Source organism: Tiliqua scincoides, chromosome 8 (genome assembly GCF_035046505.1).
Source record: "Tiliqua scincoides isolate rTilSci1 chromosome 8, rTilSci1.hap2, whole genome shotgun sequence".
Classification (NCBI taxonomy): domain Eukaryota; kingdom Metazoa; phylum Chordata; class Lepidosauria; order Squamata; family Scincidae; genus Tiliqua; species Tiliqua scincoides.
This window is the reverse complement of record NC_089828.1, coordinates 24,519,227-24,591,315: the sequence shown is the minus strand read 5'-3', so window position 1 is coordinate 24,591,315 and position 72,089 is coordinate 24,519,227. Positions and strand designations below refer to the sequence as shown.

The following is a 72,089-nucleotide window of genomic DNA, read 5'->3' as shown; positions in this document are numbered from 1 at the left end:
CCTGAAGTTTCATAACAGGTTAGGGCAGTGACTTTTTTTATTGTTCTCCAGTGTACTTGTGTGGTCTTGCTTCTTTTTTTCCTAATGTTGTGGTTTACAAAAAGTTGCAGACCAGGACGGAATGGGGCAGCCTTCCAACCTCACCCACTGCTGATCCACAACTTGCATCAGACCCTCACCCAGTTCCCTCTCCCCTACTCTTCTGAGACTTGTGCCAGCAAAATGGCTGGCGCAGATCCAAGGAGACCCATTTAGGCAGTAGAAGCTTGCCCCAGAGTAAGGCAATGGAAATTCCCTTACCATGAGGAGTCCTTTGTTGTTTCTTACCCCCACCCCCTGCAGGAAGGAGCACACGCTCCTCTGGTTCGACTGCATAGGCGGTTTAGTTAGGATTCGGCTGTTCTGATTTGCCAGACTTGAAGAGGAGCAAAGAGCTATGCAGCGCATGGAATCCTGACTCTTTTTCCTAGAACTCATATTCCTTATAGGCTTCTTAATGCTTCATAGATATCAGCAGCTTTGAAGCATATTTTCTCAGCCATAAGGGCTAGAAGCTTGTGTTTTTAAACAAATGAAAGCTGAGATACTTACAAAGCTCAGAAATTCTGTGGTGTTGTTTTTTTCCATACAGCATACAGCACTTATACAGTAGAGGCTATGCCATTAAATTCTTATAGAAGGGTAAGCCTGAAAATGATTTGAGTTTTGTGGGTTGTCTTACTGAGAACTCCAAATAGCTAATACCACTGAAATCTGAACAGAATCATAACAAGGGTAAGTTTGGAAAATAACAGGTTTGATTGTTATTCTTAGTGACAGCTTTCTTTCTTTCTTTCTTTCTTTCTTTCTTTCTTTCTTTCTTTCTTTCTTTCTTTCTTTCTTTCTTCAGCATATGTATTTTAGCATGTTTCATTCGGGGCAAATGGTCTTAAATCCCACCAAGGAGGTGGACTGGGGAGGAGAGGAAAATAATTCATATTATTATGTGATACATAATCACCATTCATATATGAGATTTATATAGGATTTCTTTTTGGCCCGCCCACACCCACCACTTCCCGCACATGCGCATACACACAACTATTCCGAGCAGAGGAACAGTAGCTCTTTTCAGGCATCTGACTGATTTTCAAACTCCTCTCCTGCTGAATTCTTGCCAAGATTAAGCTGTTTTCCTTGCTTGTTCAATTCTCACTGGAGAGGGGCCAGCAAGGGCACAAGAATGGCGAGTCACGTTGTACTATGCATGAGAGGTGAAATATAACACACACACACACACACACACACACACACACCCCAAACAAACCAGAAATCATCTTGTAAACTGGTAAAATGTGATTAGTTTCTGTGTAAAAGGATACAGTTGAATGATGAGTTCTTTTTGTAAAATGCTATGATTGCTACCATTTACAAGATGGTCGGTGGAGTCCTGATTACAGCTCACCAGCAAACTGCTGGCCAAATTCTGGTAGACCACCAGTGGCCCTTACCAAGCGGAATGGATTCATTCTGCCAATACTTATGCCTTTTTTTTTTTTTTTTTTTAATAAAGGTGTTTCACCTTGGGTGAAAGGTGTTTTTCCTTGGATGAAGAGGCCTACGGCGTTTGGGCCTCTTCAGCCTAGAAAAGAGACGCCTGAGGGGGGACATGATTGAGACATACAAAATTATGCAGGGGATGGACAGAGTGGATAGGGAGATGCTTTTTACACTCTCACATAACACTAGAACCAGGGGACATCCACTAAAATTGAGTGTTGGGAGAGTTAGAACAGACAAAAGAAAATATTTCTTTACTCAGCGTGTGGTCAGTCTGTGGAACTCCTTGCCACAGGATGTGGTGATGGCGTCTAGCCTGGACGCCTTTAAAAGGGGATTGGACAAGTTTCTGGAGGAAAAATCCATAAGGGGGTATAAGCCATGATGTGTATGCACAACCTCCTGATTTGCGAAATGGCTTATGTCAGAATGCCAGATGCAAGGGAGGGCACCAGGATGAGGTCTCTTGTTATCTGGTGTGCTCCCTGGGGCATTTGGTGGGCCGCTGTGAGATACAGGAAGCTGGACTAGATGGGCCTATGGCCTGATCCAGTGCGGCTGTTCTTATGTTCTTATGTTTCACGTGCCCAGCAGCCAGCTAGCAAATCCCTCCTTCCTCGCTGCCCAGATTGTTTCCCAAGTGTACAATGCCTACATCATTGCTTGTAAAACCAAGCAATGGTTCATCATTATGTATGAACTCACATGGTAGTTTATGTGGGGGACTGCCAAACCAGGCTATCAAATGAGACTTGACATTGCTTTGGTCCATTGAACTGGAACCTAGTGCAGAGAACATGTGCTCCGTCCTTCCCTTGCCCTTCCCATCTCAATGTGGCTAAGTTTAAGGTATTGTTATGTGCTTGTGCCCTGCTTCCCCAGGTAGTGAGAAATTTCAGAGGCTACAGACCTATCTGGATTCTGGTTCCCTGTGGAGGAAAGCTCATTGGAGTCTTACAGTGTGCTTTATTAAAAAAAATATATACGTTTGAACATTTGGATGGAGTTCGGTGACATGCTCCTGAAAGCAACAACAACTTTGGGACCAAAAGGTGCCTGCTTCATTCCAACATCTTTGTCCTGCATTTCTTTCTTCCAACTCCTGCCTTTGTTTCCCCATTTTGTCAAGAAAGGGAGAGGGAAATGGGCCACCTTCCACCTAGCTCTTTCTATCTAGTAGATGCACAGGATCCTGAGGACTCTAATGGAAGCTCTTATCCAAGAGCTTCTTAGACAGTAGTTGATCCCCATTCAGACAAACTGGCTAGGCATTGCCTCAGTGTCTGACTCTAATGCCATGCTCGTTCCTAACATCAGATCCCATTTTAGCGACAGTATCCTGACTTGTTAAACCACCCTTTCTCATAACATTCAAACCAGGAAACTGTGGATATGACAAACCAGGATCTGAAACCACAGTTTGATCCAGTGGTTTAGCAAGCCAGGATACAAGTCATGCAAAGTTCTGCCACATATGTTTGGAAGGTGGTTCCAAAGTTTAGGGACTACCATGGAAAAGTCTCATCTGACAGTGGATATCCAATGAATAGCAGGAGCACCAGAAAGTTCTTATTGCTAGATGTTAAAGAGTAGGAAGGCATGTACAAAAAAAGATTTTGCTTCAAGTATCTTCATTCAGAAGGCTATTTGAGTCCCATCATGGCTCACACTGGTTTGTATTCCAGGGACATCTTGCTGGCTAGAAAGTCGGTAGGTTCTGATCTTAGGTTTCTCCTGGATCTGTGGTTTGTCTTAGGTGTTACTATTGTTTTTTTCTTACTTGTTTCAATAGTTGCAGAATAGTATCATTTTTTTTAATATAGTCAGCCAACCTCAGAGCAATGTTTGGTTGTTTAATGCAGAACTTACCATGACTGTAACCCATTCTGAGCCTTGGGACGGCTGCAGAGAGACATTTGAAATAAATAAAAATAATAAGATGTGCAATGGGTAGGCAGCTCGCTCTCTCTCTCTCTCTCTCTCTCTCTCTCTCTCTCTCTCTCTCTCTCTCTCTCTCTCTCTCTCATGACTGCATTCAGGGGATTGATCCTATCTATATAGGTACACTCCCCTTATTTTGATGCATTTCCTAACCCCTCTTTCTTTGACTAAGAAACTAAATTAAGTGTGTGGGGTTCACCCCATTCAGGGTCTGGCCACACCTAGGCCTGCTTATTTTCAGCAAGGTAGCTGCATTAGGTGCTCTCAGACCATTCCCTGGGACCTCCCTTTCACATTCCACCACCCAATCCTGTGTACAACATTTTCAGTTCACAGATGGTGTGAATGGGCCCTGAATAGTGCTCTCTTGGCACCTAGTTCTCCATGCAAGCTAGAGAAATGAGTTCTTGAAAGAGCCCTTCCCAGGGAGTTGAGCCATGCCTGGCTTCATCTTCTCATTCATAGCCATTTATGTCCAGAGATTTTCCTTAAACAAACTCCAAATCCCATGATCCCTTCCCATAGTCTGAGTGCATGCATCCATGAATGCTGTTTTTTCTGTCACCCAGCATTTCCCTGGGAGGATGGTTGTTTTCAGTCACCATCAGCATTTCTTTGACCTATTCAGTGTGGGTTTCGTCTGGTGCTGCACACGTTGCATGTATATTTGAGTTGGGAAGGCAAAGGGAAGAACCCACCAGGAAATTCCTCTTGATGAATGGGAGATGTGCAAGAGCACAGATCAACCTATGAAACTTCTTTATATGGCCATCTGCATGGCCACAACTCCCAAGCTCTAAGGCCAAGATCATTCTCAGACCTGCTACCTGGAGTGGTAGAATTTGAACCTGTAATTAAGGTATATATTCAAATCTACCACTGAAGTCTGCTACATTGGGAAAGGTGCATTCTAGCCACATCTGAAGCTACCTTACCTGGAGTCTGACCATTGATCTGTCTTGCTTAGCAGGACGTCCTGCTCCTCCTTAGCAGGTCCTCCTTAGCAGGAGCTCCTGCTTAGCTTGACAGGAGGTCTGGTCTAGAGGTTAGAGCCTCTGTTTGCCTGAAGATAACATCCGCAGGTCACCAGTTCGAGGCCACCGGCACCGTGCGACCTTGAAGCAGCTGACAAGCTGAGCCGAGTTATTCCATCTGCTCTGAGCGTGGGAGGATGGAGGCCAGAATGTGAAACCAGATCAGAAAGAAACATCTGAATGTTGTGGTTCTTGAAAGATAGAACCTTCTTTCAATTGTAAAAATCCCTACGGGGATTTAAATAGCCTGCCTATGTAAACTGCCTTGAATAAAGTCTGAGGAGAAATCTGAGGACCTAGAAAGGCAGTATATAAATACCTGTATTATTGCTTAGTACTGGTTGGGGAGTTCTCAAGTAGAGGTCTTCATCAGCCCTTTGCTCCCAGAGATTCTTTTAACTGAATATTCCAAATGGGAGCTGCAGAATCCTTGTGAAAAACTCACTGCTCTATACAATGTATAGAATTGTAGCCCTAATGGGGAGTTGTGGCCAATAGCCCAGTAGATCAAGGTAGCTGCATGTTGAAAATTTGGGAACCACTGCTCTAGAGTGGCAAACTCCAGACCCGGCCCTTCGGTCAGATGCAACCCGTGACAAGCCTCCATCTGGCCTGTGCCCCCCACCCACGAGCTTCCAGCCCTCCAAGGGCTTCCAGCCTTGCTGTCAGACCCTGTCAGATCCTCCAAAGGTGAGGCGAACTCTGGGAGGCCTTAGAAGGTCCAGTTTTCCCAAAAACCGGAAGTGATGTTTAAGGCCTTAAAAGGCATTTGGAAGCTTCCAGAGGCCTTTTAAGACCTTAAAACATCACTTCCAGCTCCCCTCCCCCATTCCTTATTTTCCAAGTGCTTTGGGTTGGTGTTTCAAGAGATCTTCCCTTCCCCCATCCATTTGCTGCCCCCCCACCCCATACTCCATTGTCTGTGCCTCTGTTCTTTGGTGAATTGTGTTCTGAGAGACTTATTTCTTTCCAATTACGTAAGGTGCTTGAGGAGTGGGAGAATGGGGTTTAAGAACACATTTAAGTGTGTTATTTTTTTTCTGTGATGTGTGTCAGAGCTTAGAGAAATCCTGGAACTCTGAGCCCATTTATTCATTCATCTAAGTTCCACCTCTAATGTAGTTATTTAAATTTATTTTTCTGGCCCTTAACACTGTGCCAGACATATGAAGTGGCCCTCCAGCCAAAACGTTTGGAGACCCTAGATCTACAGCAAGACTTTTCGACCATTTTTAAAAAAATACTAGTACCAATTTTTGCAAGTATGTGTAGCTGTTTCTAGGGATGGCTGCTGTGTGCAAAGCTGGGCATTCCTGCAGCCAGAGAGGAACTTCTCCAGTTACTGATGCCTTATCTCGACATCCCCCATACTAAACCTACACCTCTTGTAAGGCAAGGTCTGGGCTACTGCTCAGATGCACCTTCTTCCTGTCCCAGCCATTTCCCAGTGGGGTTGCGTCAGGCAAAGCACTGCCATGTTGTTCCATTTCCAGGGCCAGCTGAAGACTTCCTGATGACGGTTGGCATGCCAAATACTCACTCCCTTACCCAATGATGTGCCAGCCCCTGCCCCTCCCACTCTTTAATGTTCTCACTCTGCATTCTCCTCCCCTCCACATTTCTTCTTCCCCTCTGTCCTCTTCTACCAGTCGAGGGAGTGGAAGGAGAAGGAGGAGGCAAGTTGATGAGCAGAGATGGGCACGCCACCACCAAATCTGGTTCTCGAAGTGGCTGCTTCAGTTGGCCTGATAGTCAGGCTGGCCCTACTCATGACAATGGCAGTGCTTCATGCACATCTGGAATAATCTACAAGACGAAATGCCTCCTGCCATGCTGTGAAGAACCACCAGTGGTACTTGTATCACTAGTTGAAAAGCACTGGTCTAGAATGTTGTTGACATGGGGTTGAGCGACTGGAATCCGCACAGAAGGGAAGCACCAAATAAGACTGGAATTGTGCGAAGCTAATTCCCAATCCTAACTCAACCTGGAGCAGGCAGGCAGAGAGCTTGCCCCACATCCAAGGCATGGCTGGGGCTGAACGGGGCTCAGTCCAGGGTAAGGGGAAATCACTTCCCCTTACCCCAAGTAAAGCAGCAGCAGCCCCAATAGGACTACTCAGATCTGCACAAACTGAAGAGATGGCCCCGTTCCAAGCAGCCCAGAGCTGCCCCAGGTTGCCCAAGAAAGGGAATAGGATCCAGCATAAGTGTCGGATCCTGGCCCTGTCCCCCCTAACCTGCCGTTCACCCACAGTTCCACTCGCTGCCCACCCTCCCCCACCCTGAAACATCTCCCTTCCACCCTCCCCACACACACCCTGACACCTGCATGGGCCTATCTTGGTTGGCGTGGGCTCACCCGTGTCAGCCGCCCTCATTTCCTGATGGCTCTGCACTTTTGCAGCACTGGTGGACCGGCGCAAGGGACTTATGCCGGCCCATGCCCTTATTTGGGTTGCGCCCTAAGTGTCTTTGATAGGCCAGCCTCTCTGTATCAGCTGCCCAAGCACTTGCTGCAACCGGTGGCTGCCAAAATCCAAGTCCCAGACACCATGTTCCCACAAGAAGTTGTGCATTTATCCTTTATTTTTAAATCATTGCATTCCCCAAAAACTCCAGGCAGAGTATATTCTCTCCCTCCTACCCTGTAGGGTAGGTTATTGAAGAACAAGGCTTTTGTGTGTGACACGTTATGGAAAACTATAATGAGCCATGGGGGTGTTTAACTTTGTACACAGGGGAGGGGCATGCCATTTGCTTTGCATGCAGAAGGACCCAGGTTCTGTTCCTGTTGGCTTCTGTTGAAAGGGCAGCAAGTCTAGGAAACACAGATGAGTCCTCTTCATCCATGGATTCGGGACCCACGGATTTGACCCATTGTGGTTCTCGAACCCACAGGTGAGGACCCACTGAGATTTTTGAGGCCCTTGGAGGCCACATGTGGCCTTTATAGACCTCAGAACACCCTCCAGTCATATTCTGTGCCCTGACCCGTGGATTTCTTTATCCACAGGTTTCGGCATCCATTGGGGTTCTTGGAATAGAATCCTCATGGATGCCAAGGCACCACCTGTACTCTTCTCTGCCTGAGATACTGGAGAGCCACTGCCAGTCAAGGCCATCTATTTTGTGCCATTCTTTGTATTAGTAGCTTTTTGGTGTGGCAGTAGCCATCCACAAATTGTGCTATTTGTTGTTAATGGTTGTGCCACAGCACATTGGTGTGTCACAAATGGTCTACAGGTGTGTCATGGGAGTTTGGAGGAGGGTCATTAACTAGTAGGGCCATTGGGGAATCTGAGCCCCTCACCAGCAGTGAGGTGTGCCCTTATCAATTATCAAAAAAACTGATGGTATGCCTTAACAATTTTGGCACCTTGTCAGTGTGTCGTGACATGGAAAAAGGTTGAGAACCACTGATTTAAAGGTAACACAGGCCAACACACATTTTGCTTCCTTAAACGTTGCACCAATTCCTGGGTATATTTGGGGTGCTGATTCCAAAAATGGCATCCATTTTGCCCTATCACGTCTAGTTTTGGAGACACTGTATAGCCTCTTCAGTGAATAGTTCAAGCAACTTCCTCATGAGGAAGCCTACACCATGGCTTCCTCATGAGGAAGCTGCTTGAACCATTCACTGATGAGGCTATACTATATCTCCAAAACTAGACGTGATATGCCATATGAAACCACCATAAAGTTTGGGAAAAACTTTTCTGACCCTCACTTTTGTAGGCCTGTGTAATTGAACACCACAGCAGAATTCACAGTAAAACCAGTTCAGCCAAGTTCCCTACAAAACTGCCGGACACTTCCCAGATGTATGTCCGATTGGCTGCTTTTAATGTAGACTTCCAGCCTAAGTTCAATTTGCTCTAAAAAGGATTAGATATAATTAATGGTGTATGACCTCCTTTCCCCAAAGAATGTTGAGCTGTACGTCTAATGAGGACCCCTGAAAGGGCTATTATGTCCAATTGTCTCAATTATGCAAAATAGCCCTGAGATTTCAGCAGAACGAGAGAGGGTGCGCTTCAGATTAGAGACATTTCAGCGCCTGATCCGGCTGGCCTTTTCTGCAGAGACGGCATTCTCACAAGTTGCTCTAAGCCACTTGTTTGGAGAGAGGGAAGACGGTTTAACAAACGGGAGATTTGGGCACCATCAAAGTTGATTTGCTGTGCCTTGTTCTGCCATGAGATGGAAATACCCTCTGGGCAGGGAGATGGGTCATGGGACTTCCAAAGGATTACCTTCAAAGGGAGTCATGAGATTGGCTTGAACAAAGACACGGCTCACATGCTTATCATACGACATTCTCTTCTTAAAGTGGTGGAACTCCCAACTTTTCGAGGGATTCTCATAGACTTCAGAGATGCTGGGAGTCCTCGCCTGAAGAGGAGGTTTTAAAAATCTAAGCTGTAAAAAGGATGGTGGGAGGGAAAGTCCAGAATATAATTCTGTTAGTTAGATGTCCACCCATCTTGCCGTACTTCAATACAGTATAAAGTTTTCCAAGGGTTAAAAGGTAGGATTGTCGATTTAACTCTAATACTACATGTTGTTTTCTCATTCTTACAAAAGATCCGCTATGTTTGTAATGATGCTTACCTCACTTTATAAGATATGTATTTTGAAGGTTTGCAATCTGTGAGGTTGGGTGTTGTAGGAAAGCTGCAGTCATGGATTCCGGTGATTTTTACTTTGGTTAATGTGTGTTTAATCCGTCGACACTACTAGGTTCATTAGGAAGGCCTATTGAAACTAGAATAGCAGCTGTAATGTGAATATAGGTGTGGTTCACACAGTTCAACTGAGATGTGTGGGAATGCTGAGTTGGTGCTTGGTTTTGCAACAGGTACTGAGGACTGTCGATGACTTGGGGCGTAATCCTAACCAACTTTCCAGCACTGACATAGCTGTGCCAATGTGGTGCACACTGCATCTTGCAGTGGGGAGGTAGTTAACGGGGACTCCTCAAGCTAAGGGCATTTTTGCTATCTTACCTTGTGGGCTGCGTTGCAGCTAAGTCAGTGCTAGAAAGTTGGTTTGCGCCCTCAGTTCTGTACAGTGCCTTGCCTTTCTTATCTCTTTGACGTTTACTAGGGATATCCAGAATCCCTAAATTCATCCTAGCTAAACACATTTTCCTTCCGTCTTTCCTTCCTTCCTTAGCAGAAACATTGAACTTCTCAGTTTTGCTTTGGGTGAAATGTGGTGACATTTTTTTTCCCCCACATCTTCTCCATTTTGATCATAGAAGTGTCTTCACCCACTCAGGACTCCCCATAGGATCTTCATGGGTGGAGAAGAGACAAATGACATCTACTGCATTTCCTAACTAACATGTAGAGAAGTTTTCTGTGGGTTGCAGAAAATCCACTTCCAAGAAATTTCTGAACTATCAAAATCCTCTACACTTCCTTCAAAATTCTTCTGATAATTCTCTTCAACAGGAAGTCTCCAAATTTGTCTCAGCATTTCACTTTAGGTGGCAATTTAAACCAAAACGACTGGGGCGGAAATGAAAAAGAAAAGCATGAGTCAGTTTCTTATGTTCTGTTACATGTTTGCAAAGTGTTTGCAAAGTGTATTTTTTAGAGCCTGTGGAGGAACCTGCAAGTCTCTCTGGATTTGGGAGGGGAAAATGGAAGAAATGGCCAGTTTGAGCAAATTTTGATGCTAATTTTCACCCACACATTTTCCTCCCAATATATTTCATGGAGGGAAAACAGTACCTACAGAATCAACTACGGCAACTGCGTAGAGTGGCCAAGGAGGCGGTTACTCCTTACCCCCATATTCCAGCATCGATGCAATTATCCCCAAGAGCATCTTTATCGCTATTATATTTGTTAAAATATTTGTGTTCTGTTGTTTTTGTTCCTACTGCGGCCCCCCAAGGTGGTTTGTGTGAGATACAAAAGCGGTTCTGTTGCTAGTGGTAGGCAGTGGGATAGCACAATACATACAATACCCAACAGAGGGGAGTGGAGCCCAAACAGCCTTACTAGTGGGAGATATGAGGTGATGGTAGAGGTGGTGGAAGATACAAAGTGGTGATGGAAATGGTGGAAGATGCAAGGTAGGACACATGAGGTGGAAGAGGCAGGAGATAGATACAAGGTGGAGGTGATTGGAGACAGGAGCTGGACATGGCAGAAGATACCAGGGCTGTTGTCTCCACTATGCAAGTCCATGGCTGCTGACTGACTAGCTAGGACAATGCTGACTCCAGCCACCCTCTGCCTCCACCACTTTCTCACTGCTCCCTCCGACAAGGAGGGTGGCTTTGCCTCTGCTTCAGGAGTGCCAGCCTCTTCCTATATGTTGCACTACTTTATTTTATTTACTTTTTCACATTTTTGTACTGTCCTTTCTCCAAAGAGCTCAGGGTGGTGTTCATGGTTCCTTCCCTCCTATCGTCTTCACAACAAACCTGTGAGGTAGGCAAGGCTAAGAGATAGTGACTGGCCCAAGGTCACCCAGGAAGCTTCATGGCTGAGCTGGGATTTTGAACCTGGATCTTCCAGGTCTCCCGAACCACTGCAACATCCTGGCTTTCGTTTACTTTGCTGCCGCTAACCTCAAGAAATCTCTTAAAATTAAAGAAAAAGAATGTCTTCTTCCATTGACGCCTGTTTATTCCTCTCCATGGTTTCCTGAATTTTGCAAAGCTGCAGGGCAATCCTACCCACGTCTGCTCTGATGTAAAATCCTATTGAGTCAAATGGGATTTATTCCTGGGTAAGAGGGTATAGGATTGCAGCGTGAATCTCTCTCTGTTAGCTGCTTTGTGAGCATTTTAGTCCTGAAGGCAGGAAATCATTGTTCTCCATTAATGACGCAGGAGGTGGCCTCTTCTGAGCTAGCAGTTAAGGGTCAAATCTAATGTTACCAGTGTGATCTGCAGGGTTTTGTTGTTGTTTTTTTAAATTGTTTGTTTTTGCTAACAGTGTGCCAGGGTAGCAAAAAGGGGTAAAACCACAGCAGGGGATGACTTTAAGACTGCTCTTGCCCCATTTCTGATCCTGATTGTGCTTTCCCAATATGCTATTGTAATTGGGGGGGGGGGGTCAACATGACCATTAACAGTTTTTTCCGATTGAAATAGTGTGCAGTGGGCACAATTGGGATCAAAACCGAGATGGGAGCAAAATCCTAAAACCCTTCTTACCTTCCCCCCCCCCATTGTTTTCCCCGTTTCCCCCACCCCAGCTTGCTATTTACCAACACACACACAGCAGTTCTGCTTCATGTTCTGGGTGACACCACACTTGATCCTAAAGCAAGCCATATAGCTTTTATGGCTTTTTATAGTTGGTTCTTAGTAGTTCTGGCTATTATTTTAAAAAGAAAACCTGTTTGTCTGCATTGTTCTTGATGATTTGATGCTTAACAGTGTACCCTGATTTGAGAATCTGAACTGAAAAAAAGGGGGTATGTATCACCTCTGTAAATAGACTCGTTTAATCTTGGCAGATCCACTCTAGCACCCAAACTGTTTTGTAGGTGTTTGGTTCAGTACCTTGTTGGGTAGAACTGGCAAAATGCTCCTCACCCATGGAAGGCTTTTCTTTTTTTCCCTTTTTTAAGCAGTGTGCAGTAAGGCACAACATGTGCTGCAGCAGCTAGGAGCCCGCCTCTCTTATGGCTTCATATCCTCAAGCAGGAAAATTTCAAGATGTTCAAGAGAAGTGTATTCAATGCCTTATTTAAAAAAAAAAAAATTCTGGAAGTGAAAAGGCAACCTCATAGGAGTGTCACTGTTCTGGCTTTAGAAACCAGGGAGTTACTAATGGATGCTAAAGCTTATTTCCTATGTAATGATGTCCCCAGATCAGCTAAGGATACCCTCCCTCACCTCAGGGTCAAACCAGCCTTGATTTGTACATTGAAATCTGTCAACTAGCTAAAAGTCCCATGCAAACGGTACCAGTTGCCTTCTTTTGGGCACTGCACGTTGATGATGTTGCAGATGGAAGAGGACAAGTCATTGTTACTCGTTGTCCCAAGATGCCTTTTGAAGTGAGTTAAAGTTCCACAGAAAATGTGATGTTGAGTTTGACAGCGACCTTGCTGGCTTGAGACCTCTTTCCCTCTCTCATTGTTGCAATGCAAGTCCCTTGTTGGCACTGGGCTGGAATCCTGCTGTTAATCCGTCATAATCCTTTGAGAATTCTTTTGTGCAGGAGCTCTTGCTGCTGGCAACGCATGCGGTTTTACCAGATACCCAAGGAACTATGGTTAGCACACTTCCTGAAGAAACTGAAAGAACCATCCTCTTGTGGAATGCCCAGTTGACGTTCCACAGCGATGTCGAATTTTAACCTAATGAATGGAGAAGGTGCCACTTGTCTAACGTGCTCGACATGTTTGTTCAGTCTTTTTGGTGGATTATAATCAAGCTCTCAGTAAGAAGATCAAATATACAAGGGCAGTGAAACTTCAGGCTTTCATGCCTTTGTTAGGTTTTATTCTTCCAGTAGTTTATGATGCCTTCTTTTTCTCTCCTTGTCATTAACCCCGAGTAAGGTTGGATATTGTTGCATGTTCTCTGCTCCCCTTTCCCAAGCAGTGGAGTTCCAGGGGCTGGGATTGTTGACCTGGAATTGGTTTCCTTTAACTGCGAGTGTCCTGAAAGCTTGTGACATTTTAATAGTACTTGTTTTATTTACAAATAAGGCAGAGCATAGAGTCATTCCTACAAGGCAAGCAAATCGACTGTCCCATCTCAGATCCCCAACTTTGAATGTGCAAATTTCTTCAGCCAATTTTCAGCAGGGAAAAAGGACACTGACATATTCATTGCCCAGAAGCACAAGCTGTCTCCCCACCCACCCAGCCCCACACACATATTATATAGCAGTTGTTGGATGACCCAGGGTCTAATACTATCCAATTTGCCAGTGTAGCTGTGCTAATGGGGCATGCATTGCATCCTTTGGTGGAGAGGCAGTCACAGAGGCCTCCTCAAGGTAAGGAAACATTTGTTCCCTTACCTCAGGGCTGCACTGTGTCTGCATAGGATTGGGCCCCCAAACTCCAAAGCAGCATTGGAGGACACCATAGCTGGAAACTGTTAAATGGCCACGGGGGAAGGAAAAGATGATCCACCACACACTCCTCACCATCTTGTAACCATCACATTGCCCCATGGCTTACTGGGCAAGCAGCCAGTTAGGAAGCAACAGCAGACCCTAACCGCCCCCAGGAGTTGGCTAGGCCTGGGTTTATACACTTACTATTCACATTTTTATACTGCTATTCTCCCATGGAGCTTGGGAAGGGTGTACATGGTTCCTTCCCTCCTTTGGTCCTCACAACAACCCTCTGAGGTATGTGGGGCTGAGAGTGACTGACCCAAGGTCATCCAGAAACCTTCATGGCTGAGTCGTGATTTGAATCCGGATCTTCCAGGACTAAGTCCAACTCCCAAACCACTACACCATCCTGACTGTCTTACATCCTCACTTACATAAATTTGGGTCCCTGCCATCTGCCCCACCAGGCTTTACCTGTGGACCTACCTCTAGCCTCTATGCCAAACTACATGCTAGGTTGAACAAATAGTTTGGCCCCCTGCCTGTATGCTTTTTTAACCCAAATGATTGGAGGCGATGTCAAGATTGGGACATGCTTTTGCCATATATCTTGGCTATTTTTTCCCCCAGTCATTGGAGCTGGTAACCAAGGTTGATAAGCATGACAAGGGTCTTTTGCCATATATACATACATGTGCATGTGCAGCAAGTACATTTGGCAAGTGCAGCTTGTAAAGGAGAGAAGCTGTACCTGGCAAAATTCCCCCTTCAGAAGCTCTACTGCCCTTCTCATCCAATGACAATCCAAAAAAGAGAAGGTGCCATGGCAATAGCAGAGACTAGGAAAAGAAGGATTAACGCTTCAGCCCACAAATGTAGCAGGAGACTGTGGCTTGGGTGTGTTCCACATGGCTGCCTGCTGAGATAATAAGGCTGTGGGGATGTTTCATTTCTAAATATCACATCACTGGAAAGATAAACCCAAGGACTTTTGCAAGCCAAACTTCGGAAGCCCAGAAAGAAGCTGAGAAACGTACGACATAATTAATGGCCGATTTTCTTAAGAGACTCAGCTTTGTTCAAATTTGTTATTAGCAAAAACTAGCCAAGTGTCCATCATTAGACTGGGCTGGAGCTTCAATATTGCAAGAACCCATTGGGGAGGGGGGGGAGACATGTCTCTTGCCTTGTGTACCATTTTCTGGGGGGGGGGGGTCATCATGTGTTGAAGATTGGTCACAACCTTCCCTTCATCTCCATTTTCACATATGGGAGGAAGGAAAAGAGTGCCTTTGGGGTCACCATTGGGGTGTATGGAATATCTACACGATGTCCCTGATAATTCTAGCCACTGGGAATCAAAGCCACTGCTATCTGTCCTCATCTAGATAATAATGGCATCTGTGAAGATTATGGTTGTTGGTCTCACTAGAGCAGCGATTTTCAACCAGTGTGCCATTGCACATTGGTGTCCCACGAACGGTTCACAGGTGTGCCATGGGGATTTGGGGGAGGGTCATTTATTCATAGGGTCATTGGGGTGTGTTTCCCCCCCCCCAGCAGCATGGTGTGCCTTGTCAATTGTCAAAAAACTGATGGTGTGCCTTAGCAATTTTAGTGCCTTGTCCATGTGCCATGAGATGAAAACAGTTGATACTCACTGTATGAGAATTTGATGGAACCTTGGGGACAGGCTTTCACAGATACTTTTTCATCCAAGGATGGCTTCACAGGTGGGCCTTGGTGGGCACACGCATGGTGGCGCATGCCCCTACGGGGCTGGTGCTCACAATCATGCTAAGTCAAGCCCTAAAGGTCCACTGCCACCTACAATCACCCAATAAGCCTATGTCCCTGTGATACTGCCTTCATCATTGCCTGTATCTGAGGCTGGTGCCCTGGAGAAGGACTTGCATCTGTCAGCTGCTTGATTCCTGGGCACCATGGGGGGGGCAGGGTAGCTGGGACAACCATATGCTTTCCAAGCATAGAGTAGCACACCATTGGTGAACACCTAGCAGGGTTTTTGCCAGTGCTCTCCCCCCCCCCCCAAAAAAACTGAACTCATCAATCCATCTATTTATTTCCTGACAAGGAAAGTGGGATATAAATGGAAAACCTGCTATATAAACACCTGCTACTGTTGTTGATATAATGTGATATGTTATTTTCACAGGTGGTTGGCAACCTTCAGTCTTGAAAGACTATGGTATAAGCCTACAGCACCTGGTATTCCCAGGCGGTCTCCCATCCAAGTACTAACCAGGCCTGACTCTGCTTAGCTTCTGAGATCAGACGAGATTGGGCATGTGCAATTGCACAAAACTCTGTTTTGAAGTTCGTCAGGGAAGAGAGGTTCAGGACAGTGGCGTCACTAGGGTTTCCATCACCCAGTGCAGGAGACCAGCACGTAATCCCCATGTTGGACCTCCTTCCATGCAGTGGGCGGGGCAATGCCCTGGGTGGTATGCATGGTGATGAACCATCAGCCCCATGCTGGGTTTTTTGGATGTAACGTTTGATAGAATAGAGATATTTCAGTGCAGTTTGTTCCATTGCAAACTGTTACCCTCCACATGCCCAATCTCGTCTAATCTCGGAAGCTAAGCAGGGTCAGGCCTGGTTAGTACTTGGATGGGAGACCGCCTGGGAATACCAGGTGCTGTGGGCTTATACTATAGTCTTTCGAGACTGAAGGTTGCCAAACATTCTGCATGAAATTCTTTGTCAAGTGATATATAACATGATGGCATTATTCCAAAATACCAAGATTTTAAAAATTTTGGCCACTGGTTGTGTCACCTCCCTATGCACATCACCCAGTGCTGCCCACCTCCCCTAGCCATGCCACTGGTTCAGGATATTTTTATAATGCCTGGAAAGGGAAATATGAAAGTGAAGAGTACCATACTACGTTTCTAATTTTGTCTTCTTGCTTCTGCTCAAGAGTATGGAAGTAGACGACTCTTTCTTACGAATGGGGAGTGTATTGTATTCCTCTGCAAGGAGCAATATATTGTTTCACATAATGTCCTTTACATCCTCCCTTAAAGCTAAAAGCATCCCAATTCAGGGGGGAAAATAAACGACTATTACCTTCTGTTCCAAGCACTTGTGCCCCACCTTTCTGTCAAGATCTAGCTAACAGCAATTTAATGACAATACATATTTAACCCAACGATCCAAAGCAAACATCATGGAAATGAATCCTGAAACCCAACGGTCCCATATCAAAAGTTGCAGGCAGTAGCAATTCTGCATGATGGATCATTTTAAAAGCCGCATCCCCACAAATGCACTCTGAAGCCAATGGCATCACTATGGGGTGTGGGGGTGCTGGCCCCACCAGGTGACTATTGGCATAATATCATCATGTTGTATATCAACGGATGTGTAATTTCATGCAGAATGCAATGAAACAAACTGTATTGAAATATCTCTAGTCTATTGAAAGTTATAGCCAAAAACCCAGTGAGGGCTGGGCAATGGTACATCACCACGCCACTGCTTGGAGTGTTGCCCCACGCACTGCATGGGAGGAGATCCATCATGGGGGTGACACAATGACCTCCTGCACTGGGTGACTGACAACACTGACTGAAGCAACACAGTTTTTGCTCCTTGCAGCAAAGCAAACAGTAATGGGGTGAGGTGGGCTTGCCTTGGAAGGTTGCCCTGAATTCTGGGTACCACAACTGAGAATGCCATGTCTTTTTGTGCACATGAACCTGATGCTTGATATCTAAGGGGCCATTTTGTGCTTAGGCAGCAAATATTTGAGATATTCCTGCCCTAGCTGATTTACGGCCTTTAAAATCAAGATCAGCACCTTGAATTGAGCGTGGATACAAATTAGTTATCAATGTCAGCTGGTACAACGTGATTGCGGTGGTGTAGCTAGAAGGGATGCAAAGCATTGTTTTGCAGGGAGCTTCACCAGGGCATGTAAATGGCCCCTTCCATCCCCTTTGGGGCCAATTTGGGTGGTGGGAGCAAAATGGAGGCAAATGCCTTGGTTTGCTCCCAACACCCTGAATGACTCCAAGAGGGCTGTTTGCATGCTGTGGTGACGCTCCCTGCAAAATGTAGCACTTTGTACCTCTAGCTGTGCCACTGTGTGATCCGGCCTGCAGACTCCAGTTGAGACTCTGGCAGCTGCATTTGTAATTGATGGAAATTTCCTTGAACAGTCTTCAAGGGCTGACCCGTGCAGAGTGTGTAACAGTAATCCAATCTGAAAGTCTAACTTGGGAGGGAGATGCACTGCCTTGTGCTTCAGAGTAATCCTTCCAGAGTGACATCCTTCCAGCTTCCTGACATTTTGACAAACTTACTTTCATTTATTCAGAATGTTCATACCCGTGCAAAGGATTTCACTCCCAAATGCCAGGGGCTGCAGGGAAGAGGGGTCCCCCACCCTTCCCCAGTGTTTCGGACAATGTTTGATGCTAGGAGCACCGATAGCTATAGTGAGTATGATGTGTGTCAAAGAAACCATAACAAATATCCCTACAATAGGTTTTTCTTGCAGCGCAATCTTGGATATATCCAGGGAGCATGATTTAATTCAGGTAACCCTCCTCTCTGCTTTGCAACAAATATCAAACTCATCTTTCTCTTTTTTCATTCCTTAGGGTCAGAAAGCTTGGATAGAGAAAACCTTTTTCAAGAGAGAGTGTGTCTGCATAATTGCCAGCAGCAAAGATGCTAGCAGGTGACGTCTCATCAGCTTTCATACTTTGACACCACCAGACCCATGGGCAACCGGGAGCTGTAGTCTGGCTGCAGCACATAGTGGAACAAGGGCTTTCCCTCCCTCTCATCTCTTTGGTGCATTCATTTATTTCTGTTGCGGAGGAGTAGCTGGGGATGGTGGCGTAGCTGGAGGGGGCTCCGTTCCCCCCCCTTACCGGAAATGGCTCCGAAGGGAGGGGCCACTTGCCCACCGGGCTGAGGCTGCCTGCCAGACTGGGTGCTCCACACCCCCTCCAGCTACACCACCGGCTGGGGAGAAAGAAGAGATAGGTATTTGGAAGTTCAGTAAGCTGAACTCCAATTTTTTGTGTGAGTCTATGTCTGTGATTGCATGGAATTTGGCAGAATGTGTCCTGGACCCCAAATTTAGAGTGCAGACTTCTGGAAGGGTGATGGGAGTTGAGAATTTTTTGGTGTTTTCCCCTCCCCCGTTCTTTTCAAATGGAATGTTGAAGTCCTGTGCCAACTCTGACATTAACATAGCGTTGGCCGACACTTGGTGTGCGTCCACCATCTGGAGGAGGCTTGAGATGTGGTGTACATGGACGTGGTGTCTTGCCTGTGTCCCTACCATGTCTCTGCTCTGTTTCAGGATGCACACTGGCATTTGTTGTGCCAGCACTGGTAGTGCATGGCGTGGTCCTGTGCCGGCATCTGTGGCTTGTCTGTCGGCGGAACTGGGGCAGCAACGTCAGGGCAGTTGCTGTGCTGTTAGGGCCGTGATTGCATCTGTGTCTGAGGGTGTAAGCCAAGGGTTCTCAAGCATTTACAGGGGTGCTGTGCAGCCTCTTCTTGGCTCGCTGGGCCAAGATCACACAAAATCTCACACGAACAGCAAGAATTGCACAAGATCACACAAGGTTCCATGAGTTCTCACGTGATTGCACGAGATTCATGAGATTTCATGTGATCGCACAAGTTTTCATGAGATCTTGTGCAATCTCACACTATCGCCCAAGATTTTGCATGATCTTAGCCTGGCAAACTGGGAATAAGAGGCTACTCAGAGCCGGTGTGAATGCAAAGGGTGCCACAACTACTGTGAGTTTGGGAAATTCTGGTGTAAGCCATTTCCTATGCCATTCAGGCTGGTGTTTCAGAAGTATGGGATTGCACTCCAAGAAAGCTGTCCTCTTCTGAGATCTCATTATTAGTGTCAACACTAACCTGCAGCAGCAATCCAGGGTTTCACTCACAACTCCTTCCTAGCTGTACTTGGAGATGCCAGTTGTTGAACCTGGGAATACACCTTTGCCTTTTGTTTTGTCAATCAGGTCTTGATTTGGACTTCAATATGCAATTTAGAACCCAATCCTAGGCATGTCTGCTCAGAAGTAAACCCCATGATAGTCAGTGGGGCTTACTCCCAGGAAAGTGAGGATAGGATTGCAACCTTAGGCTGCAATCCTAACTACACTTTCCTGAAAGTAAGCCCCATTGAACAAAATAGGACTTACTTCTGAGAAGACCTGGTTAGGATTCTGCCCTTAATTAATCAATTGATTTAAATGAGTTGTTTTTTTTAAAAAAAAGTTGTCTAAAAACATCCCTGATTAATTGGGCGGATTTTTTTAAAAATTGTATTTTTAAATACCAGTGCTTATGAAAATTCCTGTCATCTGCAACAATTTCAGAGCCAAATTGGATGTTTTTAATTTTAATTAATGTATTTATTGTTGTTGTCATCATTAGTAAACAAGAGATACAAAATGACAATTGCAATAAATAAACAAAAAGGGTCTTACAGTTATTTTGCATTTTAAAAAAACATCCAGTGCAAGAGAGATAAATATATACAGTGTACATGTGGTTGAACTCTGTCTAAAAACTTGTCATTCCAAAACATAACAAAGATTACTTCTTAATAAACATATTAATCTGAAGTGACTGAATGTGATAAGTTAACAGAGGAGACAAAACAATATCACAAAACTCAATGAACCAATCTGATAGAAGCCATGTGTCTGGCTTTTCCCATGACCGGCCACAGTTCATTTGACTGCTTCCAATGATTCAAGATAAGATCAACCTCATTACTACGTACATCCTTGAAATCAAACTTACTAGGTCTGCAGTCCTATCCACTCTTACCTATGAGTAAGGTCCATTGACTATAATGGGACTTACTTCTGAGTAGGTTGTTGGCATCCTTCAGTCTCAGAAGACTATGGTGTCACGCTCTGAATGGTGGTTCTGGAACAGAGTGTCCTCTCCAGTGCGCGAAGCCTGGATAAAATAGGTATGGAGGATAGGCTCTTACCCATGCAGCAAATCCCCCCTCTCCACGTCGCTGAAATGGTCCAATGGAAAGGCAGAGGCCAATACAGTTGGTTCCAGCGGCGTCGCAGGAGTTGCCAGAACGTGACTGTGTTCAGCCATGAACTGCCTCAGGGACTCCGGCTCGGATTTTGCCTCGAGGTTGACTCCTGAAGCCTTCCATAACTGGATGTAGCCACAGGGCAGTGGAGGTTTGGGATCAGAGTTTTCCTTCTCTCAGATGAGCTCCCTTCCCAGGCTGACGAGTCCCATCTACCCGGTGGCTGAGTAGATGAGTAGACATGCATAGGATTGTGTTCTAAGATGTCTTCCATTGGGCAACAGCCCTAATCTTGCTATATTGTGCAGCAAAAGAGACAGATTTTCTACATCAGCTGCTGGGGCACAGCCTCATAGTTGCTATTCTGGCTTATTGTCATGCAGGTGCTGCTGTGGCCATCTCCTAACCCAACACTTCCCAATTCCTCCAAGTATAACCGCTGACAAAAATGAGGAAGACCCCACAAAGCAAGCGGTTACTCCTGCTGAGAAATGGTCTGTCAGTAAACACACCCAAGCATTTCCGACGGATGCCTATGGAAATCTCGAATTCCAAGGAGGAGGGCACACCAATAAGTCCATGGTAAGTGATGGGGATGTTTTTTCCAACTTGGCAGACATGGTCTGGAAGAAGAGAGTGCTGGACTTCGAGGGCTGATATTACCATGATCTGCTACTTTAGGGGAGGCTCCACCCACCTGGTGCCGGAGATGGCATGCCAAAAGTTGCCCCCTTCTTGCCCAGTGGTGTGGCAGCCACTGCTTCTCCCACTACCTAGATTGGACAAGGAAGAGGGGGATAGACTTGAAGAGTACGTGCGGAGGAAAGTGTTCGGTTAGGGTCTCTGATGCTCCAGTTTTCATCTGACACTCTAGTCCAGGGGTGCCCAAACCCCAGCCCGGGGGCCACTTGCGGCCCTCAGGGGCTCTCAATCAGGCCCTCGGGGAGCCCCCAGTCTCCAATGAGCCTCTGGCCCTCCAGAGATTTGTTGGAGCCCATGCTGGCCCGACACAACTGCTGTCAGCAAGAGGACGACTGTTCGACTTCTCACCTGAGCTATGGGACAAGGGCTCCCTCCACTACTGGCTGTTTCACGTCTGTGATGCAGTAGTGGCAGCGAAGGGAAGGCTGGCCTTGCTTTGTGCAAGGTCTTTTATAGGCCTTGAGCTACTGCAAAACCTTCATTCATTCATATAAGTTCCATCTCTGATATATTCATCTATTTAAATTTATTCAAATTTTAAATTGTAAATTAATTCCTTTTTTTCCTGGCCCCTGACACAGTGTCAGAGAGATGATGTGGCCCTCCTGCCAAAATGTTTGGACACCCCTGCTCTAGTCCACCACTCTCCTCTGCTCTCCCTCTTCCACTCCATCTTCCTTTTTCCAATTCAGGGAGTAGAAGGAGGACCAGTGGAGGTGAGGAAGTGCGTGGAAGTGGGTGCTGCTCTCCAGTGTACTGCCTCAGGCAGTCAACCTGCCTCATCGATGGGCCAGGTTTGGCTCCACTAGACTGGGATTTCAGTTCAAGTATATCCTGAGGTGAATTTGAGAAATATATGGATTCCTCATTTGGGCAGAACAGCTGCAGAATGTTGAGAGAAGCCTTAAGAGCTATGGCCAGTGATATTTCTTGGGACAGGGAACAAAGTGGCATGTGCCACTGCTATCTACTGGTGGGGAGGGTTCTCAGTGGGGGAAAAACACCCTGCAGATTGAGAACTATGGGACCAATCCTATCCAATTTGCCAGTGCCAGTGCAGCCATGCCAATGGGGCATGCACCACATCCTGTGATGGGGAGGTAGTCACAGAGGCCTCCTTAAGGTGTGGGAACATTTGTTCCCTGACCTTGGGGTTGCATTGCAGCTGTGTTGGTGCTGGAAAATTGGATAGGATTGGGCCCTGCATCTCAGGGAGATGCTAGGTTAGCTAACCTATCCCTGACACCCAGGTTTATGAATGGATGACACAAGCATATTAAATCTTTCATCTGTCATCTGAAGTGATAGAGACCAGAAACAGTGTTATCCCTTGATCTGCTCTTTGCATAGACCAAGCCACAGGCAGAGATTCTGGTGCCTTTGAATGGAACACAGATTTTTCTGCCTTCCTACTCCTACTACTGTTGTTTTATGTTGTCTTATTAATTTACTGAAAAATCTTCTCTGTATTGGTTTGACTCACCCCATGGACAAGCAGTATAGCCTTGAATTTATCAAGGAATGTTGCCTTACTGGATTAAGGGGATGAAACTGATAGGCAGACCAAAGAGGACTTCACACAATGCATCATTAATTTATAGAAATCACTGATATATGTTGTGATGTTGCTGTTGGATAGCTGTACAAAAGAGGTTAGAAGATGAATGGAGAAGGAGAGGTCGATCAATGGCTAGTAGCCGTGAGCGCTAAATGGAACATCCGTGGTTGCAGACAGTGTACCTCTGAGTAACAGTCACTTGGAAGCAATTCCTTCCCATCCTGCCCCAGGGGTTCATGGAGACATCCAACTACAGGAAGCTGAACTGGGTGAACCTTTGATCTGATCTAGGTGCCCTCTTATGCCTTAATCCTTGTGCCCATCTTGTTTTGCAGTATATCAGAGTGTCATACGACACAAAGCCAGACTCACTGCTCCACCTCATGGTGAAAGACTGGCAGCTGGAACTCCCCAAACTCTTAATATCAGTTCACGGGGGGCTGCAGAACTTTGAGCTGCAGCCCAAACTGAAGCAAGTGTTTGGAAAAGGTTTAATCAAGGCGGCCATGACAACAGGTGCTTGGATCTTCACCGGAGGAGTCAGTACAGGTAAGAAATGGATTGTCACAGAATCGCAAAGTGTTAGAATTAGAAGGGTTCCTTAGAGGACATCTAGTCCAACCTCCTGCTCTATGGTGGCTACAGCATCCTTGACAGGTGACCATCCAGCTTCTATATAAAAACCTTCAATAAGAGAGAGGTCACAACTGCATGAGACAGACTGTTCCAGTGCCAGGCAGATCTTACAGTTAGTTCCTCATGTCTAGTCTTCCATTCAAGGTTTCATACAATGCATAGTTATTCACACATTCCATTTAGTACAGGAATGGTGTACGCAGATGGCTGGTCTGTGAAACTGAACATCCACTCACACAGAAACGTGTACATGAGTAGAACACAACGTGTAAACCAGTTCAGATAGATTTTTTTCCAACATATGAAACTGCGCCAAATTGCTGCATAGGCTCTGTTCCATGTGGCCATCAGTCCAAGTTCTGTAACAAGAGGCACACAGCCCAGGATTCCCTTAATAAATGGGAAAGGTGGTGTTCTTGTGGGAGAGGGGTCCCTAAGTCATCTGTAGATGCCCCTCAGGAAGACTTTAGTAGCCTTGGTCTCTCTTGCAGGTGTCATTCGCCATGTAGGAGATGCCTTGAAAGATCATTCTTCCAAGTCCAGAGGACGCATTTGTGCCATAGGAATTGCCCCATGGGGCATTGTGGAAAACAAGGAGGATCTGATTGGGAAAGATGTAAGTTCCCCATGCTTCCTTTGGATTTTTGCTTTTTGCTGCTACCAGTTGCTGAAATGTATTCAGGTCCAATGTGGGAGACTATACCTTTTTCACAGGACAAGCATCAGCAGATGTGTATTTCTGAAACAGATATCACCCTGCCTGCTTTCTGCCTTTTATTCTATGGGGCCAACAAAGTGGCAGCTTTTTATATCAAAGTGACATGAATGTGTAATACTGGGAGGCTTAGAGGTGCTTGCTTTCTCTCTAAGGGTTTGCTTGCATGATCCGGGATACCACATTATTTCAGAGACTGTTGATTCAGGGCCCCCAGCACTGTCATTTGTATAAGCATTTGATATTTTAATAAGCTGGAAGTCTTTCATACTCAGGCTGCAGTTTTATCTATACTTACCTGGGAATAAGCCTCATCAACTATAATGGGACATACTTCTGAGGAGATATAGGATTGGGCTCTAAGCACCCAATCCTATCCAACTTTCCAGAGCTGGTGCAGCCGCAATGCAGCCCTGAGGTAAAGGAACAAACATTCCCTTACCTTGGGCTCTGTGACTACCCTGTCACCACAGAGCACAGTGTGCAACCCATTGACATGGCTGCAACAGCTCTGGAAAGTTGAATAGGGTTAGACCCTAAGTCATTTTCCTATTTTGAAGGTGGTGCAACCGACAACAGTGCACAGAAGGAATACCTACATTAAACATGTATCATTTTTATACTTGCTTAATTGCTATGGCTTTTACCCAACAATTCTTGAAGTTGTAATTTAGTGAGAACATTGAGCGGTCTGTTCAGCAGTCTCTAGGCCCCTCCATGGAGCCACAGTTCCAGGAATCCCAGCTAGGGAGGTAAAACTGTCAAGCTGTCAATGCCTCAATCCTATTGGGTTTATACAGTGAAAGGTTGGCATCCTTCAGTCTCAGAAGACTATGGCATCACACTCTGAATAGTGGTTCTGGAACAGTGTCCTCTCCAGTGCGCGAAGCCTGGGTAAAGTAGATATGGAGGATAGACTGTTACCCATGCAGCAGATTCCCCCTCTCCATGTCGCTGAAATGGTCCAATGGAAAGGCAGAGGCCAATACGGTTGGTTCCAGCGACGTCGCAGGAGTTGCCAGAACGTGACTGTGTTCAGCCATGACCCGCCACCTTAAGTCTCCTTGCAGTGGTGCAAATGTCGCACCACGATTGCATGCTATAGAGCTGCTGGCGGAAATGGCCGGAAGCTCCACATGTTTACCAGAACTGCCCATACACTCCAGCAGTGCAGATAAGGTGGCGGGGGGAGTGGCCCAAACCAGGGAGGGGTTGGTTCAAAGGCAGGATGGGGTGGGTCTCAGCAGCAATTGCTTATGCTAGATCCTATCCCCTTTTCCCACCCAGAAATGCCCCCTTCCTTTCCTTGGACTTAGGCCAGCAAAACAGGTGACATATGTCTGAGAAAATCCATTGGCACCAGGCCTTTTTACTATAAGTAGTAAAAAAAAAAATTAAATATTTTTACTTACCTCTTGCTGGCCATCTGATCAAGCAGATCAGTTGCTGGCCACCATAGCATGCAGTACGCACTCCATTGGTGGTACAGTATGCTCTGGACTAGCAGGGGATAGGATTGGGGTATAACTTTGGTAGGCCCAGACGCTGCTGTCCATTTAAACAGCTGAGCAGATGGAAACTATTTTGGTTGTTCTTCATTTTAAATAAGAATGGCCCTTTTTGTTTTTGACAGGTGACAAGAGTTTATCAAACCATGTCAAACCCACTAAGCAAACTCTCGGTGCTCAACGGTTCCCATACGCACTTCATCCTCGCTGACAATGGCACTCTCGGCAAATATGGGGCGGAAGCCAAGCTGAGACGCCAGCTGGAGAAGCACATCTCACTCCAGAAAATCAACACTCGTAGGTTTTATGCGACTTGTGTAGTGAGGTGTCATGGCAGGGAAGTGTTATGATCGTACTAATTCACCAGTCAAAGGATTGGTGAATTCATCTGCAACTAATACTTTCCTGCCATTTATAACTGGTGTATAAGGATGCTGATCAGATCCTCATGTCTGCAGTCAAAGCCACAGACAGGTCAGGAACTGAATTTTAAAATGTTTTAAACGTATTTGTGTCCTGTGCTTTGTCCAAGAAGATCAGGGCAACTTACATCTCCATCCACCCCTACTCCATCTAAACTGCCACACTGGACTGTTATAAGTATAGTCCAGTGTGGTAGTTTAGACTGAGTAGTACCGACCGTTCCAAGATCTCCAACAGCCCAATCTTATCTACATCCCCCCCAGAGCCACCGGAGCACATGATGCATCCTGGGAGAAAAAGTCCTAAAGGTCTCCTCTGGGTAAGAGAACAACTTGCCCAGGGAAAAGCCTCCACTGCCCTAATGAGTCTACTTGGACATGTGTCAACAATTTTGCTGATGAAAATTCGAGTAGAACCAGAAAGGCGCATCGAGGCCTGGGTTTTGGGTAGGATATTAGTGCTACTGTGACTGATACTGTCCCTTTCCAAGCTTCAACTCATAGCCCTCCCCGTGCTGGTCTCTGCCCTGTTCCTCCCCCACCCTGTTATGCCCACCCCTTGCAGTGACTTACCAGTGCCGGGGCTTTCCCTGGGTCCATTGGCACATGACTGCTTATCACCTGCAGCAGTGGCCCGGTTATCCGAGATGGCATGACGCCTTTTGCAGCTACTGCAAAGCTTTTCCGTCTCCATGACTGGAGTTGTGGGGGCACAGTGTCCCCATAGGATTAGGCCCCAAGTGACCTTCATGATGGAGGAAGAACTTGAATTCCAGTCTCCCCAGTCTCAGTCTGACACTTTAAAAACTGCACCATGCCAGGACAGAGATTAAAAAGTGGGTTACTTAGAGCACAGTCAGTTGGCTGTTTTGTAGAGGGTTGGTTGGTTTGTTGCAAGTTCAGATCACCCCTGGACAGCTTAATTTCCTTTATGTCCTGGGGAGGGAGTTGAGAACGCAACTATCTCAGTATCAGAGCACATGTTTTGCGTACAGAAGGTCCTAGAATCCTCAGCATCTCCTGTTAAAAGGGTCTCAGTTTAGAGGTCCACACTGTCTGATGGGCCACATGATTAGCTCCATCTCTTGAGCCCCCAGTTCAAGTGGTGGTGGTAGCACTCAGTGCATCATCAGGGTGTGGGTACGGTGCATCCTGGGGGGCTTGGTGCACAACATTGCCCTGGGGCCCCTGCAACTTGGTGCCACACTGTGCATGTGAGATGCTTCAATTTGTACGTGCAATTTTTTTTTACATGGATGCACTTAAAGCGTAGCCTGTAAAGTGACAGTGCTTAGATCCTGTTACAAGCCTGCTTTCAAAAAAAGCAGCAATTAACAGTAGTACCTCTGTCTGTCTGTCTCCATCACCAATAAGTGCATGGAAAATGGCCTAGCCTGCTTGTGCTTTCCATCTTTGTCTCCAGGAGATGTGCTGAGAGGCACATAGTACTTGTCAAACAAGCACTCTGGCCTGAGAGATAAGACAATTCAGTCCTGAGTGGCTGTATACATAATTAAGTGCCTTCTTTTTTAATTCTTTTTGTTCTCTTGTTCCCCTTCCATTGCCTAGTACCACAAATCTGAAAACGTGCCAAAGATAACAGGCCTTTTCCTGCCAGCCCCACCTAAATATCCATCCATTGGCACTAATCAATGCCCTTGTCAAGAATTCTGGCAGAGAAGCTAACAAATCAAATGGACACAGAGGCTGACTTCTGAGCCTGGACCTAAACTCAGAACATGCTCTTAATCCCAGGGGTCAGTCCCAGAATATGGACAAAGTGACATTTTTCTTCCTGTCAAATAATTTGGGGTGACCTCCTAGACCTTGGGTTCACCCTCTGAAAACAACTGGCAGTACATTCAGGACGGACAAAGAAAGGACACTTGGTTCATCTGGCAGTAGACTGTAGCCTGCATAAATTTATGGTACAATCAATTAATTAGTTTGTAAGGACCCAACAAACTGTCATTTTTGCACCTTGAGGGTTACCTTTATTGCTGTTTTTGGCATAATTTTCATAAAGAGACACAAAGGGACTGCAACCAATATTATTCTCATTGCAATGATCATTGATCAGCGGCTGGTGTTCAGAGCAGTGTGCCCTGATGTGCCAAATCAACTCATCCAATGCCTTAACGTTGTCATTCAGGAATCATTCCCCTTTTCGTAAAATAACAGACTGAACTGAAGCACACTGGTGTCTGGTATTCTTTTGTGGTTGAATTAAATGTGGTTGGATGACCAGAAACCATCTCTTACAAAAGCACCTATTTGTGCTAGGAATTATCCATAAGGAGCTTTCCATAAGAAGTTATCTCTTAGTAACGCTTCATAGTGGTAAGGAGAGTGTTTTTTTACTTTAAGCATCTGCCACCCCTGTCCGTTTGATACTTAGCATGGTGCACAATTTGGGGATAATTTTTGTTTTCCTTTTAGCCCAGCAAGTTCCTGCCATGTGAGCAAGTCTGCATGGATCACGTGACCTGTGGGCTTCCCTTTGTCATCCTATGCCTGGAGATCACAGTGAGGCAGGGATAGCAAAGGGGTGCTCAGCTGTCGTCTCTAACGTCGGCCATTCTTTACAGCCTTATAAGGTTATCCTGGTGTTTTTTGGTCTTGGGGGAGCCCAGTGGTGACACAAACTGATGTTGCTTTGATATGCCTCTTGCTGCCCTGAAAAAACCAGAGATCATTTCATTGTTGTTCTTTCAGAGGTACTGTGCGGTTTCGCAAATTGTCCAATAGTCTTCTCTTGTCTCATTCTCCAGTATTCACATAACATCCTGGTTTATAGAGAAACTGAAACTTCTACTATTTTCTGAATGTTCAGCTTTTAATTGCTTGCCTGGTTTGTCCTGCAGGACTGGGGCAAGGTGTCCCTGTGGTTGGACTGATCGTTGAAGGGGGTCCTAATGTGATCTCTATCGTCTTGGAATGCCTACGTGAAGAACCTCCACTTCCCGTTGTCATCTGCGATGGCAGTGGTCGCGCATCGGATATTTTATCCTTTGCACACAAGTACTCCGAAGAAGGAGGGTAAGGCTAACAGACATGTTAGACCAGTGATTTTTCAACCACTGTGCTTTTGCACATTGGTGTGGTGTGAATGGTCTGAAGGTGTGCCATGGGAGTTTGGGGGAGAGAGGGCCATCGGGGGCTGTGAGCCCCTGGCCAGCAGTGTGGTGTGCCTTGTCAATTGTCAAAAAAACTGATGAGTGCTGTGAGAATTTTAGCACCTTCTCAGTGTGCTGTGAGATGAAAAAGGTTGAAAATCACTATGTTAGACTTTGGGCACAATCCTGACCTGCAGATGGGCCGGATTTTTTTAGAAGAAAGCTTCCTCTTGATTCCTAAAGCCTCAAAATATGGATTTTTTTCTTGTTATTTTAGCATCATAAGTGAGTCTCTGAGGGACCAGCTCCTTGTGACCATTCAGAAAACATTTAACTACAGTCGAAATCAAGCACATCAGTTGTTTGTCATTCTCATGGAGTGCATGAAAAAGAAAGAACTTGTAAGTATTTATCATTTAATTCACACACAAAAAAACCCTGTATCATTTGCAGCGGTTTTGCAGAGATTAGTGTTTCTCATAAATGAATCATAAAGATAGGGCATGGATACTGCATACTTAGAGTGGTTTAATAATGCCCAAACAGTAGAGCAAAACAGGTGTGTCTGCACTACAGAACTTGGGGTTTCACCCATTTCTGCCCAGCCCACAGATGTACACATTTGATCCCTGCTGAGTATATGAAAAGTTGGGCAGAAATGGCTTGTGCAAGGAGAGGATTTATAATGCTTTCTCCTCCCATACACCTTGGAACTGTCATTCTCTAGGGCAGTGGTTCTCGAACCTTTCTGGCCCATGGCTCCCCTGATCCTTGTGGCCATTGGCCGCAGCTCCCCATTACAACACCTCACCTCAGTTACCCCCAAAATGGGGATGAAGGTGTTATAATTAATAATAATAATAATAATAATAATAATAATAATAATAATAATAAATAATTATACACTAGAAACAAACAAAAAAAACTGCTTGCACTCTGAAGCTGCAATCCTAAACACACTTACCTGAGAGTAAGCCCTGTTGAACAAAATAGGACTTACTTCTGATTAGACCTGGTTAGGATTGTGCCCTGAGTTTGTTAGCAGCACACCTGGAGGGTTTTGGAAAGGGAGGGGGAGAAGTGATGAATTTGCTGGGGGAGGGGAAGACTTTGTTTTGTGTGTTTCTCCTAATTGCAAACTGAGACCCAGAGACTGTTTGGCTGCAATCCTAACCTCACTTTCCTGGGAGTAAGTCCCATTGAACACAATAGGACTTACTTTTGAGTAGACCGAGCTAGGATTGTGGATTTTGTCTTACAATAGCAACTGTTACCCTGCACATGCCCGATCTCGTCTGATCTCGGAAGCTAAGCAGGGTCAGGCCTGGTTAGTACTTGGATGGGAGACCGCCAGGGAATACCAGGTGCTGTAGGCTTATACCATAGTCTTTCGAGACTGAAGATGGCCAACCAGCAGCCAACATGGGAAGTACCCCCCCCCCCCAAAGGAGGCAGGAGGAAAAAGGAGGATGGCTGAAAAGAATGGGTACTTTTTGGAGACAAAGCCATCAAGAGTGGCTTTTTTTTCTTTTTTGAAGGGGGAGGAAAAAGAGAAAGGTGAAGATCCTTGGTTAAGCTGACACAGACCCCAAGCCTAGGCAGGTCTACTCAGAAGTAAGTCTCATTTGAGTCAATGGGGCTTACTCCCAGGAAAGTGTGGAAAGGATTGCAGGCACACAGAGCAAGATTGCAACTCACCCCCAAAGTAGATGGGGGCATGCTTATACACATACACCCCAGCATGCAGATGCCACCCCTATTCCCCCCAGGCAAGACGGAGGAATGCAGGCTGAGGCATTTGGACACTAAGAGCAGGCTGGGCTCCCTCCTTCCCAAGCGGAGGAAAGCGCTGCGCTGCCTGCACTTACACTTCCCTCCCAGTTTGAAGCCAAGCCTGCCCTGCCCGGCCAGCCTTTTCTCCCACCTCCCCCCACCATGTTTCACATGCCCTCCCCACCTCACGCTGCCCCACCCACCTCATTCACAGCTGCAGAAAAGCAGCAAGTCAGCAGGCAGCAGGTGCAGCTGAGCAGAGCAGTGCAGCTACAGCCACCTCTCTCCCCAAGATGCCTCAAGACGCTCCTGGGGACTAGCCACGCCTCCCTAGGGAGCCAGGACGCACAGATTGAATACCTCAGCTCTAGGGGCAAGGCTCAAGACTCCAACAGAATTCACCATCCTTCCCAAATCATCACATATTGTGGTTATCAAGTGGTAAAGAAATGGCATTCTGCACAATTAATTTAAATGAAAGCAGATCAGGTGGTAAACTGTTCCAGTGCTATATCATACCAAGGAGTGATGGTAGCAGTGAGAGAAATCCTCTGATGAAATTCTTTTCCATGAAAATATCCATGAAAAGAAAAAAACAGAAGAGGAAAAAGCCTCCTTTATCACCTATTGGGGAAAGGTGGGATATAAATCTCTTAAATAAAATCCAACAAAACTTACTTGCACAACAGAAAATTAGACATCAGGAAGAAAGATGGTAGTTTAACCTTCTCCCTGCTCACTATATGTTCAAGGAAATTTTATTTTAAAGCCATGCTGTCTCCTGGTTGCATTCTGAAGGGCTGCGGTATAGGAACAGTTCTATCTCTTCATCTTGTGTTTGCATGAATTCGATGTAGATGCTCTCTGTTTTGTCACTTCTTCACATGCTCTGGGACAGATTTCAAGAACAATCTAGATTGCTATCTCACATTTTAAATTGTGATCCCTTATGTTTGACATAGCTCCACAGTGGAGCAGGTGCTTTGCCCCCATAAGTTTCTAGGTCCCAGTATCTCTTACATTAAAAGGAATTTGGCGAGCAGGGCTTGTAAAACTTTGAGAGGCCCCTGATAGTTGGAGAAGACATTACTGACTTCCATGGAGCAAAGTCCTCCTCCTTTCAAGTCCTCCTCATGCTCATCACCAGTTGTTCTTCAAGCCTGTCTTGAGGAACTTACAGTCTAAAATAGTGGGTCATGACCCAGTGGTGGGTCACACGCCTATGCAAGGTGGGTCATGTGCTGGGCCCTCCCCACCTCCCTTGCGTCTGAATGGCTCCAAATCAGAGCCATTCCAGAAGCATTGGGCAGCCCTGGAGGCTTATTCTGGGCTACCCTGGGTCAGTGACCCACTCTACAGACCTCCAAGGGCCTCCAAAAACTGGAGGTGCCTTTCTGATGCTTCTGCAGGCCATTCTAAGGCCAGCAAAGGCCAACAGAATGGGTTGCCAGCCCGGCACAACCCTAAAGAAGCCTTCCTGGCACCACCAGGAGCATCACAGAGAACAAGGTGGGTCACAGCGCAGTGAAGATTGGGAACCACTGGTTTAAAATGCACCCAGGCACAGGGGATACAACAGAGGAAAGAGTGAATGGGAAAATATTGGTTTGTTTTAATTACACACACTTAAGCTTCATTACAGAGGAGCATGAGAAGCATTACCAAAGGCTTACTGAGAAAGGTGAGTTTTAAGGAGACATTTTAAGAAAGGAAAAGAGTTTTCAGATGTTTCTCAGGTTCTAAGAGCATAAGAGGCTGCAGGGCTGATCTCACAATTGGGTCCAAATCCATGTTGGGTAGATGCCATTCAATTACTGGTTGGAAAGTAACTTGATAAAAGAAACTCTCCTACCAGGCTAACTGAATTCAATTCAGTGCCACTGTGTAGTTAGTCTTCATCTCTTTGCTCTGAACTATGAATGGGGAAACCACCACTTTAGGTTTAACCAATCACATGACTCGACCATCTGGCCTGGCAGGGAATCCCTTGGATTATATAATCTGCCTTTCCTAAAAGCTTCCATCAACAAATGACTTTCTTTTGTCTCCCGCATCTCCAAGTAAATAAAGTAAGCAAATTACAGAATGCGCATTTTTACCAGCCTAGCAGCTAGAGGGTTTTTCTTTTTCTCTCTTTCTTTTTTTCCTTTTTTTCTTTTTTAAAGGAAGTTAGGAGACCAATTTGATCAGCTTAAATAATAATCCTGATGTCCCAGTTTGGGGATAAGTGGCCATAAGCAGAACATCCAGGCATCCAGACAGTTTTGCTTCACTGTCATATCAAATGAGTCTCATCATAGGCTGCAAATCACCCCAGCCATGTTCTGATTCTGTGAGCCACTGACTGGACGCAAGGGCCTCACTGGATCAGTAAGGGTTTGTGTGGCCCCTGTGAGCTTCAGAAAGCCATCTGGAGGCTTTAAGGGACCAAAACCATGGATTTGCTTATGGACGGTTTTCTGTATCCTCGGGGTGGGGGGTGGGGTGTCTGAGAATGGATTCCTTGCAGATACTGAGGCCACATCCATATTTCTGTTTTTTGTTCTCAATTAATTATATAAGCATGTCTGTTGTACTAGATCTTTTTTTCTGTTGTTTAGGGAATGTGCAAGCTGTCAGATTACATAGAATTCTTCACCAAGCAGCACGGAAACAGACCTATTCCTTATGCCTTTTCTCTACCCTGTTTTTAGATCACTGTGTTCCGCATGGGTTCGGAGGGGCAACAAGACATCGAGATGTCTATCTTAACAGCTCTGCTTAAAGGTGCGTTATTTAGGGAAGACTTGGGCTACAATCCTGTCCACACTTTCCTAGGAGTAAGCCCCATTGACTATAATAGGACTTACTTCTGAGTAGACATGCATAAGATTGGGCTCTCCAAGAGCTGAAAAAAAAATGTATATCATTCCATTTGAGTTGTTTGGCTGATGACTACAGTGACAGATGAATAGACCAAACATAAAATGTTTAACCCATTTCTGCCCAGCCCACAAGTGTCACCTTTAATCCCTGTTGTGTATATGCAACGTTAGGCAGAAATGGCTTAATTGGGCTCAACTTTCAGTATAAAGAATTCCAATGTATAAAGTCTTGATCTAGAACTGGGTAGTCCCTCTGGGTTCTAATGCAGCAATTTTCAACCAATGTGCTGTAGCATATTAGTGTGCTGTGAATGATCTGCTGATGTGCCACAGAAGTTTGGGAGAGGGTCATTTATTAGTAGGGCCATTGGGGGAAGTGAGCCCCCCACCAACAGTGTGGTGTGCCTTTTCAATTGTCTAAAAACTGATGGGGTGCCTTGACCATTTTAATGCCGTATCAGTGTGCCATGATATGAAAAGGGTTAAAAATAATTGTTTTAAGAAGTTAGGCACTGTAGTTTAATGAGTGAGCAAATGAGTGACCAGTGGTGGTGATGCCACTATCTTCTAGTCCCTGTTGCAATTGTTTCTGAAAATTGTTGCTACACAATCAACTCTGAGCATGTAGTGGCCATTTCACAGGTTGCTGGCTGAGCTACACTTACCTGTTTCAGAAATGCACCATGTTTCCTAGATTTGTACCTTTCTACCTTTTGATGTTTGTATCGCACATACCAGTTGAGCTATAGCCAGCATGTATTCTTGCACCTTCTCCCCATGCTCAATTTGCACATGGGTTATATCTCCAGTTACATATGACTCTCCAGCGGCCCTTTTGGAACCAAGCAATTTACCTGGAGAAGGTACACAATTGTTTCATTATCACCAACAGAACTGCATTTCCTATCTGGTTTGATTGCTTTGTTGTTGGTTCTGGTTTTAATTGATAGAGCAGTGGTTCCCATACTAGTGGGTTGTGACCTGATTTTTGGTGGGTCATCAAAGGGTGACGGAAAGATCAGATGACTAATTGCTTCAAGCTCTGAGGCTTTTCAGAAATCAGATACTGTAGCTGCTAATTCCCCTGCAAAGAGCTCAAGTCCTGCAGTTTGCAAGATAACTGCTAATTGCCCTTCAAGGAGTTGAGCTCCTGAAGTTTGCAAGCATTTGTAAATATAGGGAGATAAATGTTTGAAGGCCTTTTCTCTGGTTATTATTTTTTATAAATAAATGAAATATTTCTTTATAGATCTCATTTTTAAAAAAAGTCTGGTAAACCTAGGTGGGTCCCAATAGAGTATTGTTTAAGAAAGTGGGTCCCAGTGCTAAAATGTTTGGGAACCACTGTGACAGAGAATTTTCACTTACCTGCACTTTGTATAAACACAAGGATGTTTGCATAGGTACCAATGCATCTGCACCGGATCAGCTGAGCTTAGCATTGGCCTGGAACCGGGTGGACATAGCACGCAGTCAGATCTTTGTCTTTGGACACCACTGGCCGGTAATGCATTTCTTAAAGCAATTATCTGGTAAACATTTTCAAAAACATTGGGTTATCCCCTAAGTTTCGTCAGCCTTGACTCGGTCCAATGGAATTCAGCAGGACTTCATCATGACTACTGCCTTCCTTGGTCATAACTAAAGGTAAAACACAACTCAGTGATTCAGTTTTTATAAAAGTATCTAGCCCGTTAGGACCACTTCCCCATTTAAAGCTGATCCAAGATTTCCCAGGGGATTGGAGAGGGGATGGAGTGAAAAAGGAAGTGCGCAGGAGAGGACAGTAGTGGGATAAAACATCAGAGATGCCACTTGAGCCCCTTCTTCCTTTTCCAGTTCAAGAAGTGGAAGGAGGTGAAGGAGCAGTGGAGAAAAGTGGACACCCTCTGGCAGTCTGTTGCCTTAGGCCAGGGGTCTCTAAACTTTTCGGCCAAAGGGCCACATCAAATATCTAGCGCAGTGTGGAGGGCCAGAAAAAAAATATAAAATTTAAATAAATACATTAGAGATGGAACTTAGATGAATGAGTAAATGAATGAATGGGCTCAAATGCCAAGGATTTCTCCAAGCACCAACAGAGCCCAAGAAATAAAGCACACACTTAAATGGACCCCCATTCCCCCACCCCACAAGCACAACTGTGGTTGTGTTTGGTCAACTGGCCAGAGGCTCTCAGTAGATCAGAGGCTGGCTGCGGGCTGGATAGAGACTGGCCACGGGTCGTATTTGTTCCCCGGGCCGGGGTTTGGAGACCCCTGCCTTAGGCAATTGCTTTAGTCAACCTCATCAATGGGCCGGCTTAACATATTCTGATAAGGCTGCCTTTGAATACTGTCCAAAAGCTTAAATGTATGCAATGTGCGCTTGCCCATATGTGTGTGTGAGTGATCTGGGTATATTATATTACTTCTGTGAAAACTGTGCTGGTTTCTAATTTACTTTCAGACCCAATTCACCATACTGATCTTAACCTTTAAAAGCTCTGAATGGTTTGAGCTCTGGTAAGCTAAGGAGGCTCTTCTCCCTCCCTCCTTCTCCATCCCAGTCTCCCAATACATTAATGTCTTTGAAGGAAACTCAATTCAAAGTCCCTTCTCTTCTGGAAGTTAAATTGGTGGAAGTTAGAAGTGGCTGTAAACCAATTGGACCAATTGCTCCCAATTGGAACCTGTGCCTAAGCAGGCCCCATGCTAGTGTAATCTACTCTAGTATACAATTTTATATTAAAATGTGCTTAGATCCTTTAACTCACCTGCACTTTTTAAGCACACATGTTGATTTCCTCCCATTTTACCACTGAGAATATAAAATGCTATAATAATTTTATTTGTATGAGATTCTCCAGACTTTGGCGGTGTACTTGGGGCCCTGCAAAAAATGTTTCCAATTGGGCCCTGCGGTTCCTAAGGCCAGCCCTGGACTGGGCATTCTAGCGGCACCCTCCCTTTGGAAATCTCTCTTGGGGGAAGCCTGCCACAGCTGAATTGTAGCTCTCAAGGAAGAGCTGGGAATCAGTCAGTACAGACTATTGTTGTCCAAGGGACATCCCAGTTTGTCTAGGAAATCTCTACAGCCCTTCCTGTTGAGGAGAGCCAATGGCCAAGTTGGGTGGGCAGAGTCAGTGCTAGTGCTTCCTTGTCGAGGGAGGTGTGCCTGTAATCCTGGTGGTTCGCCACATGGGACAACTGTATACAGACCTGTGAGCTAGGAACATAGAGAGCATTGAGCCATCTGGCTCAGTACCGGCTACACTGACTTGGAAGCAACTCTCCAAGGTTTCAGAAGAAGAAGGGTCTTTTTCTCAGCTATACCTACAGATGCCAGGGTTCAAAACGGTACACACAAAAATGGACACCTGTGAATGAACATGATTTTCATTTGCTGTGTGTACTCTTAACTACAGCCATTGGGAAGCCTTGCAGCCACAGATGGATCCGCTCCAGAGAAAGAGAAGAAATCTCCAGCACCTCAGGCCAAAGCAGCGAGGGGAAAGGGGAAAGGCAAAAAGGGGAAAGGGAAACAGAAAGAGGAGCCAGAAGAAGAGACAGATCCACGGAAAATTGAGCTACTAAACTGGGTGAGATGCAAAACAGTGTTTTCCATTGCCATGAAAACTGGCTGTGCCTTCATTAACCCCTTGACTTTGTTCTGCTTCTCCGGTGTCACCGTCAGTTCAGGTGTTACTTTTCTTTGGAGCCAATGTGGACCATTTAGGACCTAGGCCTGTTGTGAATGTTTTCTTCTCCACATTTGCCAACATAGGATGGCCTTTAAAACCCAAAGGCTGCTCTATCTGAATCATGTCCTTGGCACAGTAAAAACATGCTTTCTGATATATGTGCCTTTTTCCTACATATAATAATGTGTGAAGATTTTGGATGCTGTCTGAAGGTTGGCTCATAGTTGTGCCATCTCTCCTGCTCCCCACCTCCCAGGGTGCCACTGAGCAGCCCTTTTGCAAAGGCCCCATTAGCGAGCAATGGTACTTTTGCCTGGGAACCAGGCATCTGCTGTAATCTGTGCAATCGGGGCAACTCCCAACTTCTGAGGGTTGGCCCAATGTGTGACAGAATCATAGCATATGGATGAAGTAGTCCATGGAGAGTGGGACCATCTCCTCCGTCTTGGCAGAGCAAAGGTTCCAACAGTGTGTCATCTCGGTATTTGCCTTTTGCTTTGGCGTGTTCATTCCATGTGCTTAGCACCTTCTCCACCTCTTTGCAGGTCAATTCCCTGGAGCAGGCCATGTTGGATGCCCTGGTCTTGGATCGTGTTGACTTTGTGAAGCTCTTGATCGAAAATGGAGTCAGCATGCAGCGTTTTCTCACCATCCCTCGCCTGGAAGAGCTTTACAACACTGTGAGTGAGCCATGACCCTAAAACAGGCGGCTCTGCCCTACGCTACTGATCCCCATCCTTTTTTCATTTATATGGCAGGTCTCCTCCTGTGCCTTCTGCATGGCTAGCAGGAATGTAGCAGAAGGATGCTGTTTTCTCCATTGCTGGATGCACAGCTATAACAATTTTGATTTTCCTGCAAATACAAAGTGATAGGAGTCTGCCATGAAAAATGGTGGCATGAGGAGGGGCATTTAACCCTTTCCCTTTGTGCCAAAGGCCCAGCAAAGGCCATGCCCCCAAAGCTACTGTGCACCCCAGAAGGGAATCAACTAGAAGCCTCCGTTCTAGGACAAGGGAAGTTTGCATTCCTGGTGTGTGATTTCCATTGTAACTGCAGTATAGCAGGAAAAGGTAAATATCACTGCCAGTGCAGCATGGTCCTTCTCCTGATCAGCCCCGCCCAGGCTATATTTTCCACATGTCCGTTTCAATAAGACACTGATTTAAAACTTTCATACAAACGTGTTTCTTTGGCCAGTGGCGTCACAAGGGTTTGCGTCACCCAGTTCAGGAGGCCAACATATCACCCCCATGATGGACCTCCTCCCATGCAGTGGGTGGGGCAACCTTCTGGGCAGTGGGTGTGGTGATGCTCTGTCACCACCACTGAAAAGACCCTGACTTCAGTCATCACCTACTTCACCTCTAAGGCAGATCATAAGTACAATTCCCTACAGAGGTGAACAAAGAGGAAGAGAGGAATGAAGCAGAAATGTGGAGAGCTGTGGGCAGGACATGTTGGGCCAGCCCTGACTCCATATGAAGGCAAATGGTCCTTTCATTAAACTACTATCATATTAAAGTATCTATAATTTAATATACCTGCCTGGATTTTATCTGTTTCAGAGACTGGGTCCACCAAATACTCTGCATCTGCTTGTCAGGGATGTAAAAAAGGTAACTGTCTTCAGCAGAGACATGAATTGAGCTAAGTGTTTTTCACTATTTCCTTTCATTGTACCAGAATATAATGTAATGTAATATTTGTTCACTGGGTTTTGCATAGCCTCTGACATGTATGTGCATCCCACAGGATTCTTGAAGAATCCAAGCTTTCCTTGAATGATAAAATGAGCTTCAAGACCTTCTAGTTAATGATACTAAGAGCTCAGTCCTATGCATATCTTCTCAGAAGTAAGTCCCATTACAATCAATGGGACTTTCTTCCAAGTAAGTGTGGATAGGATTGCAGCTTCATATGGAAATACAAGTAAGTTCCAGAGGGATAGCCATGCAATTATGTAGCAGCAAATATATATATATATACAATGGAACCTGGGGGCTGGGGATAAGAATTGGCCCTCAGTTTGGCTGTACTTGTCATAAGAGGCGACTAAACAGCCACCGGGTAGATGGGACTGCTTAGCCTGGGAAGGCAGCTCATCTGAGAGAAGGAAAACTCTGATCCCAAACCTCCACTGCCTTGTGGCTACATCCAGTTGTAGAAAAGGCTTCAGGAGTCAACCTCGAGGCAAAATCCGGAGCCGGAGTCCCTGAGGCAGTTCATGGCTGAACACAGTCACGTTCTGGCAACTCCTGCAACGCCGCTGGAACCAACCGTATTGGCTTCTGCCTTTCCATTGGACCATTTCAGCGACGTGGAGAGGGGGGATTTGCTGCATGGGTAACAGCCTATCCTCCATACCTACTTTACCCAGGCTTCGCGCACTGGAGAGGACACTCTGTTCCAGAGCCACCATTCAGAGCGTGACACCATGGTCTTCCGAGACTGAAGGATGCCAACATTGGAACCTTCATATCCATAGGCTACAAATTCACAGATTTAGTCAACCACAGATTGAAAATGTATTTTTAAAAAATGCTGTTGCCTCATTCACTTCACACCCACCCATTTACACAAGTTTAAGCAATTTACGCATGTTTTAGACAATTTACGCAAGTTTAAACAATGTACATAATTTGCGCAAGAACATCTATACATGGAACATTTTCGAATCTATGCAGGGTTTTGGAACCAAACTCCCACAGTTTTATGCCAATAAAAGTCTACTGAACTGAATTGAACAAACTCCCACAGATATGGAGGTTCCACTGACGTAGTGACTTATGGTTATATAACAGATTTAAAAAAAAAGAACATGCACAGCAGTGAATTAGCAAGGGAAAAGGAAACAAGGCTGATGTGCAACAACTTAAAATTATGCAAGATAAGCACAGTGATAATTCACAGTTAGGAACTGCAATCTCATAGCAATGCTAAGTCAATACTCTTCATCATCGTCGTCGTCATAATCATCAGCTCTGTAATGCTATAAGAAGCCCAAGTCATTATTCAGATGCCCACTTGTGACAATACCATGCTTTGTTTTCGGTACTAATATATACCTGCCTGCTGAGGACTTCATTCCATGCATCTCATGAAATGGACTTTGTTTACTAAAGCTTGTGGGAAAATAAATCTGTTTGTCTTTAACATGCCCCAAGATCTTGTGTTGTTTTCCTTTGGAAATATGATTGCAAAACCACTAAAAGATTGGAAAGGTCAAGAAAAAAGAAGGCTTATGCCTCTCTCTATTTTCCCCCCCCTGCTTATATAACATATTTTACTCAGCAATCTTAATGTGAATTTAGTTAGCTCCAGTATTTGAATCTCCCTTATGCAGAATCAGACCATTGGTCCATCCAGCCTAGTGCTTGGATTTTTTTGTCATTTTTGAATCATCAGGGATCCCTCTCAAAACAAGGACAGCACCAAAATCTTGGGACAAATGAAATCCATCTCTCTCTCTCTCTCTCTCTCTCTCTCTCTCTCTCTCTCTCTCTCTCTCTCTCTCTCTCTGAGGTTGTGTAGCTCCTGGTGGACGACTGAATTGCAATTTTAGCATCTATCCTTAACTTCAAAGCGTTGGATGAGAAATATTGCTCTCAGCTAGAGCTAAACCACAAAGGATGTTGAGACACAAACACAGAGACAGAGGATAAAAAACTAGGTTTTAAACTCATTTGAGTTTATAACATAGTGCTACAGTTTGGAAAAGATGCAGAAAAGAACAATCAAAATGGTAATGTTGGAGTACCTTCCAACATAAGGAATAGCCAAGGTGTTTGAGCCTTTTTAGTTGAGAAAAAAATGCCACTATGTAGGAACATGATAGAGATGTATCAAAATGATGCACTGCATGGAGGGAGGGGGATAGAGAGAAGTAGTTCTTGCTCTCTCGTTCATGATACTAGAACTCATAATCATTTATGGATTGACAGTAGATTCAGGATGGACAAAATAAGTGCTCCTTCTCACTACACATAACTGACTTATGGCATTCACTGCCAAAGAATGTGCTGGCAGCCACTGAATTAATTGACATTTAGAAGGCTAGATAGATTCATGGCTGTTAGCTCTATCGACCACTGTGAGCCATAATAGACAAATGGAACGACCAGGTTCAGAGGCAGCTTTGAGTATCAGATGGAGAGGGAGGGGAGGGCAAACAGCAGGGAAGAGCAGATTGCCAGTCTAGAAGATGGTCCTTTGATCCAATGCAGCAGGGCTCTTTGTATGTTCTTATGGGGGGGGGGGGAGTTAATCACCAAATCAGAAGGGGCTGCCTGCATTTGTAGGTCTGCAGATCATTAGAAGTGTGTGTGTATCTTGAACTCACTTCTCATGTTTCACTGCTGTCATTTTTCACTGTCATTAACATACTGTTGTGTGTTTTCCTCCATCTCTCCATTTTTCTTTTTCTTTCCATCACATTCCCATGGCTCGGTCTCATTCAGCGGACATCTAGAGGATTTGGATGGGTTAACCTGGAGGTGAATGTCTTCCTTAGAATGTAGCGCTTCCATCATCGTTTGTTCTTGTTTCTTGTTTTTTGTAGACTAGACCTCATTGCTAGAGATGACCTCCAGATTAAACAATAAAGCATTGTGCTCGGGTCAAAGCTCCAGGATGTGTGCCAGATTTTAATATAACTATCCGGTCTTCTGCAATCTGACAGTGGAGGTTATACAACCTGCTTGCTTCCCAAATCTGGACTGTGGATTAATCAAAGCTTGTTTGGAACTGAGATTATCATGAACTGTAGTTAACATGAGTTTGCTGAACAGCATCAGATGGCCAGATTTATGGGTACAATGGAGATCTGGCATCCTTTAGATCAGTGATTCTCAAACTGTGGGTCTGGGACCCACCAGTGGGTTATGACCCAGTTTTTGGTGGTTTGCAAAACTGATAGGGCGGATTAGGCTATGTGCATCAAGGGTTAAACATGCTGCTACTTGGGGAGAGAGCACTGCTGCCCAATCATCATTATAGCCACACCCCTGGTCATTTATAAATCGGGCAGCAGCCTTTAAGGGCAATGGTATTCAACCTTTCTCATGCCACAATCCCAGTAAGTAAGTAAACTATGATACTGGGGACCCACCCCCCCTCCTGGGACCCTATCCACCCACTCTGTCCCATTTCTGCTCACTATCCACCCCATAATATCCTCCCAGCATTGTTCACTCTAACCAAATAGAGTTATATTTATATAACTCCCACCCATTAGAGCAGTTACTGTGAAGTGAAAGCTATTTTAGCACAATTGCTAGGAACCTGAGTGGGACTGGGACACAATTTCCTAGTACCTGAAGGGGTATTCCAGATCCCTCCTCTATTTTCCTGGTGGTGCTCTAGTCCAGTGGGCTTCAACCTTTTTCATTACCATAAGTTGCCATGACCCCACAACTGAGGCTTCACAACTCCATTGGGGTCACAACCCCAAGACTGAAGAACTGCTCTAGGGCCCTCTAAAAAGTTTGAGAACCACTGCTTTGCTGAGAAAGGAGTTGGGATGGGGGGAGGAGGAGAAGATATCTTGAATCAGACCTCTAAGCCTGATGAGGCTATTCAATTAATGTATGTCTCATGATGACACACTAGAAGTTCTTTCTAGCATCCCTTGGAACACCATTTCAGAATGATTGTCGTATTTGACTTCTGGTGCTGCTCTCAAGGGAGTGCCACAATGCTCCAGCTTAGGTTATTGCATGTGGGAACAGAACTGCATGCCAGGGCCGCCACTGAGCCTAGGCCTAGGCCCCTGGCCCCTGGTGAGGGAGAGGCGGAGAGTCTTAGCATTTTGGCAGGAGACAGTGTTGATCCTCAAGACATGGTACATGCACACTGTTGTGGGGAAAGCATATATATTTAGTTCCTTTGCATGGCTCTTCAATGGTTTTGGGTGTTTTTACAGGGAAATCTGCCACCAGATTACCACATCAGCCTCATCGACATTGGCCTTGTGCTAGAATATCTCATGGGAGGAGCGTATCGCTGCAACTATACAAGGAAGAGCTTCCGGACCCTTTACAACAATTTGTTTGGACCAAAGCGGGTAAGAAACAGTCATGCTTCTTCATAGGTCCTGATTTTCAGACCAGGTCCAGAATTAAACCTTTTTGTTCCTCCTGGGTTCCTCCTGGGTTTTGTTCCATCATGGGCTTGATGCCCATGTCCTCCTCCAATCTCAAGCCCCACCCATTTTTTTATGACACAAGTTTGAATGTCTTGAAGTACAGTTCACCCTTTTTATCCATGGGGAATGTGTTTCAGGACACACACACACACACACACACACACACACACCCATGGATACATGAATCTGAGGCCACTTCCAGTTTGATAAGCAAACTGGAAGCAGCTTTCCCCTAGTGTCCATGGCATCCTCAGTGAGTCAAATCCACAGATACCACATCCACAGATACCAGGAGTACATTGTACAAATGATATTGAACATTTTGATTAGGAGCTAATAATGACTCTGCAGTTAAAAAAAATGAAATGTGACAAGAAGTTCTGGTTGGATATGGGCTAGAGTTGGCTGGCCTGAAGCTAAACTCTTGAAGGTCAAGCATTAGGCTAGCCACAGAGTGTTGACTAGATGAACCTTTGAACCAGTCTTTAGAAAAAGGTAGTGTATCCATATAGTTTTCCACAACAATGACTTCAAAAAATGAATGTTACTGTCAGATTTGGTTGAGGTCTTACCAGAATAACATTCATATCCTGCCTTTCTTCCATCCTGGAATCTGCATAGGTTCCTTGGCAGTCTCCCATCCAAGCACTGACCAACCTCAAGTCTGCTTAACTTCAATAAGGTTACTGTATCAAATGCCTTTAGATCAGTCCCTAGGAAGGAAGTTTTGTTGTACTTACTTGAACTTAAGCAACCAACAGAGAACCTCTTTTTAAGTGTTTGGATGGTAGGGAATATCTCCTTTGGAGCTAGTGAAGCTATGAATTAATGTTTAGAAAACATACTATCACAGGGATTGGGGCTAGTGCAGAATTTTGCCTAATAAATAAATATTGAAAAATGAAGTTATCTGCAATTTATCAACTTGGTTAGTATTGATGGATTTAACACAATTTCTTCACAAACTAAATTGTCCTCTTCTTTCTTGAAACATGCAGCCGAAAGCTCTTAAGCTTCTTGGGATGGAGGTAAGTTGCTTTTGTCATATAAGTACCAACCCCCCCCCCACACACACACAAGCACATATGCATATACACAAACACATGCACACACATGTTGTTAGCTGTCAAGATTATGTTGCTTACAGGGAGATGGCAGGGATGGTGTGACTGGGGATGCCACCCAATGTCACCCACCACTGCCATGTCATGATAAAAAAGGCCCCACACTGTGCTCCATCACATGGTTTTCAGAAACCAGGAAATGCAGGACTTCTGGTCTTATTTAAAGAGACCATGCAAATGAAGGAGGTCTTTCACTCACACAGGCCTTTTCAATAAAATCAATAGTCCCTCACTATTGAACGCAATTAACACAGTCCATTGGACGTTCTCCTGTGATGCAAGCCAATTGAAATTGTCAGGAGCTGTTCTGGAGCACAACTCTTATTTATTTCGGTGAAGTTTACGCAACTGAATTTCTCAATGGAATGTGCCCAGTAAGCTTTGCTTTGTATGTATATAACTTATTTTAGCTGTGATCTCCCTATCTTCCACTCTGCCACCGTCAATGGCACCTGACATCATGTGTCTGAAATGGGATGGTTCATCACAGCAGGGCTGCCTTTGGTTCTAGCTCAGGGGTGTCAAACTCATTTCATATGGAGGGCGACATAGTATTCATGATGCCTGCTTGAGGGCTGGAAGTGATGTCATTAGGCACGAAGTGATGTCATTAAACAGGTCATAACCAAACATAAACACTTTTTTCTCACTTAGAAACTCATTAGCTGCAAATAACAAAAGAGAAAATATACAAATCTTGATCATATTTCAAGGTATGGGAAAGCTCAATTTCCATGTTGACTGCCCTTTCAGCAGTAATACCTCAGCACTACTCAGCAGCTGAAAGCCTGAGGGCTGTATTAAAAAGTTTCTGCGGACCACATCCAGCCCCCGGGCCTTATGTTTGACACCCCTATTCTAGCTAAAGAACATTGCCAAAATCACATTCTTGTGATTTTGCCCTCTTCTGCGTGCATCAACTGTTGCTCAGGGCAGAGCAGTGGATCCATTCTTCGCATCCACGTAGGACACTCTGGTTTTCCCTCAGGAGCAGGATCCTGTACTCAATCCAAGCACACTCAGGAGACTGATCAATATACCACAGGGTTCCCGTGGGGGGAGTCTGTGTGTCAAACAGTAGTTCCACATGCCCAGTGCACCCAGTACATTTGGCAGGGCACCCATGGATTCATTCCATCCCATTAAATAACACTTCATTTTTAGTGGAATTTCAACCTTTTGGGTATCATACAGGCTATTAGGATAAATGAGAATGTTGCTCTGCAGGAGTTGTCTGTGTCATTATTCCAAGTGTGTACTGTTAGATCACAGCTAAAATAAGTTATAAAGTAATATACATGCAATGCAAAGCTTATTGGCTCTGAAAGCTGGTAAGCTGCTTTGCAAGGCAAAAAGGAAGCACAAACAAAGCTTAATCATCTTTGAAACTTCTTTGCCTTTTCTAACAACTATAAGATAAAAAGGTTCCTCTCAACCAAGAGGAGGCTAGATTAAAATGTATAACAGTGGCCCATATCCACAATAAGTGCACATGCACAGTCCATGCACTGCTGCAGCACATACCAGCTAAGTTCACCTGAACTCCAGCCTTCACTAAGTGGGCAGACAGAACAAACCTCGACCACTTTCCTCCTCCCATTTCCTGGATTTGAAGAGGAAGAGGGGAACAGAGCAGTAGAGGAAATGTGGAGGAGAGGAGTTTTGTGGGCTAGAGTGTAGCCTGCCATGCTCCTTTCTTTCTCCCTTTCCTATGTACTTCCTCCTTCATTCCTCTCTTCTTTTTTGAATCCAGAGAGGGGTGGAGAAATGGCAAGGAGAAGGATGAGGTGGGAGTGAGTACCACCACCTGGCAAGTACACTGCCTGAGGCAACTGTCTCAGTTGACCTCATTGGTGGGCTAGCCCTGAGCTCCTAAGGCATCCTCATTAGCTTCCTTCATTGACTTCCTCCCATGTTGGTTCCTGCAGTAATGGTCCATCCTCCTTGTCTATTTAGGAAATGAGAGAGTTCTCCCTTCGGTTTGTCCTGCATAAGTAAGAGGAAAGATTGCATAGTCAAAGGTGAACGTTTCCATTTAGTCTTTTCAGGATTCCCTCTGTCATCTGCTCCTTTTGTATGTAACTTTGCTTATTCTCTGCATGGCTGTTGAAAAATTCAGTTTGATGTGCATGCTCTTGCTGCTTGAGAAGATTCAGTCAGAGGTTCCCAACCTTCTGCTGACTGATACACACATTTGTTCTGAATTAAAACTGTGGGACACATTTAACTTCTGCACCAGAAATTGGCTGCAACCCTATATACACACACTTACCAGGGAATAAGTATCAATGAACTTAGTGGGGCTTGCTTTTGAGAAGTTGCGCGTAGGATAGCACTATTTGGAAGTGTGTAAAAGTAAAAATTAACCCCACGCACACTTAGAAGACACTTAGACCACCTGTGTCTCTGCATGAGTCCCTGTTCTGCATTGCTTCCTCTGAGAGAAGTTCCAGCTCCAGCATGTTATCCCTTCTGCCAGGACGTCTGGTGCAGATGCATCAGCAAATTCTGAGGCATGGGTGATGAATTTGGACTGAAGCATTTTCATCAATTTGGGAAGGCTCCTTGCGTTAATTAGTCACAACCATAATCTGGCATGCTAGAATTTCTTGATTTGTTCTGGATCTGCAATTGAACAATGGTGCACGAGCTTTGCTTCAGAATTTTTCACTATTCTTTCATAATCCAGCATAATTTACTGTCCACCATAGCTATACACAATGAGGGCACTGTCATGTCTGTGTAGTACAGAAAAAAATGTCAACACCTATGCTCATAACTCTGTTGTTCCTCACTAGGATGATGAACCTCCAACCAAAGGGAAGAAGAAGAAGAAGAAGAAAAAGGAGGAAGAGATTGACATTGATGTGGATGACCCTGAGGTCAGCCGTTTCCAGTACCCCTTCCATGAGCTCATGGTGTGGGCGGTGCTGATGAAGCGGCAAAAGATGGCCCTCTTCCTTTGGCAACGAGGAGAAGAGACAATGGCCAAGGCTCTGGTAGCATGCAAGTTGTACAAGGCTATGGCCCACGAGTCTTCAGAGAGCGAGCTGGTGGATGATATCTCTCAAGACCTGGACAACAATTCAAAGTTAGTAAATTTGAGTTCGCAGCACAAAAGAAACCCAATTACCTCAAGGTTCAATGTAACCAAATTGTTGCCATGTCCCTTGCCTGGAAAATGAAGACAACAGGTTCCTTCTTGGGAAGAGGCCATAGGTCAATGGACGTGCGTAGGCCTTATCTGTAAAAGGTCCCAGGTTCAATCGCTGCAAAGAAGGAGAGCAGTGGTTCCCGAATTTACCAGTGCCATGGCACCCCCATAGGGCACAATCCTAACCAGGTCTACTCAGAAGTAAGTCCTATTTTGTTCAATGGGGCTTACTCTCAGGAAAGTGTGGTTAGGATTGCAGCCATAGTGTCTTCTTCCTGGCTCCGCCAGGCGACACCATCTTGGATCACACAAAATCTCATGCGATCCGAGATGGCGGTGGCCAAATCTCAAGAATCTTGCATGATCCAAGATGGCAGCACCCAAATCTTGCTAGATTTGGGGCTGCCATCATGAATCACTATTTTGCACAATCCAAGACGGCAGCACCAGGAGAGCTGGTAGGAGAGGAGGAGGTGACTCACCTGAGAGTGTGCCATGGGGCCGGAGGGTATCACAACCCGCACTTTAGAAATCTCTGAAGTAGGGGGTCATTTAGAGGTAGCAAGAAACCAAGAGGCACAATAGAATTAAAGTAGCAGCTGTATGAAAGAGCTACTTACCACTGTGGAGTTCTGGTGATACCAGCTTGTTTCAGTGCTGTGGTAAATCTGCTAATCGTTGATTCTCTGTTTCCATTTGTTGCTTTCATAACCCGCAATCCACACCCTTCCCTTCTTCAAGTGACAGCTCCTTATATACGACTCTGTTCTGCATCTTCATTACACCAGGGATTTTGGCCAGCTGGCTTTGGAGCTGCTGGATCAGTCCTACAAGCACGACGAACAGGTGGCCATGAAACTCCTGACTTACGAGCTGAAAAACTGGAGCAACTCCACTTGCCTGAAGCTTGCCGTGGCAGCTAAACACAGAGACTTTATTGCACACACTTGCAGCCAGATGCTTCTAACAGACATGTGGATGGGCCGGTTGCGCATGCGGAAAAACCCGGGACTGAAGGTAGTCACAGTTGGCTGTGGTCTGCATCCGTCATAGACAGCAGCATCCTATCCACACTTTCCTGGGAGTAAGCCCCATTGTCTATAATGGGATTGACTTCTGAGTAGACATGCATAGGATTGGGTTCTGAGGCTGCAATCCTATCTGCACTTGCCTGGGAGTAAACCCCATCGACTATAATGGAACTTACTACTGAGTAGGCATGTCTAGAATAGGGCTTTCACAGCCCATTTCTATCCCCCCCCCAAGCTGGAGCAGCCACACCAAAACTGGGCACGCTGTATCCAGCGGAAAGGGTAGCAGATCGGGAGGCTTTGGAGGGGAAAGGGGATTTAAATCTTCTTACCCTTGCAATAAGCCTCCCGCTCTGCAATGGGTCTCCATAGACCTGCAGTAGCTATTTCAGTAGCACAAGTCCAAGGAAAGAAAGGGGACAGGGACGCTGCTGCCAGAGGAGATAGGATCTGGTGCACGCCAACGCCACTGGATCTGGTTGGCAACCTTCAGTCTCGAAAGACTATGGTATAAGCCTACAGCACCTGGTATTCCCAGGCGGTCTCCCATCCAAGTACTAACCAGGCCTGACCCTGCTTAGCTTCTGAGATCAGACAAGATCGGGCATGTACAAGGTAATAGTTGGTGCACTGGATCCACCTCCTCACACAGCCTCCTCTCCCGCCTCCCCACCATCTTGTCTTCCATGGTGGTTGCTCTGGTGACACGCATGAGAAGCCTCCAGTCTTTCCACCATTGCCCCAGCAGTGCGCTACTCATCACCATCATGCCAGAAGGTACTTTATGGCTGCTTTTCATTAGTCGCTGCCAGTGGAATGTCCATTCCACAGGTGACTTCAACTCATAGGCTTGGGCTATCAGTCAACATAATAGGCAACAGCTGTATCTGTCAGTCATGAAAAGGTCTTACTGTGGAGTAATGTGACTCTCCTCTTCTTGCACAGGTTATAATGGGGATTCTTTTACCACCCACCATCTTGTTCTTGGAGTTCCGCACCCACGATGACTATTCATACCAGACATCAAAGGAAAATGAAGGTGGCAAAGAAAAAGAGGAGGACAATGCGGTCAGTATCACACCTTTCCAGAACTGCCTTTGTTAGCCTATCGTCATTTGTCTCAGTCCTCATCTTAGCACCAGATTGATTAGCACCAGGCTTCCTCACCCCCCAAAATACTAGGAATTGTAATTTGACAAGGAGGTTGAGAATTCTGGGTTGGAGATCCATTCCCAGAACTACAATTCCCAGGCTCCCTTGGGGAAAAAGTATCACTGTTAAAGTTTATAGTGTAAGGAACAGTGGAGAAGCTTTCCACAGGCTTCCATAGGTCCTGTGTGCTGGGAATCTAGATTATCCTAAGAATGTAAACCAAAGAGCTTCCCCTCTAGTCCAACCTCCTGATTCCCACAGTGGCCAACCAGATATTGGGCAAGCTCAAGACTTCCTGGTACCCACGGTGGTGCATCAAATGCCATCCCCACTGACCCAGCAGCATGCCAACTGTTGCCTTCTTTTCCTCCCACACCCTGAATTTGACAAGGAAAAAGGAAAAGAATGGAAAAGGAAGTGTGGAGGAGAGGAGAATGGTGGGCTAGAGCATCTCCAACACTCTAGCACACCACTCTCCACTGCCTGTTCTCTTCTTCCTTCTAAAATTCAGGGAGTAAGAGAAAAGGAGCTACAGATATGGGTAGAAGCAGCTGGCAGGCATTCCCCACTAGTCTGAATTGGCCTTATGGATGGACCAGCCTGACCAGATGCCTCTGAAAAACCCATACGCAGGGCTTGAAGGAAGCAGCATTCTCCCACTGTCACTCCCCAGCAACTGGTATTCAGTGGCATATTCCCATGAACGTGGAGGCACCATATAAATTTAATTATTCAGAGTCCAATCCTCCATGATAGGACCTATCCTCGATGATCTTCTGTTAAAGCCATAATGGCTCTGGTTATTGGCTAGTGATGTTCTCAGCCTCACCTACTGCTGTGCAGCCAGATTACAGCTTCATTGACTGTTCTGATTGTAGGGCAAGCAGTTCCTTGGGAAACATGAGTAGACCTCTCTGCAAGCCTACCCATTGTATGCAAAATCATTTCTTTTGTACTACTGTCATCTCAGACCAAACAGGGTCTGCAGGTTTTTGAGGCACAGCAGAAACCTATGTCCCTGTTTGACCAGAGATGATGAACAAAACTAGGTACCATAATCAATGATGGCTCTAGCATGCCACTTTCAGCTCTAAGGTAGGGAAAAACCCAGGTCTCTATCTTCAGCTATTCTCTCTCTATTGTTACCATTGAATGGTAACTTGATAGAAGCCTTCCAGAGGAAACTATCTACAATCATAAGCTGCCTGCTTGTATTTCAGGATGCAAATGCTGATACTGGTTCTCGAAAGGGGGATGAAGAGAACGGAAACAAGAAGCAGAAGAGCCTTCCCATTGGAACCAAGATCTACGAATTCTACAATGCACCAATCGTGAAGTTCTGGTTTAATACAGTAAGTTAAAAAAAATTCTACGAACTCTTTCATGAAAATAACTTTTCCAATCACTGTCTGACTAACATCGTTCCTTTCCTCCTTTTTGTCCTCACAACAACCTTGAGAGGTAGGTGACTCTGAGTGGCTGGCCCAAGGTCACCCAGGATGGCTGAGGGGAAATTTGAACCTGGATCTTCCAACTCCCAAACCACGGCATCATCCTGGCTCTAGTCTATTCTATTGCATGTTCTGGGACCATGTGCAGGGGCCAATGGCACTGCTCAGTGGTTTGACGGGGAAGGAAGAGGGAGGCGAGAGTGCCACAACCAGAACTGGGGATAAGTACACAAATGTAGAGAAAGAAAATCAAAAATATTCAACTCACATACATGCACATACCACACTTATACACAGAAGGAAGCAGCAGAGGCATGTAGCATGTTGTCGGTTTGACTGCGCATGAGACAGGAAGCTAGAAGGGGGCTTCATGGGTCAATGGCTATGTTTTACCAAGGTTTCTTCTCCTTTTCTGCTGGCTCGTGCAACCTCCTGTTTGCAAAGTGGGGTGAAGGCAGAAAGGGTTTGAAGTTGTTTTGTTAGCTTGGATTCCTTGATTTTATTTAGCCATGGAGTTGGTAAAGGCAGCTCCGGTTGGGGACTCTCCTTTTGTGTTGCTAATGACTTTGTTTACCTCGAGCCAGGAAGCTCCCAGGATGTGGCTTTTGTTCACAGATTCAAAAGTGCCGTGCAAGCAAGGTCCAGCCATTCATGGAATTTTCCCAGAAAGGAAAGCTAGGCAAAACTTCTCTCAAGCCAGACGCTAGTGGGGAGGGGGGGAGCAATTGCTCACAAATTCAAACTGTGGCCTTCCTCACAGCCTGTGGGTCTGAAGGCTGTGGGTCTGTGGTTCTAAATGCAGGTCCTAAAGGCCAGTTCGAAGGGCACATTACTGGCCTGGGTTTTCCCCCCACACTCTTTTCTCTGGTAATCACACACACACACGCACACGCGCACACAAAACACTTTATGAACAGAGGCAAAAACCTGCACTCAGTTTCTGGATGAAAGAGCAGGATATAAAATGCCAACATCATCCATTATTATCATTATCAGAGAGAGAGAGAGAGAGAGAGAGAGATTTCCCATAATCACTCTCTCAAGCGGCAGGGTCAATAACACTCAAGTAGTGCACTTGCTGAGCACTTTCCTATTGTACCGCACAGCATTGTTGTGTCCCAGAATGCCTTTCACACACAGAACATTCTGGGGTGTGACAAGACCAAGAAAGTGGGTCAGGGGGCCTGGCATGACCCAGAAGCAACTTCCTGTAGCCCTACAATGTGCAGCCATGGAGGACATGGAGGTCAGAAGATCGACCAACTTTAAAATGGAACAGTGTTGAATGAAACAACTAAAAGTGAACTTTAAGCAGCCAGGTTGGTGTCATGGTTCAGGACTTAGACCATCCAGGTTCAAACCTCCACTGGGCCATGAAGCTTCCTGGGTGACCTTGGGCCCATCACAGTATCTCATCCTCATCTACCTCACAGGGTTGTTGTGAGGACAAAAAGGAGGGAAGGAACCATGTACACCACCCTGAGCACCTTGGAGGAAAGGCAGTATAAAAATGTGAAAAATAAAGAAAAATATTGGCAAATGAATGACCTGTATCAACAGTGAAATGTAATATAAGTATGTTTCTTTTTTTTCTTTTCCCAGATATCATACCTGGGCTACTTAATGCTGTTCAATTATATAATTTTGGTACGAATGGACCGCTGGCCATCACTTCAGGAATGGGTGGTTATCTCATACATTGTGACTCTGGCCCTGGAGAAAGTAAGAGGGGTAATTATAACAACCACATGAGTTATTATTCTTTGAAACATTCTGCCTGTAACAATGAAGAAAGAAAGGAGGAAACAGAGTCAACCATAGCCCAAATGCTGCCCCAGGGAAGGAAAGTCTTTGGCATTTGTTCAGCTTTTGAATACCTTCTTTTTTTTACTGCATTTGTAACCCCTTCCAAGGTTTTGATGTAGAATCTGTGTGTGTGACTTACTCCTTTGTATAAGATTATCAATTTATATGCACACATCTGTAAATCTGTACTTGTTCCTGCCATATAGAAGCACATAAAACAAATTTGCTCTTCTAGGCATATAGAAGTTTTAAAATATTTAGAATAACTGAGGTGCCAGGCATTCTCCCAGCCAACACCCCAGTGGTCATCACCTCTAATTCCAGACCTGGGAGAAAAGCACTGAGTGATACACAAGCCTCCTTTTCCTGCACCGTGTGTCTGAAATAAGCAACAAGATGAAGGGTGGAAGTAGGCTGAGCTTCTGAATGAAGAGGAGGGGAAAGTCAATGGTCCAGAAGCAACCTTATGTACATTTAGTCAGAACTTATTCCACCTGTTTGGTGAGGATTCCCAAGGTACATGTGCTAGAGCCAGAGCAGGAGTGTCAAACTCATTAATACAGAGGGCCAAATAGCATTCATGATGCCTGCTGAAGGCATCATCATCATCATCTTATAATATCATATATAGAAAGTGTGAAGGAGAGAGTTGGGCTAGAGCAGGTGTCTCCAAACCCCGGCCCAGGGGCCAGATGCAACCCACAGCGAGCCTCTATCCGACCCGCTGCCAGCCTCTTGTCCCCTGAAAGCCTCTAGCCCACTCGACTGAACATGACCAGAGCTGTGCTCTGATTGCATCTGGAGGGTGTTCTGAGGGTTGGAGAGACTGAGTGAATGAGCCCACTCATTCATTTATTAATTCATCTAAGTTCCATCTCTAATTTATTTATTTAAATTTTATATTTAAACTTTTTTCCGGCCCTCAGCACTGCGCCAGATATTTCATGCAGCCCTCTGGCCAAAAAGTTTGGCGACCCCTGGGCTAGAGCATCTCTCATGCTCTAGCCCAGGGGCCAAGCAGCATTCATGATGCCTGCTAAGGGCCAGAAGTAATGTCCTTAAGCAGGAAGTGATGTCATTAAGCAGGTGATGACCAGAAATAAACTTTTTTTCTTGCTTAGGAACTCATTAGCTGCAAGTGACAGAGGAGAAAATACTTAAATCCTGATCATATTTTCAAGATATAATAATAATAATAATAACAACAGGTATTTATATACCGCCTTTCTTGGTCTTTATTCAAGACTTTATTCAAGGCGGTTTACATAGGCAGGCTTTATTAAATCCCTATTAAATAGGGATTTTTACAATTTCAAAGAAGGTTCTTTCTTTCAAGAACGACTACATTCAAGGTTTTTCATTCCGATCTGGCTTCACATTCTGGCCTCCATCCTCCCACGCTCAGAGCAGATGGAATTGCTCGGCTTCCGCTTATCAGCTGCTCCAAGGTCGCACGGTGCCGGTGGCCTCGAACTGGCGACCTTGTGGATGTTATCTTCAGACAGACGGAGGCTCTACCCTCTAGACCAGACCTCCTGCCCATATGGGACAGGCCATTACCAGACGGGCTGCCCTTTCAGCAGTAACACCTCAGCATGGCTCAGCAGCTGAGAGCAACTGCCAGTGGTGCTGGGAGAGCCCAAGAACTGGATATAGAGATTCTGGGGGCTGCATCCAGCTCACCGACCTTATGTTTGACACCCCTGAGCTAGAGAATGGCTGGCCAAAGCAGCCGAAGAGAGACAGAGACAGGATTGAGATGTACTTAGATTGGAAGAATACAGTGTAGGCAAACTGCAGGTGCCTTTCCTTGAGAGGCTGGGCAGATTATTCTCAGTGCAGGGAGCAGGACCACATTTCAGTCTGTTCCTGTTTTCACCTCCCTGTGATTGATTGTGTCACACCTGGACGTGGTCATCAGCAAGAGGCTAATCTGTGGTGATGACAAGAATGATCCAGTTTCAGTTCAGTGTCTCCAAGTACCCCAGTTCAAGACCATTTATGTGTATGCATCTTGATATGTCTTCCTTTCCATAAGAAAGTTGGGAAATAGGAAGCTATTTAGTTTTATTCAATTGTCTTTCTCCCGTTATGTTTGAACTGTACTGAATTAAATTGCTCTTTCCTCCTCCTTTTCTCTCTGCTCCCCCATACCATTTATTTGTTTTCAGATTTTGATGTCAGAACCAGGTAAACTGAATCAGAAAATAAAAGTCTGGCTTCAGGAATACTGGAATATCACTGACTTGGTTGCCATCTCGGTTTTCATAATTGGGGCCATTCTTCGTTTGCAAAACCAGCCTTATATGGGCTATGGAAGAGTGATCTACTGTGTGGATATCATTTTCTGGTACATCCGAGTACTGGACATCTTTGGTGTGAACAAGTATCTGGGTCCTTACGTCATGATGATTGGAAAGATGGTACGTACTCTATGCTCGATCCTTTGAGAAGGCAGGTGTTATGGACTGAGTCCCAGGCATTTATTGAAGAGCTGCAGAGTGGAGGTTCATCCAGAGAAGCGTTACAGATTGTCCTTGGGCAAGCAACGCTGGGAAACCCCTCTAGAGAACTGAAGTCTTGCTAGATGAGTAGGAACTGACTTGGAGGATTGTTTTGATTATATCAATAGCACTCATAGTACACATTTTATCTTAATAATCTGAATCGAGCAAGGGCTATCTGCCATAAAAGAAGCTCAGGTTGAATAGATGATTTGTATAATATTGCAAGCCCCCCACCCCCCGAGGGTTACCATTGGTCCTTGGTTGTCGTCCCAGATATCTGTATTTGCTAAATGATTCACAGATCCGTCGAGCTTTTACACTTGCTCCATGTAACATGTTTCCATCTCATGAATTAGAAGCTAGATTTTGTCGGCATTCTCAGATTTCAACCAAAATGCATGTAATCTGGGGTCTACAGAATCCTTAGCCTATATAGTACTGCACTGCCCTTATTATATGGATATTAGAAGTATGTTTCCAAATTTATTTTCAGATGGCCCTTTATGGGCACGGGATGATGAAATCCTACGTTTGCTTCTAGCTTCTACTGATGCGCTGGTTATAAACTGTCTAAATTTTTGCAAGATATTTTAACTAGATGTAGATTGTTGTTGTTGTTATTAACAGTATTTCAGCAAAATGTTCACAAAGCGGTTCACAGAGAAAAATCAAATCAAAAAAATCATATTCCCCATCCACCCTAACAATTCTATTTCTTAGGCAGAGAGTCTATTTGTGTTTTGTTTTGTTTTGTCTGCCTGCCTGTCTGCCTGCCTGCCTGCCTGCCTGCCAATGCTTAATAAAGGTTTTTGAAATTGAAATTGATTGTTTTGATCATGGCAGTGTGACCCCTGATTAATTAGGGGACACGTCTGTACAATCTTTTACCCTGCAGTTCCAAAAACTAGAGAGTAGAAGACTCCAGCCCTTTATTTCAGCACAAACAAATTAGGTAAAATGTGTTCTGCCCACATGCTGATACATTCTTGAATAATAACTATGAACATTGCTCTGGTCTCTTTCCTTATGCAGATGATTGACATGCTGTACTTTGTGGTGATTATGCTGGTGGTACTGATGAGTTTTGGAGTTGCCCGGCAAGCTATCCTTCATCCGGACGAGGAGCCATCTTGGAGGCTGGCCCGCAACATCTTCTACATGCCCTATTGGATGATCTATGGAGAGGTGTTTGCAGACCAGATAGACCGTAAGAGCAGAGTTCATAGTAAGGTTCTGTTTCCTGTTTCTGAGGCAGATGATCAGATCCAAATTAATCAACGTTCCTATTTTAATTTGGATTTCACATGAGTCATTCATCTTCCTTCTTTGTGTTTGTGGCATTCATGAAATATTCTACCCCAGTCATGACTGTACACTTGTATGGTGGGCAGGATTTGGCAAAGCTTACCACCTGACCTTGCCTGTCACTGGAGAATGGCATTAGAACTGCCTTCCCTGTCTATCCAGTGTGCCATTTCTGCTTCTATCATCCTCACGGAGATGGAATGTGCAGGTGCCATCTCTGAGCATCAAATGCTATACGAGTAACATAAAAAATGGTATAGATGATTTCTTTTGCTGAATTTGAAAATCATCTGTGACTGCACACTTTGAATTTTACATCCATAAGTGGCATTCACACATGCTGTTCTCCCGGGAACATGTGGGAATGGCAAGAGCGGGGCAGGTGTGCTACCATTCTGCTACCCATGATGAATCCGCTAAGGAGGCAAAGATTGTCCATTCTGGCTCTTGAGAGGATGCTCTTCATTTTATAAATTGAAACCAAGTGATTTCTTCTTGATACATTGGAATCCCACACTCTTTCCTCCCTATCTGTACAGTAAACATTTGAGAGTTTGGTCACAATCCTTAAACAGTGTACTATGGATACTGGAATCCATATTTAAAACTCTTTAAAAACTTCAAAAGGTGCCAAACGCAAACATTTTTACCTTTTTGTGGCCAAACAGTGCTCAGTCTGTAGAGCTGTTTTTAGCAGCTACTTCCAGGTCGCATTGAGGTTTCTCTCTTCTCCCAGGCTTGCCCTAGAATGAAGGTGCCAGACTTCTCTTTAATTTTAATATTTTTGCATAGCGAATGTGTAACAAAAACATCTAATTTCATAGTTTTGATCAAAATTGGGGCAAAAATACACAATTTTAGCCAAAATACCTTGCTAAGAAATGTTGAGAGGTTTGTCATGATGTCCCTATCATCCCATTTACTTTTCATGTCCATTCTTGATCTAATCTGTCCAAACTGTCTTTGACTCAAACACTTTTCCATCAGCACCATCAACCAACTTGACCATTTCTGGGACACATGGACTATTCTGGAAGCATTGCAAGGGCCTGAGTGCTGCTGACAACCTGATGACTGATTTCTTGGAAGAGCCAATCACAAATCTAGCTGAAGTTCCTTCCCTAAAATAAGATGCCCTTATTAGCCTCAATGGCCTTGTTAGCCTCTGCTTGTGTCATGGCTATCCCAAGACCTCCCATGCCTGAGACAGCATGCCAAATGCCGCCCCACTTACCTGCTTACTCCACCTCCTCCCCCATGAATTTGAAAAGGCAGAGGGGATCAGAGTGTGGAGAAGGGTAAAATGATGATCTCTTATATTCTAGCCCAGTGCTTCTCAAACTTTTCAGTCTCTGGTTCCCTTTGCAATCCTGAAAGGAGTCTCAGAAAGACCCACTGGCGCGTGCACAGAGTTTTGGGACACTCCGGAGTGCCAGTGCATGCATGGAGTGGTGCAACACCGAGCCCAACACTGAATACAGGTGAATAGCCAGAATAGGAGAGGAACAAGGAAGGAGAGCCACAAACGGGAGGCAGGAGGGATGGTTGAGCAAACCGAGCAGGGCCAATGGCAGCCACTTATGGTGTGCTTGTGGAGACCCTGAAGGGGTTTCAGGGAATCCCACAGCTCCTAGGAGCAAACTTTAAGAAACACTGTTCTAGCCCATCACTGCCATTTCAAATTCAGGAAGCAGGAGGAGGAGAAGTGGCATATGGTACTCGGGCATTTGCATCCTGGATGATTATGTCCTGGTCATATGCATCCCAGTTATTGACGTCCCTGGACATTCGCATCTGGTTCGTTCTGATTCTGCCCCATTCATTTGCATCCCACTATACCCGGGCAACAAACCCCATATTATATATCCCGAGCCTCTTAGCCCTGACCCTGCCTTTGCGTTTAAAATATTAGAAAGTACCTCTAATAGAAATATTCCTATATTGGGACACAAATGTCCAGGATGCAAAAAGAGCAGGTGCAAATGTCCAATACTGGGATGCATTTGACCAGGATGCAGGTATGCAGACCACAATGGCCCTGTCACTGTAGAGCAGTGGTTCTCAAACTTTCAGTACCTGGACCCACTTTTTAGAATGAGAATCTGTCGGGACCCGCCGGAAGTGATGTCATGCCCGGAAGTGACATCATCACACAGGAAAATTTTTAACAATCCTAGGCTGCAGTCTCACCCACACCTACCCAGGAGTGAGTCCCATTTACTTTCATTGTTAAAAGAATATACCTAGTAGCCTGTTACAAGTACGGGTCTGTAACATTTCCTCAAATGCAGTCACATACCATGGTAGAATCAAGTCTAATATATTAAAAATAAAATATTGCAATGTATGGGGACCCACCTGAAATTGATCCACGACCCACCTAGTGGGTCCTGACCCACACTGCATAGAGTGTATGGAGACCTGCATCTTCATAAGGCATTAGGACGGTATCAACTTGAAACATTCAGCAAGCCAGACCCTGTTGCCTTACCTTCTGTACTAACGGCAGTACAGGGGGCACTATAGGGGGAAGACAAGGCTGCAATGTCTCTGTTGCTAGCTCAGCATAACGAATGGCCACCATCACCTCCAGAGTAAGGAGAGGAGGCCCATTGGAGGGAATCCTGCCAAGGCCCCCCTCAACTTTGCAGTGTGTTTCAAAGAACAAAAATGTTCCCAGGACATCCACACCGTCCCTTTTGTGCGGTTTCTTGTGCAGCGTTTTGTACTTGTTGTGGGACCCACGTCATCCTCACATAATTGAAATATGTACATGATCATCTGCCAGCTGCCTTTTGTCATTCTCTTTCGATCGTCATGAGTTTGCTGCCATGCATAGTGTTTCGCAGAGACAAAGAGAAAAGGAAATTGCAGGGCCTTCTGGAGTCCTGACACCGCCATTGTTTCAGAGCATGTATCTTGCCTGTTATAATATTTGAGTGTCTTATCTTCCTCTGGCAGCAGAAGGCCTACAATATTGTCAATCATGTCTTTGCTTTCCTTTCCCATTATCCCTTTGTTCTTTTTTCCTTTTCCCTTTTTTAATTGCTTTTTTCCTTCTTTTTATTGTATTTTTTGCTTTCGGAACACTGTGTAGTCTATGCCATGGAAATTAATCGTAAGTCTTTTGTGGGGAATGATGAATTAATTAAACACTTTCATTTATGTGTGTGTGTGTGTGTGTGTGTGTGTGTGTGTGTGTATTCCCTATGTTAGATATTGATGCTTTAATTTATTTGCAGTTTTATTACTGCTTACAATTAGGAATACAGGGCATTGTAAGCAGACAAAGCACCAAAATGACAAGGGTTACACCAGAGAAAAGGGTTGTTTTGCTTGGCAATCCAGAAAGCTCTAAAGTACTCCCAATCTTCCCCAAACCTATTAGTTTTCCTATTCTTTTGTTGAATACAGATATACGATGTGATCTTGTGCATTATGGCAGGGCCACAAAGAGTGATAAACCATTCTTGTAAATATGGAGCATTTTAAATTTCCCTATCTCTTGCATATCACAATCTAACGCCAGAATTTTTGAATGGAGAAGCTGCTAACTGCTTAGGCCAGTGGTTTCCAAACTCTTTTGATTGGCAGCTCCTCTTGACCTACAGAGCCATTGGCAGTAGCTCCCTCTTAGGGCTACAATCCTATACATTGCATAGAATGGCAGGTTTTTCGTGAGGATTCTGTGGCTCCCCTGTCTGGTTTCCATGACTCCCTGGTGAGGCACAGCTCACAGTTTGGGAATCACCGGCTTAGGCAATTCCTTGCTATAGCATCCTACATTACATACAGCCCAATCCTAAGGTTTTCCCTGCCACGGCATGTAGCCAAATGGGTTGCACTGCATGCTATGGTGGGAGGGGCCAATTGGGAGGAAAAAGGGAAAAAATATTTCCTAACACATCCATAAACTTCTCAGCTGCCAGTGTGTCCCCTCATACCTGTACCAGCTCTTTAGCTGGCGCAAGTTCAAGGAGACAAAGGGGGTGTGGCAGCTTGCTCTGCAGGGGATAGCATCCAGCTCAAGATTTGACACACCTCCATCCTTTCCCCATTTATGCCCTGTTACACCCACCCCACCAACTTACTGGTTTTGGTGGGCCTTCATTGCCCCCCTAACAGATGTGGGGCCTCTGCAGCATCTCTAGTAGCGGTCTGGAAGCACACAGCTCCGCACACTTCTGGAATGCATTTTACAACACCATACAGCACCTTCCATCACCAGAACATTAGTTCCAATGGTTGATTGCAGATATAGGATTGGGCTGAAAATGTCCTATAAATGATGATGATGATTTTGTTCTGTATTTTATTTGTAGAATGGGTAATACAAACGGGTAATCTGAAATAGCCTATGGCTATGTGCAGTAAAAGCAATTCAACTTGATCTAGTACTGTGGTGTTTCTGATTTGGGTCTTGGAGGCACCAGTCCAGTCGTTCTTCTGCCAGCAGTCCATATTCACCAGGGCTCTGCTTGCTGTGGCAGAGTAGGGACACTTCCCTTCCAGCTTCTCAACCCCTGAGTTCAGCTTGCCCTCTGTTAACCTGACGCTCCACCAGAAACTAAAGCAGGAATGAATGCTGAATCAAAATTGCCTCGAGCTTGGTCTGTAGAAACAGTAGACCAAGGATCCAAAGGCAAGTTGCTGGACTGACTGGGCCTTTGCTTGATCCAGCAGGGCCTTTCTTTGTGTTCTTATGGTAGTTCTAGATTGTAGAGGGGGTGGAGATAGAGATTCTAGCTTAGCCTTTCTCACATCTACACTTTCTATTGCAGAATATTTGTTTGTTGTGTGTTTCAAACAGACAGTCCTTCACCTGCAGTCTGAAGTGCTATGCTTCAGGAACAATTTTATCACATGATCAGGTGCTTTGCTAGGCAAGGCTTGAGTCAGAGGGCTTGACTCATGATTGAAACTAATAAAGGCACACTGAGGGTCTGTGCTAACTGCAGGCCAGCCCAATGTGTGAGTGTCTCAGGCCCCACAACCCCTGTGATCTGCTCCTCTTCCTACCTTTGCCAGCTGTACAGAGCATCATTGGTTCTGCATGATGTAAAACTAAATCAATTTCATTCTCAGCTCCTTGTGGCGATAACCTTTATGATGAAGATGGCAAGCGGCTCCCCCCTTGCATCCCTGGTGCCTGGCTGACTCCAGCAATCATGGCTTGCTACCTTTTAGTAGCCAACATTCTCCTGGTTAACCTACTGATTGCTGTCTTTAAGTAAGTGCTTTATTGGAATGATGACTCCTCACAGCCCTTTTGTTCATGAGGATGTGGTGGGTATGGGAATTCTGCAAGAAGAGACCAAACTAGCATCTCTCTTCTTTTATGAATTATGGGAGAAACAGGTGTGGGTTGTGGATACTTTTTGACTGGGTCTACGCATTCAGCAGAGCAGCAATTTTCAACCAGTACATTAGTGTGCCGCCAAAGGTCCACAGGTGTGCCGCAGGATTTTGTAGCACAGCCGTTGAAAATAGCTGAAAAACTCTTTCAGGTTCTGCAGCAATGTCTTTAGGGCAGAGCCAGCAGAGGAAGAGGGACAGACCATTTGTTACTGCAGATTTGCCCTAAGAACAGAACCACAGAACCCAGAAAAGTCTCCCAGAACTGGAAGTGACATCACAAAAGACCATAGAGAAGACCATCGAGGTTAGTGTGCCATGAGAAGAAAAAGGCTGAAAATTGCCATAGCTGAGTGATAGAATGGATGGTGCCTCTTCAGGTAGCAGGAAGTGGATCACATTTTGGATGCCGTCCTCAGGACTGGCCCCAGATCTTCAGCACCTGGGGCAGCATATTAAATGCTGCCCTCCCTTACCCAGTGACATGCCAGCTCCTCCCTCTCCCATTCTCTAGATTTCAGAACAAAGAGGGCAAGTGTGGTGCAGAGGAGAATGGTGAGGTAATCACTCTTCCTTATTGAGTCCAGGATATGGCAGAAGAAGAACCAACAGAGGTGGAGAAGTGGGGGTTATCTTCCCACCCATCTCAATTGACAGGTTGATCCTTAAACAAGAAGTTTAAATATATAGGAAGATTTTTAAAAAAAAAATAGATAAAATAAATTAGAATACTTTAAAATGCCAACAATTAACAAAATGTGATATGGTTAACAAGGTTCAAATAATACATCATTGATAATAACTTTATACTGAATAAATAAAAAATAGATTTTTAAAAAGGAAACACTGGTAACTCGAGTCTGATTTATTTCAGGTACTCGGAGAAAAGCATGAAAAATGTTAACTGTTGCCAAAGTGAGGACTTATATTCCTGTAAACTCTCCAAGTGGTGTGTGGGGGGGGGGGGGGAAGCAGAGATTAATCTGTTTAGATTGCCTTCTCCCAATGTTGTGTCTTATCTGCCTTCACAAAATGGTGGAAGATGCGAATTTTGACTGCTCAATCGCACCTTTATCTTTTACTGCCTGTGTTCAAAACCAGACCACCAGCAGGCATAGATACATACCATGTCCTGGGCGCTGTGCCCAAATTGAGTGCCATATTTTGAAATGAGCTTCCAGCACAAACCATCTTTTATTTTGCTGTCTGCAGCAGAATGCTCAATCACAGAAAGGGTCGTGGGTTTTAAAAGGAGTCACATGCCAGTCACAGAGCTCTTTTTTTAAATTTAAAAAAGAGCTCTGTGACTGGCATGTGACTCCTTTTAAAACTCCTTTTAAAACCTTTTAAATTTAAAAAAGAGAGAGAGAGAGAGAAAGCAATTATCTGGTATGCACAATGGTAGCTCTACGAAGGGACCAAAAATAAAATCAACACTGTAGGAAGTAGGTCATGCTATTAACTCGTCCTTGCTTGGTAGTGGCTTGAAAAGCCAGAAGGGCCACACTCCGTTGTATGGTAAATGCTCCTTTTATCGAGAAGGATGGTGCATAAGCCAGCATGCAAGCCTCACTGAAATCAAGGGGAACAGCGGAAGAACGCTCAAGGTGCCTTGTCATTAAAACACAACACGAAGCATTTCCAGCAAATGTCCAAATGAAAAATGATAATTCTCATGCTAAAACAGTCCAAGGCGTTTGGGTCTTACGCAGTCCAAAATCTCAAGAAATGGCTTGTTGTGTGCTCCTCGGTTCTCCAAGTGGGAAGGAGTTCCACAGGCAACACTGCTGACCCGACCATGAGACCAGGTGAAGCAGATTGCAGCAGCAACTGATTGTAAGGGATCTGAGTGGGGAGTGGTGTCAGGTTTCGGATTCCCTCCTGGCCTGCTCCCTGTGCAGTTTTCTTAAAGCCAGGACTTCCAGTATTATCTACAGGGACAACACACACTGTGCCTTGGAATAAAACCAGAAGTCTCACATTTTCCAGTTTGATGGCACCACGTTAGAGGCACAGTAAGGAACTTTTTTCTTTTTCTTTTATACAGTGCCTTGGCAGAGTTGGCAGCCACAGGGTATGCATGGGGCAGTGCTCTTATCTTAGCCCCAGCCTCTCAGGGCTTGTCTGTCCATGAAACCAACTGAGTGGGTCACCTCTGGTGGTGCCTTGGAGCGGAGCACCAACTCCAGCCATTCATCCATCTACCTTCACTGCTTCTTCTCCTATAAGATTGAAAAATGAAGAGGAGAAATGGGCAATGGAGAAAGTTTGGAGGAGGGGAAAGTGGTGGGCTAGAACATGTCCAACACTTTAGCCCATCTCTCCTCCATACTTCCTCTTTGAATCCATTTCCCTCTTCATTTTCAAATTCTGAGAAAGAGACGAGGAGGAGGAATAGGGGAAGCAGCTGCTAAGATGCCAGGTAAGGGGGTAGCATTTGGAACACCATCTTAGGTGCCAACATGTCTTGGACCAACCCTTCCACCTGCGATAGGAAGATAACATTGGCTTCTCATACAGGGGTATTCCTGTTTGCATCCTGCTCTTACAAGGGGGCTTTTAGTGGTTGTCTCTCCTTGGAACGAATCAGGCTGATCAACTGTTTAGCTTCAGCAATTCTACAGAATCATATGCTCTGAAACCATTAACTGGGCTCTGTCTTACAGGGCCCTTGTAAGGATTATGGAGATAATGTACGTGAAGTGTTCTGAATTCTCTGGAATATTATTTTTACCCCAGTGTTCCTTTTATAAAAGGCATTGATTGTATCACTGGTTAAAATCTGAATCCTTGGCATTTGAAGAAGGATGCTCTTGTTACAAGATCCAGATTCTGTTTGGTCATGTGGCTCCCCCAAGGTTTATATGAACAAAGTTTTGCCTTTGCAGTGGTGTGTTTTATTTTCCCCCTTTGACAGAGGGAGATTTGCAAACCCTGTTATTTAGGTCAAACTGATCAGCATTTTAAAAGCGAGACAATATGAATCTTCTGGGGGATTTTTCAGTGCTATAACGGGCCTTTCATCGCTTGAACACTTTGTGTCACATCAAATGCCAAGATATGTGGTTAGCAACGCTTGATTTTAATGCCACGCTTCAAACAACCAGCTCCATTAGGAACAATATTCTGCAGAGCCCCTTTCATTCCTGTTTGATAGATAGTGTTGCAGAAATGTGTCTGATGCATTTGCTACAGGCCCCTCTCCCTCTCCACTCTTTGGGCAGCCTGGTACAAAGCGATGAAAGGATATCTTGCACTGTCTCCACTCATACATGAGCCTTGCGGCTCTTAGCCTTCCACCACAACCACAATCACAACCACCCACCCACATCAAGCAAGATTTATACAGTAAAATGAATGAAAACATTGATTCCCCATCCCAGAGGGCTCACAATCCAAAGAAGTCATAGAAGAGACACCAGCAAACAGCCACTGTAAAAGATGCTGTACTGGAGTGGAAGGGACCGTGTACTTTCCCTGTTAATTATAAGTAGAAGGATGTGTGTATGTGGGTTTTTTTCTTTCTTTTTTTGCAGATTTTGTGTTTTGACAAAATGAAAAGTGCAGAAAGTGGTGTTATGTGTTTTTATTCCAAGGGCGCATTTTATAAAATTATAATTTATAAATATAAGTGACTATCATCACTTTGAAAGTGTTCTAGGTAGGTGATTTAGGTGGTATAGCATCAATAGATGCAGCCACAGTCATTACCCATGCACCCCCACAATGACCAGTATGGTGAGATGTTAGTAAACTTTTATTTTCGTTTTGGGTTTTGTTTTCTACAAAATTGAGAGTGCAGAAAGTGATGTTATGTGTTTTTATTTTGTTATCACCAAGAAAACCCACCTCTAATTATAAAGGAACTGTCAATTAAAAGGTGCCTCGTAGCCCACTTAACATGGGTTCTATCTCAAATCTACAAAAGCTGGCCAAAAACAATGTTGGAACAAAAGAAAACAAGAATGCAGAGATGCTTAACTGGGGTATCCACACCTCTTGGGGGTAGGGGAACCAAATGGTGGGAATATGGGACTCGATCTCTGATCAATTAAAAAAAACTGTTGTTAGATCAGATTATTAACTATCACTATTAACAATATAGATTGAGGTGTTCTATTCTAACTATTCATATGTAAGGTAAAACCAAACTATTGACATCTTTTGAAGTCATACTGATACCTAATAGTGATGGTGATGATTTTGGCAGTCTGGCAAAGGGGTATGGGGATATATTGGGCAATCCATTGGGTGTCTGTAATCGTAAAAAGATGAAGAATCCCTGCCCTAAGGAAACACTCTCAGCTTGCCTCATAAACAGGCCGACCCTGGATAAACCAGCTTTTTTCTGCACCTGCAAATTTACATGCTTGTTTGTTATATTTGTACAGAGATTAGGAAGGAGCTGCAAATGGGCTCAGGGGCTGGCTGGTGGGTCAAGATGATAACCCAGAGATGCAGCCCTTCCATTGAACTGGCCAGGGCACATATCCACAAATCATTCCCAATTTTTTTAAAAAGAGGAAGTGCAACTCTGCCACACTTCCTTGCAATGTGAAACCCCCAAGGGATTCCAGTCCCAAGGCCATTTGATTGGCACTTCCTCTTTCCAATTGAGTGAGGTCATTAGAGTGGTAACTCATGCCAGAGAAAGAGCCTTCATCCCAGAGGAACATTCCCCTGTATCTCTGTTGAGATTCTGCCACCCAGATGAAGGCTTTCAACTGGCAACATTCCGAATGGGGAAGAACTGTCTGTCACACTTAACACAGTCATTTTCAACCTTTTTCATCTCATGGCACACTAACGAGGCACTAAGATTGTTAAGGCACACCACCAGATTTTGGACAATTATGGCACACCATGTTGCTGGCAAGGGGCTCGCATCCCCCAATGGCCCTGCTAATAATTGATCCTCCCCCAAACTCATGTGGCACACCTGCAGACCATCCACGGCACACCAGTGTGCTATGGAAGTGTGCTCTGACATTTTCTTAGCTCTATGGCAGTATTGCTGTCATAGGGGGCAGACCAGAAGTGAAGAAGTGTAACAATGACCTATTTTGCAGTAACACCTTCTTTGAAGTGAAGTCCATCTCCAATCAAGTCTGGAAGTTCCAGCGCTATCAGTTGATTATGACCTTCCATGACAGACCGGTGCTTCCCCCGCCCATGATCATTTTCAGCCACCTGTATATCATTATCGTCCGCCTTTGCTGTCGCTGCAAAAAGAAAAGAGAAGGGGACCAGGATGAACGTGACCGAGGGCTGAGTACGGGAAGGGTTCTCTGTGGTCTAAAGATGGCCTAGCTCAGCACCATATCTGAAGTCAGGAAAGGGACTCGCTAGATCTGCTGCTGGCCCCCAATAGGATTGCGGCAAAAGAAACTTGAACTTGAGCGAGCCAGGGTGGTGTAGTGGTTTGGGAGTTGGACTCGGACCTGGAAGACCCAGGTTCAAATCCCCCCTTAGCCATGAAGCTTCCTGGGTGACCTTGGGCTAGTCACTTTCTCTCAGCCTCACCTACCTCACAGGGTTGTTGTGAGGAAAAAAGGAGGGGAGCAGCTGTGTACACTGCCCTGAGCTCTTTGAAGGAAGAGCGGTATAAAAATGTGATTTAAAAAAAAAAAAAACTTGGTGCTTTCCATGATGGGGGGGAAGGGATAGTAACATAGTATAAGCATGCCTTATATATTTGGAATGCTTGGTTGCCACCCACATGATCTCATGCTGTGTTGGTTGTGGGCGGCGCAGAAATGTAGAATGTGATTGTTGACGTAATCTTAGTATGAATTCCAAGATATGAAAATACAAGTGGAGATGGTAGTCAAAATGGGCTATTCTAGGGCAGGCACTTGATAAGAAAAAATAGATATACCTATCTACTTTCTCTCCCCCTCCCATTCTCACCCACCCTCCACGGCAGAGTTGTTTCTAAATGATGAAGAGCTGAAAAAACTCTACGAATTTGAGGAGCAGTGCGTTGAGGAATATTTCCAGGAGAAAGAGGATGAAGAACAGTCATCGAACGATGAACGAATCAGAGTGACTTCAGAAAGGTAGCCCAGTGGAATTGGTCATTGTTCTTACCTGTAGGAGTGGACAAGGAGGAAACTGACTCAGTGGCATCACCGGGGTTTGCATCACCCGGTGCAGGAGGCCAGCGCGTCAACCCTATGAAGGACCTCCTCCCCTGCAGTGGGCAGGGCAACGCCCCAGGCGGTGGGCATAGTGATGTACCATCGCCCTGCCCCCGCTGGTTTTGGGGCTATAACTTTTTGATGGAATAGAGATATTTCAACACGGTTTCTTTCATAGCATCGGTGCATCCTGCATGAAATTATGCATCGATTGATATATAACATGATGTATTATTTGAAAATACCAAGATTTTAAAAAGTTTGGCAAGTAGTAGAATCACCCCTCCTGGGTGCGTCACCCGGTACCCCTTCAAGACGCCAGCACTCTATTGCTTTTGAGAATCAAAATGCATAAAGGGCGCAATCCTAAAGTTGACTTGGGCTGGCCCAGGAGGGTCGCAAACATGCCGTAAAGCACATTTGCGCCTCCGTGGGAGGAAACCGCATTGGTGTATCTAGATGCGCCGATACATGGAGGCTGACATAAGCCTCCGCAGCAGCTTCCTCGCAGCCGCTTGTGTCAGTGTGCCCGTGCCGACACAAGCGGCAAAGGTAGGCGTGCGGGGTGGGGAGGAGGAGGGAAGGAGGTGTTACTGGGGAGGGGAAGGGTGGGCGCATGGGGAGTCGGAGGCGGGGCTGGGACCCAGCAGTTACGTCGGATCCCAACCCTCGTCCCTGCGGAGAATGGAGCAGCTTCCAGTCACTCCGCTCTCCTCGGACTTACGCTACCTTCAAAGGTGGCGCGGGTCCATGGAGACCCATTGGGGCCAGCAGCCCTTACCCAGGGATAAGGGGAAGAGTTTCCCCTTGCCTCTGGCTGAGCCGCTGCTGCCAACAAACCTGCGTTGGATGCAGCGCAAGCCTCCTGCTCCAGCAGGCTTGCCTGCTCCAGCGCAGGTTTGGATTGCGCCCAAAGGCTCTTAATTATTATTGCCAAAACATAAACAGTTCAGTTGATGTAGCCTCAAATTATATGTATTGATGTTTGATGTAAATGCAACTGACTCAATCTATCAGTGATACAGCAAGGGTATTAGAAGTCAAGTGGCAGTTAAAACAAACCCTGATGCAACTTTTCTGGGTATATTCCATGCCCTACTTACTCATGCTGTTTCAAGTTCTTGGTCCTCCTACCCACACTTAGAAACATGGGGGAGAAGCTGCCATGAAGCATCAGATGCTTCACCTCTTTGAAGTGAATTCCATCTCCAATCAAGTCTGGAAGTTCCAGCACTGTCACACACCTTGTCACAGTGGTTTTGAGACATCTGCAGGAGACACTGAGTAATTATATTAGAAAAAAAAATCAGTTGAATTAATCAGTAAGGAGAAAACAGTAATGAACAATGGTAGTTTCTTTTGTATTTGCAGCCCAAAGTGTGCAGAAAATTTCTAGCTGTGCATTGTCTTTTAAAACATCTTAAGTAGAAAAAAGAAATGAAATACCCTAATATAGTAGTTCTCAAAACTTTTAGCATCAGGACCTACCTTTTAGAATGACAATCTGTCAGGACCCACCAGAAGTGATGTCATTAACCTGGAAGTGATGTCATGGCCGAAAGTGACTTCATTAAGCAGGAACATTTTTAACACCCCCATATGACAAAATCAAAATAAGTAAATAAAAAGTTAACAATAACTGTAAGGTTAAAAATGTATTTAAAACAAAGAAGAACCCTCAAACCCTCTCAAGCAGTTGCTGATCTGTTTAAAGAAAAATATTCTGATGAATCCATCAAATTGATTAAAGCTGGAAGCCCTAATAATAAATTTAAAAAGACCAGCTGTCCTCCTGACATTGTTGTCTTAAACTGGTAATTACAGTGCACAATGAGCTAAGCAGGCCAAGTCTGTGTTGCTTAATACATTTTTTCCTTTGAATTCTGCAGAGTTGAAAACATGTCTATGAGATTAGAAGAAGTGAATGAAAGGGAACATTTCATGAAAGCCTCTCTTCAGACGGTTGACCTTCGACTTTCTCAGCTGGAAGAGCTCTCTGGCCGGATGGCAAATGCACTGGAGAAGTTGGCGGGTATCGACAAAGCTGAGCTGACTCACACACGCTCCCGGGCGTCCTCCGAATGCGACACCGCTTACCTTCTAAGGCAAAGCAGCGTCAATAGTGCTGATGGCTACAGCATCTGCAGATACCACATTGGTGATGACTTTGCATATGACGACACCCTGATGTCTCCAGCCTTAGCATCCCGTAAAGTGGATCCAAAGATGCAGTTATCTCCAGAACGCCAAAGAAGCCTCCGCTCTGCCTCTAACCCAAACACGTTGGCCTCTATGGATCACCAGAAAAATACTTTAGATGTAGCACAAAGTGTCTCTAGATCCCGGTCTGGCTCAGGAGACAGACCGGAACACTGCAAGAGCGAAGAGACAATATCACAGGGCCTCAACCAAATGGATATTGTTATGAATTGTACCAAGCCAGATATTCAGAACTTAGCACTGGAAAGGACTAAATTAGAAGCCACTATTTCCTATCCCTTAGACAAACCTAGGGCACTGAGATACTGCCCTCCTGAAACATTCAACACTTGTCAAGCCACCATGATGAAGTCTAGGAGCTACATATTTGCCCAAGGTGGAAAGGTGGTTGGAGGAGTTAACAACTGGGCAACAGAATACAGTAGCATCATGGACCAAGTGTGCCCTTCAACAATTGAACAATGGACCGCTGAGTGGAAGTACGAAGTCCAGCAGAAACTCGCCAATGAACCTCCTCCTGAATATCCTGGCATTGTGTCTGAGGCAGAGCTGCAAGCTGAACGGAAACAGCTCCTGACGGACACAGAAGATGACAGCGACGTTGGCGAAGTCGTGGGTCTCAGTGCCTCTCATCCTTCTTCGCCGGTCACCAGAAGGGTTGACACAGACAATCTGCTGTCGGTGAAGTCCGACAGGACTTGTGGGTTTCCATCTGTACGCTCCAAAAGTTTACATAGCCATTCTCGAAAACCCAAGACCATTAAGGACAAACTCAACAGACCTGGGCACGCCAGTAGTGTCAGCAGCCTAGTGGTGGCCTGCAGAGGCTCAACGGAAGAGTTGAGATCAAAGCAGGAAAATGCCTCCACAGAAACTGAATGTTAAAAATGGCCTTTTCTAGCCAGGTAGCAGTGGGAGGACAGCAGCCAGTTTGCTTGGTGAAGCCAGCATGCTGTAAAATGAACACAAATGTACATTTTTCCTTAAAGAGCACATTTGCATTTTGATGACTGCCATGTTCTCTTTGCAGACATGTGAGTGCTCTTTTTCTTCTTCAGAAGCATGTCTTGCTGCTGGTGAAAGGGAAG

General features: G+C 45.1%; 1 protein-coding gene and 2 pseudogenes across 1 annotated transcript; 2 read left to right on the top strand and 1 right to left on the bottom strand.

The window, feature by feature from the left end:
* Window positions 1–18,001: 18,001 nt before the first annotated feature.
* TRPM1 (transient receptor potential cation channel subfamily M member 1) lies at window positions 18,002–71,886 on the top strand. The gene is made up of 27 exons (XM_066635507.1): window positions 18,002–18,043; window positions 18,198–18,277; window positions 21,019–21,217; window positions 23,231–23,444; window positions 24,023–24,147; window positions 25,880–26,051; window positions 29,041–29,215; window positions 29,570–29,693; window positions 33,759–33,831; window positions 35,333–35,433; window positions 37,336–37,509; window positions 38,157–38,291; window positions 39,180–39,230; window positions 43,535–43,675; window positions 44,755–44,784; window positions 47,679–47,971; window positions 48,823–49,051; window positions 50,011–50,133; window positions 51,438–51,569; window positions 53,271–53,399; window positions 55,646–55,897; window positions 57,014–57,188; window positions 60,384–60,404; window positions 62,372–62,516; window positions 67,711–67,913; window positions 68,568–68,700; window positions 70,671–71,886. Exons 1-27 carry the CDS (start codon window positions 18,002–18,004, stop codon window positions 71,884–71,886), a joined length of 4,887 nt encoding a protein of 1,628 aa, XP_066491604.1.
* Window positions 30,549–30,668, top strand: LOC136659754 (5S ribosomal RNA; annotated as a pseudogene).
* Window positions 49,579–49,692, bottom strand: LOC136659828 (5S ribosomal RNA; annotated as a pseudogene).
* Window positions 71,887–72,089: the final 203 nt, after the last annotated feature.

Coding starts and splice junctions, on each gene's coding strand:
- TRPM1 (XM_066635507.1), top strand. CDS start 18,002: ATGTTTGATGCTAGGAGCACCGATAGCTATAGTGAGTATGAT. Junction 47,972..48,822: donor GACCTGGACAACAATTCAAA/GTTAGTAAATTT, acceptor TCATTACACCAG/GGATTTTGGCCAGCTGGCTT. Junction 49,052..50,010: donor GGAAAAACCCGGGACTGAAG/GTAGTCACAGTT, acceptor CTTCTTGCACAG/GTTATAATGGGGATTCTTTT.